Below are 57,320 nucleotides of genomic sequence, written 5' to 3'. Positions count from 1 at the left end.
TTGGGTTGGTTCAGTTTGGTTTGGTTTAGGTTGGGTTGAGTTAGGTTGGGTTGGTTCAGTTTGGTTTGGGTTAGGTTGGGTTGTGTTGGTTTAGGTTGGGTTGGGTTGGGTTGGTTTGGGTTAGGTTGGTTTGGTTCAGTTTGGTTTGGGTTGGTTTGGTTTAGGTTGGTTTGGGTTGGGTTGGTTTATTTTGGGTTGGTTTGGGTTGGTTTAGGTTGGGTTGGGTTGGTTTAGGTTGGGTTGGGTTGGTTCAGTTTGGTTTGGGTAAGGTTGGTTTGGGTTAGGTTGGGTTGGTTTAGGTTGGGTTGGGTTGGTTTAGGTTGGGTTGGTTTAGGTAGGTTTGGTTTAGGTTGGTTTGGTTTAGGTTGGGTTGGTTTAGGTTGGGTTGGTTTAGGTTGCATTGGTTTGGTTTGGTTTAGGTTGGGTTGGTTTAGGTTGGGTTGGGTTGGGTTGGTTCAGTTTGGTTTGGGTAAGGTTGGTTTGGGTTAGGTTGGGTTGGTTTAGGTTCGGTTGGGTTGGTTTAGGTTGGGTTGGTTTAGGTAGGTTTGGTTTAGGTTGGGTTGGTTTAGGTTGGGTTGGTTTAGGTTGGGTTGGTTTAGGTTGGGTTGGTTTAGGTTGCATTGGTTTGGTTTGGTTTAGGTTGGGTTGGTTTAGGTTGGGTTGGGTTGGTTTAGGTTGGGTTGGTTTAGGTTGGGTTGGTTTGCTTTAGGTTGCGTTGGTTTACTTTAGGTTGGGTTGGTTTAGGTTGGGTTGGTTCAGTTTGGTTTGGGTAAGGTTGGGTTGGGTTGGTTTAGGTTGGGTTGCGTCGGTCGGTTTGGTGCTGCTGGGCTGAAGTGGACTCATTTGGTGCCTGCCTGGCAGGGGCTGGAGCTGGATGAGCTTTAAGGCCCTTCCCACCCCACCCCATGCCATGATCATGATCCAGTGATTCCCATTCAGAGCCAGGCGGCAGCAGCAGGGCTTCACCTGGAGGCTCCCCTGCTCCCCACTGGCACCAGGAGCTTGGTGCTGCCATCGCAGCAGCAAGAGGAGCTGACGGGGGGCACCGGCCCTCACCGATCCCAAAGGCAGGCAGCGGGAGCACGGATGCTTCCCCAGGCACCAGGAAACACATCCCCACCACTGACCCTTCAATCCCGCACTGGTTTCCAACCCCTCGCTCGCTTGGCCTCCGGACCCTAAATGCACCCACATCGATCCCAAGCTTCCCCCTGATCCCATCCTGAGTTCCTCCAGTGCCCAGCATCCCCCTGTACAGCTCCATCCATGGGGCTCTCCAGACCCTTGTGGGGCAGGGACATTTGGGGATGCTGATGGGGCTTGGGGCCACTGTGGGGCGACCCACGTGGGGAGCCACAATGGGGGGCTCTGGGGCTCACCCAAGGGGTCCCTCTGGCACCCCACACCACAGGGGGTATTCCAGTGGCTCTCCACGTCCTGGGGACCCTGGGCCGTGCTGGGCTGCGGTGCCCTTCTCTGTGGGCAGCCTTAAGGGATCCTGGGGTGCCCGATTGTGATGGAGACCCCCAAAGCTGGTCCCTGCCCTGCTCCCCATAGGCTGCATGTGGGGCTGTTGCTATGGCAACGATGGATGTGCTTTAGCGGCACAGCCCCACAGTTGGGATCCGTGAGCATCCTCCGGGTGCTCCTTGCCCCTCTTGTTGTGCCCCATCCCTTGTGTGAGCGCTTGGCACAGCCTGGGGGGGGGGTAGGGGGGGCTTTATCCGCCCCACACAAGGGCTCAGGAGGATCCTGCCCCACGGTATCGACAGCAACACCCGCGCTTGCTGCGGGTGATAACCCCTGGGTGCGAGCGGAGCCTGAGGCCAGCTCCGTGTCCAGGCTCTCCCCTCCCTTCTCCCCTATCAGCAAGGAGAGGAGAAGGCTCCTGAAGCGGAGACCCGAGAGCAGCTCCAGAGCCTGGAGGGGCTGCAGGGAACCTGGAGAGGGGCTTGGGACAAGGGATGGAGGGACAGGGACAGGCCAAGGGGAATGGCTTGAACCTGCCAGGGGGGAGACTGAGATGAGCTCTGGGGCAGAAGCTCTTCCCTGGGAGGGTGCTGAGGCGCTGGCACAGGGTGCCCAGAGAAGCTGTGGCTGCCCCATCCCTGGACCCTGGCAGGGACCTGGCCCAACCACAGCCCCCAGTGCCCCCCCCCAAGGAAGATACGAGGCAGGAGTTTACCCCCCCCCAGCTTTATTCCCAGAGCCCCAGCTCTGTCCAGGCTCCATGGGCAGCATCAGCAGGGCCAGGTCCCCACACTGGGCACCAGTGCGTCTGTCCATGGGGCTGGGGGTCTGCCTGGGTGGCCGTGGGTGCAGCTGGGTCCACCAGTTGGGGTCCAGGGGTCTGTCCATGGGTCCATGTGGGGGTCTGTCCATGGTCTGTGTGTCCATGCGTGGGTCTGTGTCCGTCCATAGATCACGGTTGGGGGTGTCACCTGCCCCCCACTATGACATGCAGGTACTGCGGCACGTTGTCTGTGGGTCCGTCCATGTGTCCGTGGGTCTGTCCGTGGGTTTGCGTGTCCATGTGTCTGTGGGTCCGTCCGTCCATCCATGGGTCCATGGGGTGCCCATGGGGGTCACTTGCCCCTGGCCATGACCCGCAGGTACTGCAGTCCATGGGTCTGTCCATCTGTCTGTGTGTCCATCCATGGGTCCGTCCGTGTGTCCATGTGTCCATCCATGGGTCTGTCCTTTGTCCGTGGGTCCATCCATGGGTCTGTCTGTGGGTCCATCCATGGGTCTGTCCTTATGTCCATGGGTCCATCCCTGTGCCCATGGGTCCATCCATGGGTCCGTCCCTGTGTCCATGGGTCCATCCATGGGTCTGTCTGTATGTCCATCCATGGGTCTGTCCTTGTGTCCATGGGTCCATCCATGGGTCTGTCTGTGGGTCCATCCATGGGTCTGTCCTTGTGTCCATCCATGGGTCTGTGTGTCCATGGGTCCATCCATGGGTCTGTCCTTGTGTCCATCCATGGGTCTGTCTGTGTGTCCATATGTCCATCCATGGGTCTGTCCTTATGTCCATGGGTCCATCCCTGTGTCCGTGTGTCCATCCATGGGTCTGTCCCTGTGTCCGTGGGTCCATCCATGGGTCCATCCCTGTGTCCGTAGGTCCATCCATGGGTCCGTCCTTGTGTCCATGTGTCCACCAATGGGTCTGTCCCTGTGTCTGTGTGTCCATCCATGGGTCCGTCCCTGTGTCCGTGGGTCCATCCATGGGTCTGTGTGTGTGTCCATCCATGGGTCTGTCCGTGTGTCCATCCATGGGTCCGTCCCTGTGTCCGTGTGTCCATCCATGGGTCTGTGTGTGTGTCCATCCATGGGTCTGTCCGTGTGTCCATCCATGGGTCCATCCCTGTGTCTGTGTGTCCATCCCTGTGTCCGTCCCTGTGTCCGTGGGTCCATCCATGGGTCTATGGGTCCATCCATGGGTCTGTCTGTGTGTCCATCCATGGGTCCATCCCTGTGTCCGTGTGTCCATCCATGGGTCCATCCCTGTGTCCGTGGGTCCATCCATGGGGTGCCCATGGGCTCACTTGCCCCCGGCCATCACCCGCAGGTACTGCAGCGCGTTGCGGGCAGCCTGGGCGCGGGCGCCGGCGCGCGATGGGGCCGCCCCATGGCACACGGTGGCCGGTTGGGTCGAGAGCTCCACCAGGCACTGGTGCAGGCCACTGAGGCTCAGCGCGTCTGGGGGGGACAGGGACAGGTCAGTGACCCCCAACCCTCACACACCCCTGCCCAAGAGCAGGCTGCACCCATGGGTGCCCCAGTGCTGAGCACACGGACACCCATGGCCATGGGTGCCACATGGTCCATGTGGCATCAAAGGTGCCACAGCCTATGGGGGGCTCATGGGCATCCATGGGCTGGGGTACCCATAGGTGCCCAAACCCTAAGCACATGGGTGTCAATGGGTGTTCATAGGGGGCTCATGGGTGTCCATGGGCTGGGGTACCCATAGGTGCCCAAACCCTAAGCACATGGGTGTCAATGGGTGTTCATAGGGGGCTCATGGGCATCCATGGGCTGGGGTACCCATAGGTGCCCAAATCCTAAGCACATGGGTGTCAATGGGTGTTCATAGGGGGCTCATGGGTGTCCATGGGCTGGGGTACCCATAGGTGCCCAAACCCTAAGCACATGGGTGTCAATGGGTGTTCATAGGGGGGGCTCATGGGTGTCCATGGGCTGGGGTACCCATAGGTGCCCAAACCCTAAGCACATGGGTGTCAATGGGTGTTCAGGGGGGGCTCATGGGTGTCCATGGGCTGGGGTACCCATAGGTGCCCAAATCCTAAGCACATGGGTGTCAATGGGTGGTCATGGGGGCTCATGGGTGTCCATGGGCTGGGGTACCCATAGGTGCCCAAATCCTAAGCACATGGGTGTCAATGGGTGTTCATAGGGGGCTCATGGGTGTCCATGGGCTGGGGTACCCATAGGTGCCCAAACCCTAAGCACATGGGTGTCAATGGGTGTTCAGGGGGGGCTCATGGGTGTCCATGGGCTGGGGTACCCATAGGTGCCCAAATCCTAAGCACATGGGTGTCAATGGGTGTTCAGGGGGGGCTCATGGGTGTCCATGGGCTGGGGTACCCATAGGTGCCCAAACCCTAAGCACATGGGTGTCAATGGGTGTTCATAGGGGGTTCATGGGCGTCCATGGGCTGGGGTACCCATAGGTGCCCAAATCCTAAGCACATGGGTGTTAATAGGTGTCCATGGGGGGCTCAAGCACCCATAGGTGCCCAAACCCTGAGCTCATGGGTGTCCATGTGGGGCTCATGGCTGCCCATGGAAGACTTGTGGGTGTCCATAGGCTGGGGCACTCATAAGCGCCCAAACCCTAAACCCATGGGGGGCTCATGGTGTCCATGGGCTGTGGCACCCATGGGTACCCAAACCCTGAGCTCATTGTGTCCACGGGCTGTGGCACCCATGGGTGCCCCAACCCTAAGCCCATGCGTGTCCATGGGCTACGGCACCCATGGGTACCCAAACCCTGAGCCCACAGGTCCCACGGCTCCCTCCCGCACCCAGGGGCACCCATAGGGTGCGCGGTGCTCACCGATGTCGAGGTAGCTGATGGCGAAGCTCTGCTCCTCGGAGAGCTCCTGCAGCAGGGCGCAGGCGCCCGCACCCATGGGTGCCAGGGGGTGGCTCCGCAGCTGAAGCATCTTCTCACCCACCGAGTTCCGCAGCGAATCCCAGGTGCAGCCGGGGGCCCGGCCCCGCAGCCCCTCCAGCCGGGGGCACCCCTGGGGGGGGCACGGGGTGAATGGGGACCCCCCAGCACCCCGTGGGGAGCTGGCAGCTCAGGGACCCTCCACACACCCCCATAGGGTGCCCATGTCCCCATTAACTCCTAAGGATGCTCTGGGTGCCTGCATCCCCCGTTATCCCTCAGGATGCTCTGGGTGCCTGCATCCCCCGTTATCCCTCAGGATGCTCTGGGTGCCTGCATCCCCCCGTTATCCCTCAGGATGCTCTGGGTGCCTGCATCCCCCATTATCCCTCAGGATGCTCTGGGTGCCTGCATCCCCCCGTTATCCCTCGGGATGCTCTTGGTGCCTGCATCCCCCGTTATCCCTCAGGATTCTCTGGGTGCCTGCATCCCCCATTATCCCTCAGGATGCTCTGGGTGCCTGCATCCCCCATTATCCCTCAGGATGCTCTGGGTGCCTGCATCCCCCCGTTATCCCTCGGGATGCTCTGGGTGCCTGCATCCCCCCGTTATCCCTCGGGATGCTCTTGGTGCCTGCATCCCCCGTTATCCCTGGGGATGCTCTGGGTGCCTGCATCCCCCCGTTATCCCTCAGGATGCTCTGGGTGCCTGCATCCCCCTGCTATCCCTTGGGATGCTCTGGGTGCCTGCATCCCCCCGCTATCCCTCAGGATGCTCTGGGTGCCTGCATCCCCCTGCTATCCCTTGGGATGCTCTGGGTGCCTGCATCCCCCCGCTATCCCTTGGGATGCTCTGGGTGCCTACATCCCCCATTATCCCCTCAGGATGCTCTGGGTGCCTGCATCCCCCCGTTATCCCTGGGGATGCTCTGGGTGCCTGCATCGCCCCGTTATCCCTCGGGATGCTCTGGGTGCCTGCATCCCCCGTTATCCCTTGGGATGCTCTGGGTGCCTGCATCCCCCGTTATCCCTTGGGATGCTCTTGGTGCCTGCATCCCCCCGTTATCCCTGGGGATGCTCTTGGTGCCTGCATCCCCCCATTATCCCTCAGGATGCTCTGGGTGCCTGCATCCCCCCGTTATCCCTGGGGATGCTCTGGGTGCCTGCATCGCCCCGTTATCCCTCGGGATGCTCTGGGTGCCTGCATCCCCCATTATCCCTTGGGATGCTCTGGGTGCCTGCATCCCCCGTTATCCCTTGGGATGCTCTTGGTGCCTGCATCCCCCCGTTATCCCTGGGGATGCTCTTGGTGCCTGCATCCCCCGTTATCCCTCGGGATGCTCTGGGTGCCTGCATCCCCCGTTATCCCTTGGGATGCTCTGAGTGCCTGCATCCCCCATTATCCCTCGGGATGCTCTGGGTGCCTGCATCCCCCATTATCCCTCGGGATGCTCTTGGTGCCTGCATCCCCCGTTATCCCTGGGGATGCTCTGGGTGCCTGCATCCCCCCGTTATCCCTGGGGATGCTCCGGCAGTACCATGGAGAACTGATCCTCCTCCACCTCGGCCTCGCTGCCCTCCCGCTGCTCCATGGGCACGTTGTGGATCCGAACCAGCATCTTGGCGGCCGCGTTGCGCTTGGCCAGCTTCTTGGAGGTACCACTGCCTGCAGGGGGGGGGAACAGGGACAGGGACGGGGGTGAGCCCATTGCCTGCTCTGTGCCCCCCCCCTCATTGATGGGGACATCGGGGGTGCCCCATAGCCCCCCCATAGCCCCACCGATCTCCACGAAGCGCTCCACGCGGCAGGTCATGGTGAACTCCTTGCGATGCGCCGGGCCCGACTCCTGCGTCACCGTGTACTCGGGCAGGCGCCAGCCCTTCTGCACCACCAGCTCCTGCGGGGCCACGGGGCAGGGATGGGGTCAGAGGGCTCCTGTGCCACCCGCACGGGCACAAACAGCCCCAGAATGGGGATAAAGGACATCAAAATGGGGATAAAGGACACCAAAATGGGGATAAAGGACATCAAAATGGGGATAAAGGACATCAAAATGGGGATAAACAGCCCCAAAATGGGCATAAAGGACATCAAAATGGGGATAAACAGCCCCAGAATGGGGATAAAGGACATCAAAATGGGGATAAAGGACATGAAAAAGCGGATAAACGACATCAAAATGGGGATAAACAGCCCCGAAATGGGGATAAAGGACATCAAAATGGGGATAAACAGCCCCAAAATGGGCATAAAGGACATCAAAATGGGGATTAACAGCCCCAAAATGGGGATAAAGGACATCAAAATGGGGATAAAGGACATCAAAATGGGGATAAACAGCCCCAGAACGGGGATAAAGGACATCAAAATGGGGATAAAGGACATGAAAAAGCGGATAAACGACATCAAAATGGGGATAAACAGCCCCGAAATGGGGATAAACGACATCAAAATGGGGATAAACAGCCCCAGAATGGGGATAAAGGACATCAAAATGGGGATAAAGGACATCAAAATGGGGATAAACAGCCCCAAAATGGGCATAAAGGACATCAAAATGGGGATAAACAGCCCCAAAATGGGGACAAAGGACATCAAAATGGGGATAAAGGACATCAAAATGGGGATTAACAGCCCCAAAATGGGGATAAAGGACATCAAAATGGGGATAAAGGACATCAAAATGGGGATTAACAGCCCCAAAATGGGGATAAAGGACATCAAAATGGGGATAAAGGACATCAAAATGGGGATAAAAGACATCAAGATGGGGATAAACAGCCCCAAAATGGGGATAAAGGACATCAAAATGGGGATAAAGTACATCAAAATGGGGATAAACAGCCCCAAAATGGGCATAAAGGACATCAAAATGGGGATAAACAGCCCCAAAATGGGGACAAAGGACATCAAAATGGGGATAAAAGACATCAAGATGGGGATAAACAGCCCCAAAATGGGGATAAAGGACATCAAAATGGGGATAAAGGACATCAAAATGGGGATTAACAGCCCCAAAATGGGCATAAATGACACCCAAATGGTGACAAATGACATCAAAATGGGCATATATGATTTCAAAGTGGGGATAAAGGACATCAAAATGGGGATAAATGACACCCAAATGGGGATCAATGATACCAAAATGGGGATAAACAGCCTCAAAATGGGGATAAATGACACCCAAATGGAGATAAATGACATCCAAATGGGGATAAATGATACCAAAATGGGGATAAACAGCCCCAGAATGGGGATAAATGACACCTAAATGGGGACAAATGATACCAAAATGGGGATAAACAGCCCCAAAATGGGGATAAATGACACCCAAATGGAGATAAATGACATCAAAATGGGGATAAATGACACCAAAATGGGGATAAATACCAAAATGGGGATAAACAGCCCCAAAATGGGGATAAATGACACCTAAATGGGGATAAATGACATCAAAATGGGGATAAATGATATCAAAATGGGGATAAATGATACCAAAATAGGGATAAATGACACCAAAATAGGGATAAACAGCCCAAAATGGGGCTAAATGACATCAAAATGGGGATAAATGATACCAAAACAGGGATAAATGATACCAAAATAGGGCTAAACAGCCCCAAAATGGGGATAAATGACACTAAAATGGGGATAACCAACACCAAAGCAGGAATAACTGTCCCCAAATGGTTCTCCCTCCCCAAAACAGGGATACCCATCTCCGGAATGGGGATAACTGGGCCTGAAATGGAAATAAATGGGGAGAACCGACACCAGAAGGGGGATAACTGACACAAAAATTAGGAGAGCTGTCCCCAAAATAGGGATAACTGTCCCCAAAATGGGTCTCCATCACCAAAATGGGGATAACTGTCCCCAAAATGGGTCTCCATCACCAAAATGGGGATAACTGCCCCCAAAATGGGTCTCCATCACCAAAATGGGGATAACTGTGCCCAAAATGGGTCTCCATCACCAAAATGGGGATAACTGTCCCCAAAATGGGTCTCCATCACCAAAATGGGGATAACTGTCCCCAAAATGGGTCTCCATCACCAAAATAGGGATAACTGTGCCCAAAATGGGTCTCCATCACCGAAATGGGGATAACTGTCCCCAAAATGGGTCTCCATCACCAAAATGGGGATAACTGCCCCCAAAATGGGTCTCCATCACCAAAATGGGGATAACTGTGCCCAAAATGGGTCTCCATCACCAAAATGGGGATAACTGTCCCCAAAATGGGTCTCCATCACCAAAATAGGGATAACTGTCCCCAAAATGGGTCTCCACACCAAAATGGGGATAACTGTGCCCAGATGAGGAAAACTGACCCCAAAATGGGGATAAATGACCCCAAAATGGGGATAAATATCCCCAAAATAGAAATAACTGTCCTCAGCCAGAGAGAAACATCCCCAAACTGTGCATAAATGTCCTAAAATGGGGATAAGAGTTCCTGAAAGAGGGATAACCCCCACCAAAATGGGGATGAACATCCCCAAACTAGAACTGTCCTCAAAACGGGTCCCCTGTCCCAAACAAAACAGGGATAACCATCCCCAAAACAGGGATAACAGCCCCAAAACAGGGATAACCATCCCCAAAACAGGGATAACTGCCCCAAAACAGGGATAACCATTCCCAAAACATGGATAACAGCTCCAAAACAGGGATAACCATTCCCCAAAACAGGGATAACCATCCCCAAAACAGGGATAACCATTCCCAAAACAGGGATAACGGCCCCAAAACAGGATAACCATTCCCAAACAGGGATAACAATTCCCCAAAAACAGGGATAATGGCCCCAAAACAGGGATAACCATTCCCCAAAACAGGGATAACCATCCCCAAAACAGGGATAACCATTCCCAAAACAGGGATAACCATCCCCAAAACAGGGATAACCATTCCCAAAACAGGGATAACCATTCCCAAACAGGGATAACCATTCCCAAACAGGGATAACGGCCCCAAAACAGGGATAACCATCCCCACAACAGGGATAACCATCCCCAAAACAGGGATAACCATCCCCAAAACAAGGATAACAGCCCCAAAACAGGGATAACCATTCCCAAACAGGGATAACCATTCCCAAACAGGGATAACCATTCCCCAAAACAGGGAAAACCATTCCCAAACAGGGATAACCATTCCCAAACAGGGATAACGGCCCCAAAACAGGGATAACCATTCCCAAAACAGGGATAACCATTCCCAAACAGGGATAACCATTCCCAAAACAGGGATAACCATTCCCAAACAGGGATAACCATTCCCAAAACAGGGATAACAGCCCCAAACAGGGATAACCATTCCCCAAAACAGGGATAACCATTCCCAAAACAGGGATAACCATTCCCCAAAACAGGGATAACCATTCCCAAACAGGGATAACCATTCCCCAAAACAGGGATAACCATCCCCAAAACAGGGATAACCATTCCCAAAACAGGGATAACGGCCCCAAAACAGGGATAACCATTCCCAAACAGGGATAACCATTCCCCAAAAACAGGGATAATGGCCCCAAAACAGGGATAACCATTCCCAAACAGGGATAACCATTCCCCAAAACAGGGATAACCATTCCCCAAACAGGGATAACCATTCCCAAACAGGGATAATGGCCCCAAAACAGGGATAACCATTCCCAAACAGGGATAACCATTCCCCAAACAGGGATAACCATTCCCCAAAACAGGGATAACCATTCCCAAACAGGGATAACCATTCCCAAACAGGGATAATGGCCCCAAAACAGGGATAACCATTCCCAAACAGGGATAACCATTCCCAAACAGGGATAATGGCCCCAAAACAGGGATAACCATTCCCAAACAGGGATAACCATTCCCAAACAGGGATAATGGCCCCAAAACAGGGATAACCATTCCCAAACAGGGATAACCATTCCCCAAACAAGGATAACGGTCCCATGGGGGGGGTCCGTGTCCCCTCTGCCCCCTACAGTGTCACCCACCTGCAGGGCCCCCACGGGGTTGCACTCGGCCTGGGGGGGGGCCACGGGGCTCTTCATGTCCATGGGGGTGCCCCTGGTGTGGGGGGGGAGATGGGCACAGAGTGAGGGGGGGGGCCCAGGGCACACCAGGACCCCCCCCATTGGGGTATTGGGGGGCAGGGGTTGGGGGGGGACACACGTTGGGTGCCCCCCACCCATTACCTGGGGGAGGGGGGGGGCACAGTGGGTGCTGGGGGGGGCGCCTCAGCCGGGGGCTCTGGGAGGGAAGGAGAGCTTGGGGAGAGAAGGGGAGAGGTTAACACTGACCCCCCCAGTTCCCATGGGACACCCACATCCCCCCCGGCACCCCAATTCCCATGGGACACCCACATCCCCCCCGGCACCCCAATTCCCATGGGACACCCACATCCCCCCCGGCACCCCAATTCCCATGGGACACCCACATCCCCCCCGGCACCCCAATTCCCACGGGACACCCACATCCCCCCCCGGCACCCCAATTCCCACGGGACACCCACATCCCCCCTGGCACCCCAATTCCCACGGGACACCCACATCCCACCCCGGCACCCCAATTCCCACGGGACACCCACATCCCCCCCCTGGCACCCCAATTCCCACGGGACACCCACATCCCCCCCTGGCACCCCAATTCCCACGGGACACCCACATCCCCCCCCGGCACCCCAATTCCCACGGGACACCTACATCCCCCCCTGGCACCCCAATTCCCACAGGACACCCACATCCCCCCCGGCACCCCAATTCCCATGGGACACCCACATCCCCCCCTGGCACCCCAGTTCCCATGGGACACCCACATCCCCCCCGGCACCCCAGTTCCCATGGGACACCCACATCCCCCCCCGGCACCCCAATTCCCATGGGACACCCACATCCCCCCCGGCACCCCAATTCCCATGGGACACCCACATCCCCCCTGGCACCCCAATTCCCATGGGACACCCACATCCCCCCCCAGCCCCCCCCGTTCCCATGGGACACCCACATCCCCCCCTGGCACCCCAATTCCCACAGGACACCCACATCCCCCCCTGGCACCCCAATTCCCACAGGACACCCACATCCCCCCCTGGCACCCCAATTCCCATGGGACACCCACATCCCCCCCCGGCACCCCAATTCCCACGGGACACCCACATCCCCCCCTGGCACCCCAATTCCCACAGGACACCCACATCCCCCCCGGCACCCCAATTCCCATGGGACACCCACATCCCCCCCTGGCACCCCAGTTCCCCATGGGACACCCACATCCCCCCCGGCACCCCAGTTCCCATGGGACACCCACATCCCCCCCCGGCACCCCAATTCCCATGGGACACCCACATCCCCCCCGGCACCCCAATTCCCATGGGACACCCACATCCCCCCCTGGCACCCCAATTCCCATGGGACACCCACATCCCCCCCCAGCCCCCCCCGTTCCCATGGGACACCCACATCCCCCCCTGGCACCCCAATTCCCACAGGACACCCACATCCCCCCCTGGCACCCCAATTCCCACAGGACACCCACATCCCCCCCTGGCACCCCAATTCCCATGGGACACCCACATCCCCCCCTGGCACCCCAATTCCCATGGGACACCCACATCCCCCCCTGGCACCCCAATTCCCATGGGACACCCACATCCCCCCCCGGCACCCCAATTCCCATGGGACACCCACATCCCCCCCTGGCACCCCAATTCCCACAGGACACCCACATCCCCCCCCAGCCCCCCCCCATTCCCATGGGACACCCACATCCCCCCCAGCACCCCCAATTCTCTTGGCTCCCCTAAAACACTCCCCCCCCCCTGCACCCCCAGACCTGCCTGGGCACCCTCAACACCCCCCCCCAAATCCATCTGAACTCCACAAACCCCCCCAGATCCCTTGGGATGCTCAATCCCCTGCATCCCCCATCACCCTGGGTACCCCCAAACCCATGTGAGCTCCCTAAATCCCTTGGGATGCTCAGTCCCCTGCATCCCCCATCACCCTGGGCACCCCCAAACCCATCTGTGCTCCCTAAATCCCTTGGGATGCTCAATCCCTGCCTGCATCCCCCATCACCCTGGGCACCCCCAAACCCATCTGTGCTCCCTAAATCCCTTGGGATGCTCAATCCCTTGCATCCCCCATCACTCTGGGTACCCCCAAGCCCCCCTGGATGCTCTCACCCCCCCAAGGACCACTGGACCTGGGTACCTCCATCACCCTGGGTACCACCCCAGCACCCCAAATCTCCCTCCAACCCCTTCCCGTGCTGCACCCTGACCCCCACCCATGAACCCCCAGCACCCTGGGGTCCCCCCCCTCACCTGGGCTCCTCGGGGGGGGTGGCCTCCAGCATGTCCCCCCCTTTGAGCAGCTTCAGGGCCACCTCGGCCGCTTTGTGCTTCGCCGCCTTCTTGCTGGGTCCCTGCCCTGGGGCACCCATTGGGTGAGCTGGAGGGGTGGGGGGGGTGCAACACCCAGGGTCCCCCCCAGAGTTCTCATTGACTCCCAGTTCCCTTGGGACACCCAGATCCCAGGTAATCCCTCCATCCCAACCCACTTTCTGGGGTCCCAATGGATCGCTGAGCACCCCAAGCATGGGGATCCCAGATGATCCCCCCACCTCAACCCACTTTTGGGGTCCCAATGGATCCCTGAGCATCCCAAGCATGGGGATCCCAGATGATCCCCCCACCTCAACCCACATTTGGGGTCCCAATGGATCGCTGAGCACCCCAAGCATGGGGATCCCAGATGATCCCCCCACCTCAACCCACTTTTGGGGTTCCCAATGGATCCCTGAGCACCCCAAGCATGGGGATCCCAGATGATCCCCCCACCTCAACCCACTTTTGGGGTTCCCAATGGATCCCTGAGCACCCCAAGCATCGGGATCCCAGATGATCCCCCCACCTCAACCCACTTTTGGGGTCCCAATGGATCCCTGAGCACCCCAAGCATCGGGATCCCAGATGATCCCCCCCACCTCAACCCACGTTTGGGGCTCCCAATGGAGCATTCCAAGCACCAGGATGCCAGCCCATCCCTGAGGGCTCCCAACGGGATACCTCCCACCAGGACCCCCCCAGCACATCCCCACCGTGTCCTCCCTGCCCTCTCCCTGCATCCCAGCCAAGCGGGACGGGGATGGACGCAGGGCGGGAGGGGGGTGCTGGTACCCACCGGTGCAGCTGATGTCCCCCACGGTGACTCGGAAGGTGAAGTTGGGCTGGTGGGCCTGGCCCTCGGCCTTCAGCAGGTCGTAGCCCGGGGTCTTCCCTATGCGAGTGCCATATTCCTGCAGGAGGCTGATGGGCGTCTTCCCGGGATTGGCGGCCAGCATCTGCTCCAGGCTAGGGACAGGGCTGGAGCAGCCCAGCATCACCAACAGCGTGGGGGCATCACCAACAGTGTGGGGGCATCACCAACAGTGTGGGGACAGGGGGGCATCACCAACAGCGTGGGGGCATCACCAACAGTGTGGGGACATCACCAACAGCGTGGGGACATCACCAACAGCGTGGGGACATCACCAACAGCGTGGGGGCATCACCAACAGTGTGGGGGCATCACCAACAGTGTGGGGACATCACCAACAGTGTGGGGACAGGGGGGCATCACCAACAGTGTGGGGGCATCACCAACAGTGTGGGGACAGGGGGGCATCACCAACAGTGTGGGGGCATCACCAACAGTGTGGGGACAGGGGGGCATCACCAACAGTGTGGGGGCATCACCAACAGTGTGGGGACAGGGGGGCATCACCAACAGTGTGGGGACAGGGGGGCATCACCAACAGCGTGGGGGTATCACCAACAGTGTGGGGGCATCACCAACAGTGTGGGGACAGGGGGGCATCACCAACAGTGTGGGGGCATCACCAACAGCATGGGGACAGGGGGGCATCACCAACAGCGTGGGGACATCACCAACAGCATGGGGACAGGGGGGCATCACCAACAGTGTGGGGGCATCACCAACAGCATGGGGACAGGGGGGCATCACCAACAGCGTGGGGACATCACCAACAGCATGGGGACAGGGGGACATCACCAACAGCATGGGGACATCACCCACAGCGTGGGGGCATCACCAACAGCATGGGGACATCACCAACAGTGTGGGGACAGGGGGGCATCACCAACAGCATGGGGACACGGGGACATCACCCACAGCGTGGGGGCATCACCAACAGCGTGGGGACAGGGGGACAAGGTGGCAGTGCCATGCATATGGGGACGCTGCTGTGTGTGTGCATCCTGGTGTAAGTGGTACCCGGGGGGTCCCGGCTGTACCCCGGTATCCCAGGGGACATCCGGGGGGGGGGGTATCCCAGTGGGTGCCGTGGATCCCAATGTACCCCGTGAGGGGGTACCCCGGTGTCGGGGAGGGGTTTCCGGGGGCTGTATCCCGGTACTGGGGGCTGTATCCCGATATCGGGGGGTGTATCCCGGGGCTGTTTCCCGATACCGGGGCTCTATCCCGATGGGTGGGGGGTGGGTCCCGGTACCGGGGGGGGGGGTGTGGTGTCCCGGGGGGGGGGATGTATCCCGGTTCGGGGGGGGCTGTATCCCCCTGTATCCCGGTGTATCCCGATGTGGGTGGGACTGTATCCCGGTGTATCCCCCTGTATCCCGATGGGGCGGGGGGGCTGTATCCCTGTGTGCCCCGCTGTAACCCGGTTCGGGGGGTGGGCTGTTTCCCTGTGTATCCCAATGGGGGGGGGGCTGTTTCCCTGTGTATCCCGATGGGGGGGGGCCGTTTCCCTGTGCATCCCGATGGGGGGGGGCTGTTTCCCTGTGTATCCCGATGGGGGGGGGCTGTTTCCCTGTGTATCCCGGTGTATCCCGATTCGGGGGGGGGGGGGGGGGGGGGCTGTTTCCCGCTGTATCCCGGTTCGGGGGGGGGGGGGGGGCCGTTTCCCTGTGTTTCCCGGTGCATCCCGGTTCGGGGGGGGGGGGGGGGGAGCTGTTTCCCGCTGTATCCCGATGGGGGGGGGGGGGCTGTTTCCCGGTGCCCCCCCGCCCGGGGCTGCCGGTACCTGGGGAAGCCGCCGCTCCTCCTGGCCCCGCCGCCCGCCCCCTCCTCGCTCATCCCCGCCGCGCTCCGTGCCGCCTCCCGCGCCGCCAGGGGGCGCCACCCCCCCCCGCGGAGCACCATGGGAAAGGGCGCTGCGCGCCGCGGGGGCTTGTGGGAAGTGTGGTCCCTGCCGGCGGGGGGGGAGCGGGAGAAGGGGCGGGGCTGCCCCCCCCCGGGACTACGGCTCCCACAATGCCCTGCGCGGGGAAGGCGGGGACGGAGGGGGGGCACGTGATGGGGGGTGCGGGAGAGGGATGGAGAGGGGTGGACACGTGGGGTGGGATAGGGGTGGACACGTGGGGTGGGATAGGGGTGGACACGTGGGGTGGGATGGAGATGGACACGTGGGGTGGGATAGGGGTGGACACGTGGGGTGGGATGGGGATGGACACGTGGGGTGGGATAGGGGTGGACACGTGGGGTGGGATAGGGGTGGACACGTGGGGTGGGATAGGGGTGGACACGTGGGGTGGGATAGGGGTGGACACGTGGGGTGGGATGGGGATGGACACGTGGGGTGGGATAGGGGTGGACACGTGGGGTGGGATGGGGATGGGCAGGGATGGATACAGGTGGGATAGGGATGGAGAGGGATGGACACGTCGGTGGGATAGGGATGGAGAGGGATGGACACGTCGGTGGGATAGGGATCCACACGTGGGGTGGGATAGGGATGGATCAGGATGGACACGTGGGGTGGGATAGGGATGGAGTGGGATGGACACGAGGGGTGGGATGGGGATGGACATGTGGGGTGGGATGGGGATCCACACGTGGGGTGGGATAGGGATCGACACGTGGGATGGGATGGGGATGCACACGTGGGGTGGGATGGGGATGGGCAGGGATGGACACATGGGTTGGGATGGGGATGGACACGTGGCTGGGATAGGGATGGAGCAGGATGGACATGTGGGGTGGGATTGGGATGGACACGTGGGGTGGGATTGGGATGGACACGTGGGGTGGGATGAGGATAAGGGTGGGGACAGGCAGGTGGATGGGATGGGACACAGCTGGACAGGGGTCAATGGATGGGGACAGCAGGCTGGGACTGGGATGGGCAGGGACCAAGAGAGGTTGATCAGTGGGGACAGACTGGGAGCACTGGGCAGGGACACCCAGACTGGGAGCTCTGGGAGCAAGGGCACCTGGGTTGGAAGCACTGGAAACAAACTGGGATCACTGGAAATAGAATCGCCCTCATAGACAGAACAGTGGGGTCAGACTGGGAGCAATGTGGGCAGAGGGACTCCCATACTGGGAGCACTGTGAATAGATTGGGATCTGTGGGGACAGAGGGACACCCATAATGGAAGCAATGGGAGCAGTGGGCATAGAGGGACACCTATACTGGGAGCATCAGGATTAAACTGGGAGGAGTGGGGATAGAGGGACACCCATATTGGGAGCACTGGGAATAGACTGGGAACTCTGTGGACAGAAGGACACCCGTACTGGGAGCACCAGGAATGGACTGGGAGCAGTGGGGACAAAGGGACATCCATACTGGGAGCACTGGGATCTCACTGGCGCCCTCATGTTGGGCCACTGGGGGCCATCGGGTGGATCCCGATCCTGGTCCCAGTGTAACGGGGGACCAGGCGTGGTTTGGAAGGGGTGAACCCACAGGGGAGCCCTGATCCCATTCAAGGTCCTGCTCCCAGTGCTGGTGCCAGTATAAGGGTCCCGGTGCCCTTTGGGTTGCCAGTGCTGGTGCTGATGCCGTTATAGGGGTTCCCATGCTGTTATAGGGGTCCCGGTGCAGGTGTGTTCCGGGTGCCAGTATAGGGGAGCTGGTGCTTGTATAGAGGTCCTGGTGCTGGTGCCAGTTCCATTATAGGGGTCCTGGTGCCAGTATAGAGATCCTGGTCCTGGTATGTCCCCAGTGCCAGTATAGGGGTCCTGGTGCCCATATTGGGGTTCTGATGCTGGTACAGGGGTGCTGGTGCACATATAGGGGTCCTGGTGCAGGTGGGGTCCCAGTGCCAGTGCCAGTATAGGGGTGCTGGTTCCAGTATAGGTGTGCTGGTGCCAGTTCCATTATGGGGGTCCTCGTGCCATTATAGGGGTGCCCATGCCTGTATAAGGGTCCCAGTTCCATTACAGGGGTCCTGGTGCCACTGGGTTCCCAGTGCCAGTGCCAGTATAGGGGTGCTGGTTCCAGTATAGAGATGTGGGTGCCAATAGGGGTGTCCCGGGGCTCTTTGGGGACCCTGGTGCTGATGCTGGTGCCATTATAGGGGTCCCGGTCCCAGTCTAGGGGTCCCAGTTCCATTACAAGGGTCCCTGCGCCAGTGGGCTCCCAATCCTGGTACCGGTACAGGGGTGCTGGTGCCAGTTCCATTATAGGGGTCACGATGCTCTTTGGGGTGCTTGTGCCGGTGCCATTATCGAGGTCCTGGGGCCCTTATGGGGTCCCTCTACAGGGGTGCCGGTGCCGGTGTAGGGGTCCTGGTGCAAGGGTCCCAGTCACGGTGCTGCTATAGGGGTGCCGGTTCTGCTATAGGGGTCCCCATGCCGTTATAGGGGTCCCGCTGCCAGTACAGGGATGCTGGTGCCAATGGGGGAGTCCCGGTGCCGGTGCGGGGGTCTCGGTGTGCTCCCAGTCCCGGTGCCGCTACCGGCGGGTTCCCGTTCGGTGCCGCTCCGCTCCGTTCCGTTCCGTTCCGTCCGTTCCGTTCCGTGCCGTGCCGGGGCGGGGCCGCGTCAAACGCCGGGCGGGGCCGTTCTTCACCGTTCGCCCCGATCGCGGCCCCCGGCCCCCCGGTACCGGCCCCGGTCCCTCCCCCCGGCGTCACCGGCACCAAACCCCGGCTCCAGCGGCGGCTCCGGCCCCGGCCCCACCGGCACCGCGGGGCCCGCACCCCCCAGGTACCGGCACCGGCACCGGCGGAGGGGGAAGGGGGGGGTAGGACCAGGGATGCTCGGGGGGGAGGGGGTAGGACCAGGGATGCTACCGGGGGGGATGGGGGGCACGAGCGGCCTCTTGCACACGCGTGTGCCCCCCCCATGGCTGAGCCGCTCTTGCACACGCACAGGGACCACCCCCCCCCCTTGCACACGCGTGTGCAGCGCCCGCAGGTGCGTGACCCCCCCCCCACGTGTATGCGCAGGCCTGGCGCGATGTGCACCCCCTTGCACACCGGGTGCCCCCCCCCCCTTGCACGCCCGTGTGCATCCCCTTGCACAGGCCTGTGCCCCTCGCGGCCCCTCCCCATGTCGCGACAGGCCGCCATGTCCCGACAGCCGTGCCGGCGGGGGGCGCTCTCTCTCCGCCCCCCCCCCCCGCTCTGTCGCGACACGGGGCCGCTGTCCGAACCCCCGGGGTTCCCCCGCTCGTGCCTCAGTTTCCCCATGGGGGGAGGAAGGGGGGGGGGGGCTCCATCCCTTACCGGGATGACGTCACCGCGTGACGTGATGTCACCACAGGGGGGGGACACGATACCGCCGGGGTCCCTCGGGGTGACGTTAAGCCCCGCCCCCACTAATTTTAGTGATGACGTCATCCGCCGGCTCCGCTGTTGCCATGGCAATTGCCCCCCCCCCCCGACCCCCCCCCCCCGGGATCCCCCACCCCAGCCCTGCCTCAGTTTCCCCTTTGCACACACGTGGAAGGGGCTGCTCATGCATGCAAGGGGGTGCACACGTGTGTGAAGGGATGCTCATGGGTGCAATGGGGTGCACACACGTGTGGGGCGTGCACACGCATGTGGGGCTGCACACGTGTATGAAGGGATGCTCATGGGTGCAATGGGGTGCACACGTGTGTGAAGGGATGCTCATGGGTGCAATGGGGTGCACACACGTGTGGGGCGTGCACACGCATGTGGGGCTGCACACGTGTATGAAGGGATGCTCATGGGTGCAATGGGGTGCACACGTGTGTGAAGGGATGTTCATGGGTGCAATGGGGTGCACACACGTGTGGGGCGTGCACACGCATGTGGGGCTGCACACGTGTATGAAGGGATGCTCATGGGTGCAATGGGGTGCACACGTGTGTGAAGGGATGTTCATGGATGCAATGGGGTGCACACGTGTGTGAAGGGATGTTCATGGGTGCAATGGGGTGCACACGTGTGTGAAGGGATGTTCATGGGTGCAATGGGGTGCACACACGTGTCGGGGGATGCACACACATGTGGGGCTGCACACGTGTGTGAAGGGATGCTCATGGGTGCAATGGGGTGCACACCCATGTGGGGGTGCACATGTGTGTGAAAGGAGTGCACACGTGTGAAGGGATGCTCATGGGTGCAATGGGGTGCACACACATGTGTGGGGGTGCACACGTGTGGGACTGCACACACATGTTAAGGGACTGCACACGTGCGAAGGGATGTTCATGGATGCAGTAGGGTGCACACGCGTGTCAGGGGTGCACACGCGTGTGGGGGTGCACACGTGTGTAAAAGGGGTACACACATGTGTCTTGGGGTGCACACGCATGTGGTGCTGCACACGTGTGAAGGGGTGCACAGGTGTGTTGAAGGGATGTTCATGGATGCAATGGGGTGCACGCACGTGTCAGGGGTGCCCACGCATGTGGGGCTGCACATGTGTGTGAAGGGGTGCACACACGTGTGAAGGGATGTTCATGGGTGCAATGGGGTGCACACCCTTGTTGGGGGGTGCACACGCATGTGGGGCTGCACACGTGTGAAGGGGTGCACAGGTGTGTTGAAGGGATGTTCATGGATGCAATGGGGTGCACGCACGTGTCAGGGGTGCACACGCATGTGGGGCTGCACACGTGTGAAGGGGTGCACAGGTGTGTTGAAGGGATGTTCATGAGTGCAGTGGGGTGCACATGCATGTTGGGGGGGTGCACACGTGTGTGGGGCTGCATGTGTGCAGTGAGGGGGGTCTCATAGATACACGGGGGGGTGTCCTATGGGTGCAAGGGAGGGGGGCATGGAAGAACAAGGGGGGTCCCATGGGTGCAATACAGTGCTCCCATGTGTGCACAAGGGGGGTCCCATGGGAGCAGTGGGGGGTCCCATGGTCCATGTGGGCACAGCGGGGTCCTATGGTTGCAATGGGGGGTCCCATGGAAGCACAAGGGGGTCCCATGTGTGCAATAGGGGGTCCCATGGGTGCAAGGGTGGGAGGGTCCCACGGTCCATGTGTGCACATGGGTCCCATGGGTGCATAGGGAGGTCCTATGGGTGCAGAAAGGGTTCTCATGGGTGCAGGAGGGATGTCCCATGGGTGTAATAGAGTGCTCCCAAGCGTGCACAAGGGGGGTGTTCCCATGGGTGCAATGGGGGGGGGTGGTGGTCCCATGGGTGCAATGGGGGTTCCCATGGGTGCAATAGGGGTATCCATGGGCACACAGAGGGGTCCCATGGGTGCAATGGGGGTGTCCCATGTGTGAACAGAGGGGTCAGTCCCATGTGTGCAATGAGGTCCCATGGGTGCAGTGAGGGGTTCCCATGGGTGCAGAATGGGGTTCCCGTGTATGCAATGGGGGTGTCCCATGGGTGCAATAGAGCGCTCCCATGTGTGCACAGCAGGGTCCCACGGATACAATGGGGGGTCCAATGTGTGCAATGGGGGGATCATATGGGTGCATGGGTACAGTGGGGGTGTGCCATGGATGCAATGGTGGGTCCCAAGTGTGCAATAGGGGGTCCCATGGGTGCAATGGGGGGTCCCATGTGTGCACTGGGGTGTCCCATGGGTGCAATGGGGGGTCCCATGTGTGCACTGGGGTGTCCCATGGGTGCAATAGGGGGTCCCATGGGTGCAATGGGGGTTCCCATGGATGCACTGGGGTGTCCCATGGACGCCATGGGGGGGGGGGAGGTCCCATGGATGACCTTGGGGTGTCCCATGGGTGCCATGGAGGGTCTCCATGGGTGCATTGAGGGTGCCCCATGGGTACCGTTGGGGGGTCCCCATGGGTGCACTGGGTGTGTTCCATAGGTGCCATGAGGGTCCCCATGGATGCACTGGGGATGTCCCATGGGTGCCATGGGGGAGGTAACATGGATGCACTGGGCGTGTCCCATGGGTGCCATGGGGGTTCCCATAGAGGCACTGAGGGGGTCCCCATAGAGGCACTGGGGTTCACCATGGATGCACTGGGGGGGTCCCCATGGGTGCAATAGGGGTCCCCATGGATGCATTGGGGGGGTCCCATGTGTGCACTGGGGGTTCCCATGGGGAGGTCCCCATAGAGGAACTGGAGGTTCCCATGGATGCACTGGGGGTGTCCCATGGGTGCACTGGGGGGTCTCCATGGGTGCCATTGCGGGGTCACATGGATGCACTGGGGGTCTCCATGGGTGCACTGGGGGGGTCCCCATAGAGGCATTGGGAGTGTCCCATGGGTGCTGTGGGGGGTCCCCATGGATGCACTGCGGGTCCCCATGGGTGCCGTGGGGGGGTCCCCATGGATGCACTGGGAGTGTTCCATGGGTGCACTGGGGGTTCCCATGAGTGCCATGGTGGGGTCACATGGGCGCAGTGGGGGTGTTCCATGGGTGCCATGGCGGGGTCACATGGATGCACTGCAGGTCCCCATGGGTGCACTGGGGGAGTCCCCATGGGTGCCATGGGGGGTCCCCATGGATGCACTGGGGAGTCCCCATGGGTGCACTGGGGGTCCCCATGGGTGCCATGGGGGGTCCCCATGAGTGCCATGGAGGAGTCACATGGATGCACTGGGGTGTCCCATGTGTGTACTGGGGGGTCCCATGTGTGCACTGGGGGTCCCCATAGAGGCACTGGGGGTGTCCCATGGATGCCATGGCAAGGTACACATGGATGCACTGCGGGTCCCCATGGTGCACTGGGAGGGTCCCCATAGAGGCATTGGGTGTGTCCCATGGGTGCCGTGGGGGGGTCCCCATGGATGCACTGGGGGTGTTCCATGGGTGCACTGGGGGTTCCCATGAGTGCCATGGTGGGGTCACATGGGTGCACTGGGGGTGTCCCATGGGTGCCATGGTGGGGTCACATGGATGCACTGCAGGTCCCCATGGATGCACTGGGGGTGTCCCATGGGGGGTCCCCATTGATGCACTGGGGGAGTCCCCATGGGTGCACTGGGGGAGTCCCCATGTATGCACTGGGGGGTCCCCATGTGTGCACTGGGGTGTCCCCATGGGTGCCATGGGGGGGGTCCCATGGATGCACTGGGGGTGTCCATGGGTGCCATGGGGGTCCCCATGGATGCCCTGGGGGAGTCCCCATGGGTGCACTGGGGGTCCCCATGGGTGCCATGGGGGGATCCCCATGAGTGCCATGGCGGAGTCACATGGATGCACTGAGGTGTCCCATGTGTGCACTGGGGTGTCCCATGTGTGTACTGGGGGGTCCCATAGAGGCACTGGGGGTGTCCCATGGATGCCATGGCAAGGTCACATGGATGCACTGCGGGTCCCCATGGGTGCACTGGGAGGGTCCCCATAGAGGCATTGGGTGTGTCCCATGGGTGCCGTGGGGGGTCCCCATGGATGCCACTGGGGTGTCCCCATGGTGCCATGGGGGGTCCCATGGATGCACTGGGGGTGTCCCATGGGTGCCATGGGGGGGTCCCCATGGGTGCACTGGGGGTCCCCATGTATGTACTGGGGGGTCCCCATGTGTGCACTGGGGTGTCCCCATGGGTGCCATGGGGGGTGCCCATGGATGCACTGCGGGTCCCCATGTGTGCACTGGGGTGTCCCACGGGTGCATGAGGGGGTCCCCATGGATGCACTGGGGTGTCCATGGGTGCTGTGGGGGGGTCTCCATAGAGGCACTGCGGGTCCCCATGAATGCATTGGGAGAGTCCCCATGGATGCATTGGGGGGGTCCCCGTGTGTGCACAGGGGGTCCACATGGATGCACTGGGGGGTCTCTATGTGTGCACTGGGGGTCCCCAGGGGTGCCATGAGGGGGTCCCCATGGGTGCACTGGGGTGTCCCATGGGTGCCATGGCGGGGCCCCATGGGTGCACTGGGGGTCCCCATGGGTGCCATGTGGGGGTCTCCATAGAGGCACTGGGGTATCCCATGGGTGCTGTGGGGGTGTCTCCATAGAGGCACTGGGGGTCCCCAGGGGTGCCGTGGGGAGGTCCCATGGATGCACTGGGGGTCCCCCTGGGTGCCATGGGGGGGTCCCCATGGATGCATTGGGGTGTCCCCCTGGGTGCCGTGGGGGTGTCTCCATAGAGGCACTGGGGGTCCTGGTGGGTGCCATGAGGGGATCCCCCTGGGTGCCATGGGGGTGTCTCCATAGAGGCACTGGGGGTCCCCATGGGTGCCGTGGGGGGTCCCCATGGATGCACTGGGGTGTCCCCATGGGTGCATTGGGGGGGTCCCCTGTGTGCCCTGGGGGGGTCCCATGGATGCATTGGGAGGGTCCCCATGGATGCATTGGGGGTCCCCTGGGTGCCGTGGGGGTGTCTCCATAGAGGGCACTGGGGTGTCCCATGGGTGCCATGGGGATGTCCCATGGGTGCCGTGGGGGTGTCCCACGGGTGCCATTGGGGGTGTCCCACGGGTGCCATGGGGGTGTCCCACGGGTGCCATGGGGATGTCCCATGGGTGCCGTGGGGATGTCCCGTGGGTGCCGTGGGGGTGTCCCGTGGGTGCCATGGGGATGTCCCACGGGTGCCATGGGGATGTCCCATGGGTGCCGTGGGGGTGTCCCGTGGGTGCCGTGGGGATGTCCCGTGGGTGCCGTGGGGGTGTCCCACGGGTGCCGTGGGGTTGTCCCACGGGTGCCATGGGGGTGTCCCGTGGGTGCCATGGGGGTGTCCCATGGGTGCCATGGGGATGTCCCGTGGGTGCCATGGGGATGTCCCGTGGGTGCCATGGGGATGTCCCATGGATGCCGTGGGGGTGTCCCATGGGTGCCGTGGGGGTGTCCCATGGGTGCCGTGGGGATGTCCCATGGATGCCGTGGGGATGTCCCATGGATGCCATGGGGTTGTCCCGTGGGTGCCATGGGGGTGTCCCGTGGGTGCCATGGGGATGTCCCATGGGTGCCATGGGGGTGTCCCGTGGGTGCCATGGGGGTGTCCCATGGGTGCCATGGGGGTGTCCCATGGATGCACTGGGGTGTCCCGTGGGTGCCGTGGGGGTGTCCCGTGGGTGCCATGGGGGTGTCCCGTGGGTGCCATGGGGGTGTCCCATGGATGCCGTGGGGTTGTCCCGTGGGTGCCGTGGGGGTGTCCCGTGGGTGCCGTGGGGATGTCCCACGGGTGCCATGGGGGTGTCCCATGGGTGCCATGGGGTTGTCCCACGGGTGCCATGGGGGTGTCCCATGGGTGCCGTGGGGGTGTCCCATGGATGCACTGGGGTGTCCCGTGGGTGCCATGGGGATGTCCCATGGGTGCCATGGGGATGTCCCGTGGGTGCCGTGGGGGTGTCCCGTGGGTGCCGTGGGGTTGTCCCGTGGATGCCGTGGGGGTGTCCCGTGGGTGCCATGGGGATGTCCCATGGGTGCCATGGGGTTGTCCCGTGGGTGCCGTGGGGGTGTCCCGTGGGTGCCGTGGGGTTGTCCCGTGGATGCCGTGGGGGTGTCCCATGGGTGCCATGGGGATGTCCCATGGGTGCCATGGGGGTGTCCCACGGGTGCCATGGGGATGTCCCATGGATGCCGTGGGGGTGTCCCGTGGGTGCCATGGGGATGTCCCATGGATGCCGTGGGGGTGTCCCGTGGGTGCCATGGGGGTGTCCCATGGGTGCCCCGACGGGAGCCGCTGTCCGCAGGCTCTGCCCCCCCCGCCATGGCCTGCCTGCACGAGACGCGGACGCCGTCGCCGTCGCTGGCGCTGGGCTCGGACGGGACCCCCGAGCAGGAGCTCACCCCCACGCAGTGCGTGCTCCGGGACGTGCTGCCCCCCGCGCCCGCGCCCCCCCCGGGCCCCGCCGCGGCCCCCCCCGAGCCCCCGCGGCCCCTGCCCGCCCCGGCCGCGCATCTGCGGTGCCAGGCGGGGGGGGGGGGGCTCCTGGAGGGGCTCTTCGGGTGCCTGAAGCCCGTGTGGAGCATGATCGGGAAGGCGTACAGTGCGGAGAGCAAGAGCCAGCAGGAGGGTCAGCGGGGGGGGGGGGAGAGAGTGGGTGCTGGGGGCAGGGGGTGGGAGCAGGGAGTGGGTGCTGGGGGCAGGGGAGGGTGCTGGGGGCAGGGGTTGGGAGCAGGGAGTGGGTGCTGGGGACAGGGAAGGGTGCTGGGGGAAGAGGGTGGGTGCTGGGGGCAGGGGGTGGGGTCTGGGGGAAGGGGCTGGGGGTGAGGAAGGGTGCTGGGGGCAGGGGTTGGGAGCAGGGAGTGGGTGCTGGGGGCAGGGGAGGGTGCTGGGGGAAGAGAGTGGGTGCTGGGGGCAGGGGAGGGTGCTGGGGGCAGGGGTTGGGAGCAGGGAGTGGGTGCTGGGGACAGGGAGTGGGTTCTGGGGGCAGGGGCAGGGGCAGGGGGTGGGGGTATGTGTGGGTGCTGGGGCGCAGCAGGCAAAAGGGGCAGCAGGGCAGGGGAAAGGGGGCAGAGGAGGGGGCGATGCGCAGGGTGCAGTGGGGCAGGGAGTGGGTGCCCAGGGGGGCTGCGCCCTGGCTGTGCCCCTGTGTGGGTGCCGTGGGTGCAGGAGGGTGCAGGTCCAATGGTTGCTGGTGCCACGGGTGCAGGTCCCATGAACGGGGGTGCCATGGGTGAGGGTGCCATGGGTGCCATGGGTGCGGGTGCCATGGGTGCCGTGGGTGCCATGTGTGTGGGTGCCATGGGTGCCATGGGTACCATGGGTGCCATGGGTGCAGGTGCCATGGGTGCGGGTGCCATGGGTGCCATGGGTGCCATGTGTGTGGGTGCCATGGGTGCCATGGGTACCATGGGTGCCATGGGTGCAGGTGCCATGGGTGCAGGTGCCATGGGTACAGGTGCCATGGGTGTCATGGGTGCCATGGGCACAGGTGCCAAAGGTGCCATGGGTGCCATGGGAGCGGGTGCCATGGGTGCCGCAGGTGCCATGGGTGCCATGGGTGCCATGGGTGCAGGTGCCATGGGTGCGGGTGCTATGGGTGCCATGGGTGCGGGTGCCATGGGTGTGGGTGCCATGGGTGCCATGGGTGCGGGTGCCATGGGTGTGGGTGCCATGGGTGTGGGTGCCATGGGTGCGGGTGCCGTGGGTGCCATGGGTGCGGGTGCCATGGGCGCAGGTGCCATGGGTGCTGTGGGTGCCATGGGTGCGGGTGCCATGGGCGCAGGTGCCATGGGTGCTGTGGGTGCCATGGGTGCAGGTGCCATGGGCGCGGGTGCCATAGGTGCCATGGGTGCCATGGGTGCGGGTGCCATGGGTGCCATGGGTGCAGGTGCCATGGGTGCAGGTGCCATGGGTACAGGTGCCATGGGTGCCATGGGTGCCATGGGTGTGGGTGCCATGGGTGCGGGTGCCATGGGTGCGGGTGCCATGGGTGCCATGGGTGCCATGGGTGCGGGTGCCATGGGTGCGGGTGCCATGGGTACAGGTGCCATGGGTGCAGGTGCCATGGGTACAGGTGCCATGGGTGCCATGGGTGCCATGGGTGCGGGTGCCATGGGTGCGGGTGCCATGGGTGCGGGTGCCATGGGTGCCATGGGTGCCATGGGTGCCATGGGTGCCATGGGTGCGGGTGCCATGGGTGCGGGTGCCATGGGTACAGGTGCCATGGGTGCAGGTGCCATGGGTACAGGTGCCATGGGTGCCATGGGTGCCATGGGTGCGGGTGCCATGGGTGCGGGTGCCATGGGTGCCATGGGTGCCATGGGTGCCATGGGTGCGGGTGCCATGGGTGCGGGTGCCATGGGTGTCATGGGTGCCATGGGTGTGGGTGCCATGGGTGCCATGGGTGCCATGGGTGCCATGGGTGCGGGTGCCATGGGTGCGGGTGCCATGGGTGCCATGGGTGCCATGGGTGCCATGGGTGCCATGGGTGCTGTGCCCGCAGACCCCTGGGAGGTGCCGTTCGAGGAGATCCTGGACCTGCAGTGGGTGGGCAGTGGGGCGCAGGGCGCCGTGTTCCTGGGCCGCTTCCACGGCGAGGAGGTGGCCGTGAAGAAGGTTCGGGACCTGAAGGAGACCGACATCAAGCACCTGCGCAAGCTGAAGCACCCCAACATCATCACCTTCAAGTGAGCGGGGGCACGGGCACGCACGGGGGCTGCCATGGGGCACCATGGGCATGGTGTGGGGCAAGGGCGGGTGATGGCCATGGGGCACCATGGGCATGGTGTGGGGCAAGGGCGGGTGATGGCCATGGGGCACCATGGACATGGTGTGGGGCAAGGGCAGGTGATGGCCATGGGGCACCATGGACATGGTGTGGGACATGTGATGGGCATGGGGACACCATGGACATGGTGTGGGGCAAGGGCGGGTGATGGCCATGGGGCACCATGGGCATGGTGTGGGGCAAGGACGTGTGATGGCCATGGGGCACCATGGGCATGGTGTGGGGCAAGGACGTGTGATGGCCATGGGGCACCATGGGCATGGTGTGGGGCAAGGACGGGTGATGGGCATGGGGCACCATGGGCATGGTGTGGGGCAAGGGCGGGTGATGGCCATGGGGCACCATGGGCATGGTGTGGGGCAAGGGCGGGTGATGGCCATGGGGCACCATGGACATGGTGTGGGGCACGGATGTGTGATGGGCATGGGGCACCATGGACATGGTGTGGGGCACGGATGTGTGATGGCCATGGGGACACCATGGGCATGGTGTGGGGCACGGATGTGTGATGGCCATGGGGACACCATGGGCATGGTGTGGGGCACGGATGTGTGATGGCCATGGGGACACCATGGACATGGTGTGGGGCAAGGATGTGTGATGGCCATGGGGACACCATGGGCATGGTGTGGGGCACGGATGTGTGATGGCCATGGGGACACCATGGGCATGGTGTGGAGCAAGGACGTGTGATGGGCATGGGGCACAATGGACATGGTGTGGGGCAAGGATGTGTGATGGCCATGGGGACACCGTGGACATGGTGTGGGGCAAGGACGGGTGATGGGCATGGGGACACCATGGACATGGTGTGGAGCAAGGACGTGTGATGGGCATGGGGCACAATGGACATGGTGTGGGGCAAGGATGTGTGATGGGCATGGGGCACAATGGACATGGTGTGGGGCAAGGATGTGTGATGGCCATGGGGCACAATGGACATGGTGTGGGGCAAGGATGTGTGATGGGCATAGGGACACCATGGACATGGCATGGGGCAGGGACATGCTGTGGGCATGGAACTTGGCCATGGCACGGGTAAGCCGTGGGCATGGGGAATGGAGAACATCATGGGCACACAGCATGGACATGGCATGGGCATGGACACAGCATGGACATGGCCTGAGGGATGGAGGCATGGACATGGCATGAAACCAGCACAGGCTATGGACATGCCATGGGGGGGCCACCACGTGCAGAGGGCATGGACACGGCATGGGCATGGGCACGGCATGGGCATGGACAGGGCATGGGCATGGACAGGGCATGGGTATGGACACGGCATGGGCATGGACACGGCACGGGCATGGGCATGGCATGGGCATGGACACGGCACGGGCATGGACATGGCAAGGACATGGACACGGCAAGGACATGGGCACGGCATGGGCATGGACAGGGCATGGGCACGGCATGGGCATGGACAGGGCATGGGCATGGACACGGCAGGGGTATGGACACAGCATGGGCATGGACACGGCATGGGCATGGACACGGCAGGGGCATGGACACGGCATGGGCATGGACACGGCAGGGGCATGGACATGGCATGGGTATGGACGCGGCATGGGCATGGACGCGGCATGGGCATGGACACGGCATGGGCATGGACGCGGCATGGGCATGGACACGGCACGGGCATGGACACGGCATGGGCATGGACGCGGCATGGGCATGGACACGGCATGGGCATGGACGCGGCATGGGCATGGGCACGGCATGGGCATGGACACGGCATGGGCATGGACGCGGCATGGGCATGGACGTGGCATGGGCATGGACGCGGCATGGGCATGGACGTGGCATGGGCATGGACACGGCATGGGCATGGGCACGGCACGGGCATAGACAGGGCATGGGCACAGCATGGGCATGGACAGGGCATGGGCATGGACAGGGCATGGGCACGGCATGGGCATGGACAAGGCATGGGCATGGACACGGACACGGCATGGGCATGGACACGGCATGGGCATGGACACGGACACGGCATGGGCATGGACACGGCAAGGACATGCCATGGTCACAGGCAGAGAGGCCATGGGCAAGGGGCACCAACATGGCATGGGCATGGGCAAGCCCAGCGTGGCATGGAGCGGGGTGGGCAGCACACGCATGGACATGGGGTGCAGACACCCACGAACACAGGGTGCAGACACCCATGGACACAGGGTGCAGACACCCATGAACACGGAGTGGAGACACCCATGGACACAGGGTGCAGACACCCATGGACACGGGGCACGCTGGTGCATCCCAGATGTGGCACAGGGACCGCCACACATGGGACAGGTCTGTCACAGCTGATGTGGGTGCAGAGGGGTGTCCATGGGCAGATGGGTGTTCCTAATGCTAATGGGGGGCCTTGGGTGCCCCAACACTGATGGGTGCTGCCAGGTACTTGGATACTTACGGGTGCCCTGGTGAAGTTGGTCAAGTTGGGTGCCCTGATGGTGCTGGGTGCTCTGATGGTGCTGGGTGCTCTGATGGTGCTGGGTGCTCTGGTGGCACTGGGTGCCCTGATGGCACTGGGTGTCCTGGTGACATTGGTGCCCTGGTGGGACTGGGTGTCCTGGTGATACAGGTGCTTTGGTGGCAGTGGGTGTCCTGGTGACACTGATGTCTTGGTGTCACTGGGTGCCCTGGTGACACTGGGTGCCCTGGTGACACTGGTGCCTGGTGGCACTGGGTGTCCTGGTGGCACTGGGTGCCCTGGTGACATTGGGTGCCCCAGTGACACTGGTGCCTGGTGGCACTGGGTGCCCTGGTGGCATTGGGTGCCCTGATGACACTGGGTGCCCTGGTGATGCTGGTGCCTTAGTGGCACTGGGTGCCCTGGTGACACTGGGTGCCCTGGTGGCATTGGGTGCCCTGATGACACTGGGTGCCCTGGTGACACTGGGTGCCCTGGTGGCATTGGTGCCTTAGTGGCACTGGGTGCCCTGGTGACTCTGGTGCCTGGTGGCACTGGGTGTCCCGGTGGCACTGGGTGCCCTGGTGACATAGGTGCTTTGGTGGCACTGGGTGCCCTGGTGGCACTGGGTGTCCTGGTGGCACTGGGTGCCCCGGTGACACTGGTGCCTGGTGGCACTGGGTGCCCTGGTGACACTGGGTTCCCTGGTGGCATTGGTGCCTTAGTGGCACTGGGTGCCCTGGTGACACTGGGTGCCCTGGTGACACTGGTGCCTGGTGGCACTGGGTGTCCTGGTGGCACTGGGTGCCCTGATGACACTGGGTGCCCCGGTGGTGCTGGAGCTGCGGGTGCTGAGGGTGCCGTGTGCCCGCAGGGGGGTGTGCACCCAGGCACCCTGCTACTGCATCATCATGGAGTTCTGCGCCCAGGGGCAGCTCTACGAGGTGCTGCGCGCCGGGCGCAAGGTCACCCCGTCCCTGCTGGTCGACTGGTCCATGGGCATCGCCGGCGGCATGAACTACCTGCACCTGCACAAGATCATCCACCGCGACCTCAAGTCGCCCAAGTGAGAGGGGCTGGGCCCGGGGAGCACCCATGGGTGCTGGGGGTGCCCCGGTGATGGCGCGGCCGCGGTGGGGACGTGCATGAGGTGGGTGCATGGTCCTGGTGGTACCTTGGCCTCGGTGGTTGCACGATGGTGGCAGTTGCATGTGCTTGGTGGTGACATGACCGTGGTGCTGCCGTACCCGTGGTGGTGGCCGTGGCGCTGGCCGTGGCCATGGTGGTGCCGACACGTCCATGACAGCGCTGTGCCTGTGGCATGGACCTTGGTGGTTGCATGTCCATGACAGTTGGATGCCCATGGTAGCGCCATACCCATGGTGGGTCCATGGCAGCACCATACCCATGATGGGTCCATGGTGGCGCCATACCCATGGTGGGTCCATGGTGGCGCCATGCTCATGATGGGTCCATGGTGGGTCCATGGTGGTGCCATACCCATGGGGGGTCCATGGTGGTTCCATGCTCATGATGGGTCCATGGTGGGTCCATGGTGGTGCCATACCCATGATGTGTCCATGGTGGTGCCATGCTCATGGTGGGTCCATGGTGGTGCCATACCCATGATGTGTCCATGGTGGTGCCATGCTCATGGTGGGTCCATGGTGGTGCCATGCTCATGGTGGGTCTATGGTGGTGCCATACCCATGATGGGTCCATGATGGTGCCATGCTCATGGTGGGTCCATGGTGAGTCCATGGTGGTGCCATACCCATGATGGGTCCATGGTGGTGCCATGCTCATGGTGGGTCCATGGTGGTGCCATGCTCATGATGGGTCCATGGTGGTGCCATACCCATGATGGGTCCATGGTGGTGCCATGCTCATGGTGGGTCCATGGTGGTGCCATGCTCATGATGGGTCCATGGTGGTGCCATACCCATGATGTGTCCATGGTGGTGCCATGCTCATGGTGGGTCCATGGTGGTGCCATACCCATGATGGGTCCATGGTGGTGCCATACCCATGATGAGTCCATGATGGTGCCATGCTCATGGTGGGTCCATGGTGAGTCCATGGTGGTGCCATACCCATGATGGGTCCATGGTGGTGCCATACCCATGATGGGTCCATGATGGTGCCATGCTCATGGTGGGTCCATGGTGAGTCCATGGTGGTTGCCATGCTCATGGTGGGTCCATGGTGAGTCCATGGTGGTGCCATACCCATGATGGGTCCATGGTGGTGCCATACCCATGATGGGTCCATGGTGGTGCCATGCTCATTGTGCTGACAGTGCTGTGTCTGTGGTGGTGGCATGTCCGCAGCAGGACCAGGTCATGGCAGTTGCATGCCCATGACCATTGCATGTCCGTGGTGGTTCCATGTTGAGGACGGTGTCATGTAGTGGCATGCCCATGATCTAATGATGTTTGTAGCAGTTGCATGCCCGTGGTGGTGCCATGCCCATGTCATTGTCATGTCATTGGTGTGTCATTGGTGTGTTGTTGGTATGTCATTGTCATGTCATTGACGTGTCATTGTCATGTCATTGACGTGTCATTGTCATGTCATCGGTGTTTTGTTGGTGTGCCATTGGTGTGTCATTGGCATGTCGTTGGTGTGTTGTTGGTATGTCATTGTCATGTCATTGACGTGTCATTGTCATGTCATTGACGTGTCATTGTCATGTCATCGGTGTTTTGTTGGTGTGCCATTGGTGTGTCATTGGCATGTCATTGGTGTGTTGTTGGTATGTCATTGTCATATCATCGGTGTGTCATTGGTGTGTCATTGGCATGTTGGTGGCATATCATTGTGTCATTGGTGTGTCATTGGTGTGTCATTGGCATGTTGGTGGCATGTCATTGTGTCATTGATATGTCATTGGTGTGTCATTGGCATGTCAGCGGCACGTTGTTGCTGTGTGGCATGTCATTGGCATGTCATTGGCGTGTCATTGGCATGTGATTGGCATGTCATTGGCATGTCATTGGCGTGTCATTGGTGTGTCATTGGCATGTCATTGGTGTGTCATTGGCATGTCAATGGTATGTCATTGGCATGTCATTGGCATGTTGGCATGCTGTTGCCATGCATTGGCATGTTGGTGGCATGTTGTTGCCATGTAACTGGCATGTCATTGACGTGTCGGTGGCACGCTGTGGCATGTCATTAGCGTGTCTTTGCCATGTCATTGGCATGTCATTGGCATGTCATTGGCGTGTCATTGGCGTGTCTTTGCCATGTCATTGGCGTGTCATTGGCATGTCATTGGCGTGTCATTGGCGTGTCATTGGCGTGTCATTGGTGTGTCATTGGTGTGTCATTGGCATGTCATTGGTGTGTCATTGGCATGTTGGCATGCTGTTGCCATGCATTGGCATGTTGGTGGCATGCTGTTGCCATGTAATTGGCATGTCATTGGCGTGTCGGTGGCACACTGTGGCATGTCATTAGCGTGTCTTTGCCATGTCATTGGCGTGTCATTGGCATGTCATTGGTGTGTCGATGGCATGTTGTTGCCGTGTCATTGGCGTGTAATTGGCGTGTCATTGGCATGTTGGTGGCATGCTGTTGCCATGTCATTGGCGTGTCATTGGCGTGTCGATGGCATGTTGTTGCCGTGTCATTGGCGTGTAATTGGCGTGTCATTGGCATGGTGGCATGCTGTTGCCATGTCTTTGCCATGTCATTGGCGCGTCGGTGGCACGTTGTTGCCGTGTCCTTGGCATGGCGCGGCGGCGGCGCTGAGCGGGTGCCCCCGCAGCATGCTCATCACCTACGACGACGTGGTGAAGATCTCGGACTTCGGCACCTCCAAGGAGCTCATCGACAAGAGCACCAAGATGTCCTTCGCCGGCACCGTGGCCTGGATGGCGCCCGAGGTCATCCGCAACGAGCCCGTCTCCGAGAAGGTCGACATCTGGTGAGGGCCTGGGGCTCCGGCGCTGCCGAGGGGGGCAGCCGGGGGGCGATGGGGCCGGCGGGGAGCGGGCCGGGGCTGACGGGGCCGGCGGTGCCGCAGGTCCTTCGGGGTGGTGCTGTGGGAGCTGCTGACCGGGGAGATCCCCTACAAGGACGTGGACTCCTCGGCCATCATCTGGGGCGTGGGCAGCAACAGCCTCCACCTGCCCGTGCCCACCGGATGCCCCGACGGCTTCAAGGTGCTGCTGCGCCAGTGCTGGTGAGAGCGCGGGGACGAGGCCCCAATGGGGGGACACGGACCTGGGGACACTGCATGGGGACACAGAGACAGCCATGGGGACACTGCAACAGGCATGGGGACACTGCAACAGGCATGGGGACACTGCATGGGGACACTGCATGGGGACACTGCAACAGCCATGGGGACACTGCATGGGGACACTGCAACAGCCATGGGGACACTGCATGGGGACACAGAGACAGCCATGGGGACACTGCAACAGCCATGGGGACACTGCATGGGGACACAGAGACAGCCATGGGGACACAGTGACAGCCGTGGGGACACTTCATGGGGGTACAGAGACAGCCATGGGAACACTGCAACAGCCATGGGGATACTGAATGGGGGTACAGAGACAGTCATGGGGACACAGCGACAGCCATGGGGACACCGCATGGGGACGCTGCAACAGGCATGGGGACACTGCATGGGGGTACAGAGACAGCCATGGGGACACAGCGACAGCCATGGGGACACTGCATGGGGACACTGCATGGGGACACTGCATGGGGGTACAGAGACAGCCATGGGGACACCGCATGGGGACACTGCATGGGGGTACAGAGACAGCCATGGGGACACTGCATGGGGACACCCTACCTGGGGTCCCCCCCACCTAGGGATAGGCCATGGGGACTCCCCACCCTTGGGACACCCCGTGGGAACTCCCACTCCATGGGGACCCCCCGACACGGAGCCCCCCCCCGAGGGCACCCCCTGGGACAGCCCATGGGGACACAGCCATGGGAGCCCCACACCATGGAAGGCTCACAGCAGAGGGGACGCCTCCATGGGCACCCAATGAGGACCCCGCCATTGGCACCCACCGCGGGCAGGGGCGGGGGGACCCCGGTCAGTGCTGCCCCCCCCCCCGGGTGCCCATGGCCCAGCGCCCGCAGCGCCCCCGTGCGGCTCCCGCAGGAACAGCAAGCCCCGGAACCGGCCCTCGTTCCGGCAGATCCTGCTGCACCTCGACATCGCCTCCGCCGACGTCCTGTCCACCCCGCAGGAGACGTACTTCAAATCACAGGTACCCGGCACCCCAAAGCACCCGCACCCAGCACCCCAAAGCACCCGCACCCGGCACCCCAAAGCACCCGCACCCCAAAGCACCCGCACCCAGCACCCCAAAGCACCCGCACCCCAAAGCACCCGCACCCAGCACCCCAAAGCACCCGCACCCAGAACCCCAAAGCACCAGCACCCAGAACCCCAAAGCACCAGCACCCAGCACCCCAAAGCACCAGCACCCAGCACCCAAAAGCACCAGCACCCCAAAGCACCAGGACCTCAAAGCACCAGCACCCAGCACCCCAAAGCACCAGCACCCCAAAGCACCAGCACCCCAAAGCACCGGCACCCAGCACCCCAAAGCACCAGCGCCCACCATCCCAAAGCACCCAGCACCCAGCACTCCAAAGCACCCAGCACCCCAAAGCACCAGCACCCCAAAGCACCAGCACCCAGCATCCCAAAGCCCCCAGCACCCAGAACCCCAAAGCACCAGCACCCAGCATCCCAAAGAACCAGCACCCCAAAGCACCAGCACCCAGCATCCCAAAGAACCAGCACCCCAAAGCACCCAGCACCCACCATCCCAAAGAACCAGCACCCCAAAGCACCCAGCACCCAGCATCCCAAAGCACCAGCACCCCCAAAGCACCCAGCATCACAAAGCACCCAGCATCCCAAAGCACCCAGCACCCAGCATCCCAAAGCACCCAGCACCCCAAAGCACGCAGCACCCCAAAGAACCCACACCCCAAAGCACCAGCACCCAGCACCCCAAAGCACCAGCAACCCAGCATCCCAAAGCACCAGCACCCAGCACCCCAAAGCACCAGCACCCAGCATCCCAAAGCACCAGCAGCCAGCACCCCAAAGCACCCAGCATCCCAAAGCACCAGCACCCCGAAGAACCTAGCACCCCAAAGAACTCACACCCCAAAGCACCAGCCCCAAGCACCTCCAAGCACCCAGGCCCATATAATCCAGTGCTCACCAGCAGCTCTGCCCAATACTGTCCAGTGCCCAGGGTGCCCTGTGCCTGGTGCAGCTGATGCCCACGGTAGCTGGTGCCTGGTTTCCCTGGTGCCCATGGTACCCAGTGCTCATGGTACCCAGTGCGCAGTGTCCATGGCACCCAGTGCCCATGGTACCCAGTGCGCAGTGCCTGTGGTACCCAGTGTGCAGTGCCTGTGGTACCCAGTGCCCGTGGTACCCAGTGCCCATGGTACCTAGTGCGCAGTGCCCGTGGTACCCAGTGCTCATGGTACCCAGTGCGCAGTGCCCATGGTACCTGGTGCCCATGGTACCCAGTGCCCATGGTACCCAGTGCCCATGGTACCTAGTGCGCAGTGCCCGTGGTACCCAGTGCTCATGGTACCCAGTGCGCAGTGCCCATGGTACCTGGTGCCCATGGTACCCAGTGCCCATGGTACCCAGTGCCCATGGTACCTAGTGCGCAGTGCCCGTGGTACCCAGTGCTCATGGTACCCAGTGCGCAGTGCCCATGGTACCTGGTGCCCATGGTACCCAGTCCCCATGGTACCCAGTGCTCATGGTACCCAGTGCGCAGTGCCCGTGGTACCCAGTGTGCAGTGCCTGTGGTACCCAGTGCCCGTGGTACCCAGTGCCCATGGTACCCGGTGTGCAGTGCCCATGGTACCCGGTGCCCATGGTGCCCAGTGTGCAGTGCCCGTGGTACCCAGTGCCCATGGTACCCAGTGCCCAGTGCCCATGGTACCCAGTGCCCATGGTACCCAGTGTGCAGTGAGTGTGGTACCCAGTGTGCAGTGCTCATGGTACCTGGTGCCCATGGTACCCATTGCGCAGTGTCCGTGATACCCGGTGCCCATGGTACCCAGTGTGCAGTGCTCATGGTACCGGTGCCCGTGGTACCCAGTGCTCAGTGCTCATGGTACCCGGTGCCCGTGGTACCTGGTGTGCAGTGTCCATGGTCCCTGGTGCCCATGGTACCCAGTGCGCAGTGCCCGTGGTACCCAGTGCCCCTGGTCCCCGGTGCCCGGTGCACCCGGTACCCGCTGTACCCGGTGCCTGTTTGCCCCAGGCCGAGTGGCGCGAGGAGGTGAAGCTGCACTTCGAGAAGATCAAGTCGGAGGGGACGTGTCTGCACCGGCTGGAGGAGGAGCTCATCAACCGCCGGCGCGAGGAGCTCCGGTGGGCAGGGGACAGGGGCTGTGGGGCACATGGGGCTATGGGGCTATGGGGCACATGGGGATATGGGGCACATGGGGCTATGGGCACACGGCTGGGGTAGTGGGCGCAGGGGGACACAGAGATGCTGGGGTACAGGGAGGGCTGTTGGGTGCCTGTCCCTGTGCGAGGTGGGTGCTGTGGAGTTACCATGGGTGCTGTGGGATGCTGTTGGGCGCTGTGGGTGCTGTAGATGCTATGCAGCGCTATGGGGTGCTATGGGGTCTGTGGGATGCTATGGGGTCTATGGGGTGCCGGGGGGTGCTATGGGGTGCTATGGTTGTTACGGGGTCTATGGGGTGTATGGGGTGCTATGGGGTCTATGCAGTACTATGGAGCACTATGGGGTCTATGGGGCACTATGGGGCACTATGGGGTCCATGGGGTGCCATGGGGTCTATGGGGTCTATGGGCGCTATGGTGTCCATGGGGTGCTATGGAGCACTATGGGGTGCTAAGGGGTGTATGGCGTGCTATGGGGTCCATGGGTTGCTATGGGATCTATGGGGCGCTATGTGGTCATATGGAGCACTATGGGGTCTGTGGGGTGCTATGGAGCACTATGGGGTCTATGGGGTGCTATGGAGCACTATGGTGTCCATGGGGTGCTATGGAGCACTATGGGGTGCTAAGGGGTGTATGGCGTGCTATGGGGTCCATGGGTTGCTATGGGGTCTATGGGGCGCTATGTGGTCATATGGAGCACTATGGAGTCTATGGGGTGCTATGGAGCACTATGGGGTGCTAAGGGGTGTATGGCGTGCTATGGGGTCCATGGGTTGCTATGGGGTCTATGGGGCGCTATGTGGTCATATGGAGCACTATATCTATGTGGTGCTATGGAGCACTATGGGGTCTATGGGGTGCTATGGAGCACTATGGGGTGCTAAGGGGTGTATGGGGTGCTATGGGGTCCATGGGGCGCTGTGGGTGCGCAGGCACGCGCTGGACATCCGGGAGCACTACGAGCGCAAGCTGGAGCGCGCCAACAACCTGTACATGGAGCTGAGCGCGCTCATGCTGCAGCTCGAGCTCAAGGAGAAGGAGCTGCTCAGGTCAGTGCACACCCAGCGGCACCCAACGGCACCCAATGGCACCCAACGGCACCCAATGGCACCCAATGGCACCCAATGGCACCCAACGGTACCCAATGGTACCCAATGGCACGCAACGGTACCCAATGGTACCCAGTGACACCCAATGGCATCCAAGGGTACCCAATGACACCCAATGGTACCCAATGGTGTCCAGTGGTACTCAATGGCACCCAATGGTACCCAATGGTACCCAACGTCACCCAATGGCACCCCGTAGCACCCAATGGTACCCAATGGCACCCAATGGCATCTGATGGTACCCAATGGCACTCACAGCTCCCAATGACACCCAATGGTATCTAGTGGCACCCAATGGCACCCACAGCAGCCCACAGCGCCCCACAGCACCCAATGGCACCCACAGCCCCCAGAGCACCTAGTGGCACCCCTTGACCCATCCCATGGCCACCCCATTGCTGAGGCCAGTCCTGCACCCACTTCAGGGCCATGGGCAACCCTGGATCTACCCCATGGCCAGCCCAATCCCCACCTCTCGGCCATGGCCACCCCTGCCTCTACCCCATGGCCAGAGCCAACCCTATACCCGCCCCATGGCCACCCCAAGCCTATGGCCTGCCCTTACCCCACCCCCCCCACCCCCCCATGGCCATTGTCACCCCCCAAGGCCGCTGTCACCCCCCCATGGCCATTATCAGCCCCCATTGCCATTGCCCACCCTACATGGCCATTGCCCCCCCCATGATCACTGTTCCACCCCTATGGCCATTGTCCCCCCATGGCCATTGCCCCCCCCTCAGCTATTTTCCCCCCCATGGCTATTGCCCCCATGGCCATTGTCACCCCCATGGCCATTGTCACTCCCCCATGGGGGGCCATTGTCATCCCCCCAAGGCCATTGTCACCCCCCCATGGCCATTGCCCCCCATGGCCATTGTCAGCCCCCCATGGCCGTTGTCACCCCCCCCATGGCCGTTGCCCCCCATGGCCATTGCCCCCACATGGCCATTGCCCCCATGGCCATTGTCACCCCCCATGGCCATTGTCATTCCCCCATTGCCGTTGTCATTCCCCCTTGCCATTGCTCCCCTCCATGGCCATTGTCATCCCCCCATGGCCATTGTCACCCCCCCCATGGCCGTTGCCCCCCATGGCCATTGCCCCCACATGGCCATTGCCCCCATGGCCATTGTCACCCCCCCATGGCCATTGCCCCCCCATGGCCATAGCCTCCCCCATGGCTGTTGTCCCCCCCCATGGCCATTGCCACCCCTATGGCCATTGTCATCCCCCGATGGCCATTGTCAGCCCCCATGACCATTGTCCCCCCCATGGCCATTGTCACCCCACCATGGCCATTGCCCCCCCCATGGCCATTGTCACCCCCCATGGCCGTTGTCCCCCTCATGGCCATTGCCCTCCATGGCCATTGTCATTCCCCCATGGCCATTGCCCCCTCCCATGGCCATTATCACCCCCCCATGGCCATTGCCCCCCCCCGGTTATTGCCCGCCCCATAGCCACCACCATCACCCCCCATGGCCATTACCCCCATGGCCATTGTCACCCCCCATGGCCGTTGCCCCCCATGGCCATTGCCCCCCATGGCCATTGCCCCCCATGGCCGTTGTCCCCCCAGTGGCCATTACCCCATGGCCATTGCCCCCCCCCCCAGTTATTGCCCCCCCCATAGCCACCACCATCTCCCCCCATGGCCATTACACCCATGGCCATTGTCACGCCCCCATGGCCATTTCCCCCCCCCATGGCCATTACCCCATGGCCATTGCCCCCCCCCGGTTATTGCCCCCCCCATAGCCACCACCATCACCCCCCATGTCCTTTGCCCCCCCCCCATATCCATTGCCCCCCCCCCAAGTCCCAGCCCCACCGGTGCCGGTGCCCGCGCCCACCCCGCGGTGCCCCCCCAGGCGGGAGCAGGCTCTCGAGAAGCGGTACCCGGGGCTCTTCAAGCCGCGGGCGCCGCGGGGGCTCCTGCACGGGAACGCGGTCGAGACCCTCATCAAGAAGAGGAACGTCCCGCAGAAGCTCTCCCCCCACGGCAAGCGGTGAGCGGGGGGGGCATCGGCGGAGATGTGGGGCTGGGGGAGCGCCGGGGGGTCGTGGTGCGTTGGGGGGTGTTGGGTGCAGATGATGGGGCCCGTTGGAGAATGGGGTCTGTTGGGATGCTCGGGGATGTGGGTCCTTGTGGGGCTGGGGTGCCTGGGGATATGGGGGTATGTGGGGGCTCGTGGTTCTTGGGGGGGGGGGGATGCAGATGCTGGTGCCCATTGGAGAATGGGGTCTACTGGGGGGTCTGGAACAGGGGGATGTGGGGCTGGGAGCTTGGGGGTGTCTGGATGCTCGTGGTTCTTGTGGGGGGGCTGGGGATGCAGATGTTGGTGCCCATTGGAGAATGGGGTCTATTGGGATGCTCGGGGATGTGGGTCCTTGTGGGGCTGGGTGCCTGGGGATATGGGGGTCTCTGGATGCTCGTGGTTCTTGGGGGGGGGGGGGGATGCAGATGTTGGTGCCCATTGGAGAATGGGGTCTGTTGGGATGCTCGGGGATGTGGGTCCTTGTGGGGCTGGGTGCCTGGGGATATGGGGGTATGTGGGGGCTTGTGGTTCTTGGGGGGGTGGGGATGCAGATGTTGGTGCCCATTGGAGAATGGGGTTTAATGGGGGGGGCTGGGACAGGGGGATGTGGGGCTGGGAGCTTGGGGGTGTCTGGAGGCTCGGGGTTCTTTGGGGGTGTTGGGGATGCAGATGCTGGTGCCCATTGGAGAATGGGGTCTGTTGGGATGCTCGGGGATGTGGGGATGTGGGTCCTTGTGGGGCTGGATGCTTGGTGATATGGGGAGCATGTGGGGGCTTGTGCTCCTCTGGGGGGGCTCTGGGGGCCCAGATACTTTGGAGTGCTTTGGGGGTGCAGATGCTCGCTTGGAGAATGGGGTCCTTTGGGGGGTCTGGGACAGGGGGATGTGGGGCTGGGGGGCACCTGGGTGCTCGTGGTCCTTTGGGGGTGCCTGGGCGCAGGCGCCGGTGCCCATTGGAGGACGTGGTCCATGGGGATGCTCTGGATGCCGGGGATGGGGGGGGCTCCGCGTGCTCGGTTCCTTTGTGGGGGGGGGCAGAGCCGCTCCCTCTTAGGGCTCTCTATGGGGCTGCCCCCTCCCCACGGGGGGGTCTCTCCCCCCCCCATCCCGTCCCGTTCCGTTCCCCCCCCCAGCCCCGACCTCCTGAAGCCGGAGCTGCTCCTGCCCAAGCTGGACGCGGCCATGGCGCAGGTGGCGCTGCCCTCCTGCCCCCGGGGCCCCCCTCGCCCCGCAGCCGCCGCTCCAAGGGCCGGCACCGCAAAGCGGGGCCGCGGGGGGGCTGCGGGGAGCCCCCAACCCCCCCCCCGCGGGGCTCCCCCCCCGGCTTCCCCCCCCGGCCCCGACCTCCTCGGGGGGACCCTGGAGGCGGCGCCTCCGGATGCGGGACCCGCGGGGGGGGCGGAGGCGGCGGCCCCCGGGACCCCCCCCCCGCAGGTGCCCCCCCCCCGGGGGAGCCCGAGCGGGAGAGCGCGGCCGCGAGGGGGGGCCGGGGGGGGCCCGCGCAGCACCTGACCCCCGCGGCGCTGCTCTACCGGGCGGCAGTGACCAGAGGGCAGGTGGGAACCCCGGGGTCCTATGGGGGGGCCGGGGGGGGATGGGGATGGGGATGGGGGGGGTCCAGGGTCCTATGGGGGGGCCGGGGGGGGGATGGGGATGGGGATGGGGGGGGTCCAGGGTCCTATGGGGGTGCCGGGGGGGGGATGGGGATGGGGATGGGGGGGTCCAGGGTCCTATGGGGGCAGCCGGGCGGGGGGGGGATGGGGATGGGGATGGGGGGGGGTCCAGGGTCCTATGGGGGCAGCCGGGGGGGGGGGAACCCTGTGGATGCATCCTATGGGGGGTGGGATGTTGGGGGGGGGGGGGGGGGGGTCCCTCCTGGTGATGGGGAGGATCCAGGGTCCTATGGGGGGGCTTGGGGGGGGATGGGGATGGGGATGGGGGGGTCCAGGGTCCTATGGGGGTGCCGGGGGGGGGATGGGGATGGGGATGGGGATGGGGAGGATCCAGGGTCCTATGGGGGTGCCGGGGGGGGGATGGGGATGGGGATGGGGGGGGTCCAGGGTCCTATGGGGGCAGCCGGGGGGGGGGAACCCTGTGGATGCATCCTATGGGGGGTGGGATGTTGGGGGGGGGGGGGTGGGGTCCCTCCTGGTGATGGGGAGGATCCAGGGTCCTATGGGTGCATCCTATGGGGCAGGGGGTGGGATGGGGAACCGGGGGGGGGGGGGGGTTTGGAGGTGTCAGGACCCTGCGGGTGCATCCTATTATGGGGTGGGATGGTCCCTGCGGGGGGAGTTTGGGGTCCCTCCAGGTGATGGAGAGGATCCAGGACCCTATGGGTGCATCCTATAACAGGGATGGGGAAACCCCGGAGGGGGGGGGGTGGTGTTGAGGGGTCCCTGCTGGTGATGGGGGGGGGGTGTATCAGGGCCCCTGGGTCCCTACGGGGGGGGCAGGACCCCAACCCCTCTGCTGTGCCCCCAGAAGCGGGGGGTGTCCTCAGAGGAAGAGGAGGGTGAAGTGGACAGCGAGGTGGAGCTGCCGCTGCGGCAGAGGTGGGTGCGGGACGCCCGTGGGGCCTTGGGTGCCCAGAGACCAGCATGGGTGCAGGGGGAGCCTATGGGGTGCTATGGGTGCTAAGAGGTGTCTATGGGTCCTATGTGGTGTATATGGGTGCTAGGAAGTGCTATGGGTTATCTATGGGCTGCTGGGTGTGCTATGGGTGCAAGAGATATCTGGGTGTGCTGTGGGGTCCTGTGGGTGTCTATGTGTGCTATGGGGTGTCTATGGGTGCTATGGGTTATCTATGGGCTGCTGGGTGTGCTATGGGTGCAAGAGATATCTGGGTGTGCTGTGGGGTCCTGTGGGTGTCTATGTGTGCTATGGGGTGTCTATGGGTGCTATAGGTTATCTGTGGGCTGCTGGGTGTGCTATGGGTGTCTTATGGGTGCTATGGGTGCTGTGTGTGCTCTGGGCTATCTATGGGGTGTCTGTGGGTATCTATGGGTGTCCATGGGTGTCTGTGGGGTGCCCACATGTGCTGTGTGTGCTATGGGGTGTTTATAGGGTGCCCATGCGTGCTGTGTGTGCTATGGGGTATCCATGGGTGTCCATGGGGTGCACATGTGCTCTGTGTGTGCTATGGGATATCTATGGGTGTCCATGGGTATCTATGGATATCTATGGGTGTCCATAGGGTGCCCACATGCGTGCTGTGTGTGCTATGGGGTATCTATGTGTGTCTGTGTGTGTCTGTGGGTGTCCATGAGTACCCATGCGGTGTCCATGGGGTGCCCACTCGCTGTGTGTGCCATGGGTATCTATGGGTGTCTATGGGGATCCATGGTTATCTTATGTGTATCTAGGGGTACCCATGTGGTACCTGTGTGGTGCCCACACGTGCTGTGTGTGCTATGGGTATCTCTGGATGTCCATGCGTGACTATGGGGTGCCCATGCATGCTGTGTGCGCTATGGGGCATCTATGGGGTGTCTATGTGTGTCTGTGGGTATCTGTGGGTGTCCATGGGTACCCAGGTGGTGTCCATGGGGTGCCCACGCACTGTGTGTGTCTATGTGTATCTATATGTATCTATGTGTGTCTATGGGTACCCATGTGGTACCCACGCGTGCTGTGTGTGCTATGGGTATCCATGGTTACCTGTGTGATTCCATGTGTACCTATGTGGTACCCATGTGATGCCCACGTGAGCTGTGTGTGCTATGGGTATCCATGGTTATCTATGTGCATCCATGTGTACCTATGTGGTACCCATGTGGTACCCATGTGATGCCCACGTGCGCTATGTGTGCTATGGGTATCCATGGTTACCTGTGTGCATCCATGTGTACCTATGTGGTACACATGTGGTACCCACGCGTGCTGTGTGTGCTATGGGTATCCATGGTTATCTATGTGCATCCATGTGTACCTATGTGGTACACATGTGGTACCCACGTGTGCTGTGTGTGCTATGGGTATCCATGGTTATCTATGTGCATCCATGTGTACCTATGTGGTACCCATGTGGTACCCATGTGATGCCCACGTGAGCTGTGTGTGCTATGGGTATCCATGGTTACCTATGTGCATCCATGTGTACCTATGTGGCACCCATGTGGTACCCACATGCGCTGTGTGTGCTATGGGTATCCATGGTTCCCTGTGTGCATCCATGTGCACCTATGTGGTACCCATGTGGTACCCATGTGATGCCCACGTGCGCTGTGTGTGCTATGGGTATCCATGGTTACCTATGTGCATCCATGTGTACCTATGTGGCACCCATGTGGTACCCGTGTGGTACCCACGTGTGCTGTGTGTGCTATGGGTATCCATGGTTACCTGTGTGCATCCATGTGTACCTATGTGGTACCCATGTCGTACCCATGTGATGCCCACGTGCACTATGTGTGCTATGGGTATCCATGGTTACCTGTGTGCATCCATGTGTACCTATGTGGTACCCATGTGGTACCCATGTGATGCCCACGTGCGCTATGTGTGCTATGGGTATCCATGGTTACCTGTGTGCATCCATGTGTACCTATGTGGTACCCATGTGGTACCCATGTGATGCCCACGTGCACTATGTGTGCTATGGGTATCCATGGTTACCTGTGTGCATCCATGTGTACCTATGTGGTACCCATGTGGTACCCACATGTGCTGTGTGTGCTATGGGTATCCATGGTTACCTGTGCATCCATGTGTACCTATGTGGTACCCATGTCGTACCCATGTGATGCCCACGCGTGCTGTGTGTGCTATAGGTATCCATGGTTACCTGCGTGCATCCATGTGTACCTATGTGGTACCCATGTGGCACCCATGTGATGCCCACGTGAGCTGTGTGTGCTATGGGTATCCATGGTTATCTATGTGCATCCATGTGTACCTATGTGGTACCCATGTGGTACCCATGTGATGGCCACGTGAGCTGTGTGTGTTATGGGTATCCATGGTTACCTGTGTGCATCCATGTGTACCTATGTGGTACTCATGTCGTACCCATGTGATGCCCACGTGTGCTGTGTGTGCTATGGGTATCCATGGTTACCTGTGTGCATCCATGTGTACGTATGTGGTACCCATGTGGTACCCACGTGCGCTGTGTGTGCTATGGGTATCCATGGTTATCTATGTGCATCCATGTGTACCTATGTGGTACCCATGTCGTACCCATGTGATGCCCACGTTTGCTGTGTGTGCTATGGGTATCCATGGTTACCTGTGTGCATCCATGTGTACCTATGTGGTACCCATGTGGTACCCATGTGATGCCCACCTGAGCTTTGTGTGCTATGGGTATCCATGGTTACCTACGTGCATCCATGTGTACCTATGTGGTACTCATGTCGTACCCATGTGATGCCCACGTGTGCTGTGTGTGCTATGGGTATCCATAGTTACCTATGTGCATCCATGTGTACCTATGTGGTACCCATGTGGTACCCACGTGTGCTGTGTGTGCTATGGGTATCCATGGTTACCTATGTGCATCCATGGGTACCTATGTGGTACACATGTGGTACCCATGTGATGCCCACGTGAGCTGTGTGTGCTATGGGTATCCATGGTTATCTATGTGCATCCATGCATACCTATGTAGTACCCATGTAGTACCCATGTGATGCCCACGTGAGCTGTGTGTACTATGGGTATCCATGGTTACCTGTGTGCCTCCATGTGTACCTATGTGGTACCCATGGGATGCCCATGTGATGCCCACGTGCACTGTGTGTGTCTATGGGATACCCATGTGGTGCCTATGTGCTGTGTGTGTCTATGTGTATCTATGTGTACACATGTAGTACCCATGTGATGCCCACGTGCTGTGTGTGTCTATGGGGTACCCATGTGGTGCCTATGCACTCTGTGTGTCTGTGTATCTATGTGTATCCATGTGGTACCCGTGTGATGCTCATGCTGTGTGTGTCTGTGTGTATCTATGTGTATCCATGTGGTACCCATGTGATGCTCGTGCTGTGTGTGTCTATGTGTATCTATGTGTACACATGTGGTACCGATGTGATGCTCATGCTGTGTGTGTCTGTGTGTATCCATGTGTACACATGTGGTACCCATGTGATGCCCATGCTGTGTGTGTCTGTGTGTATCTGTGTGTACACATGTGGCACCCATGTGATGCTCATGCTGTGTGTGTCTGTGTGTATCTATATGTACACATGTGGTACCCATGTGATGCTCATGCTGTGTGTGTCTGTGTGTATCTATATGTACACATGTGGTACCCATGTGATGCTCATGCTGTGTGTGTCTGTATCTGTGTGTATCCATGTGGTACCCATGTGATGCTGTGTGTGTCTATGTGTATCTATGTGTACCCATGTGGTACACATGTGATGCTCATGCTGTGTGTGTCTGTGTGTATCTATGTGTACACATGTGGTACCCATGTGATGCTCATGCTGTGTGTGTCCGTGTGTATCTATGTGTACACATGTGGTACCCATGTGATGCTCATGCTGTGTGTGTCTATGTGTATCTATGTGTACACATGTGGTACCCATGTGATGCTCATGCTGTGTGTGTCCGTGTGTATCCATGTGTACACATGTGGTACCCATGTGATGCTGTGTGTGTCTATGTGTATCTATATGTACACATGTGGTACCCATGTGATGCTCATGCTGTGTGTGTCTGTGTGTATCTATGTGTACACATGTGGTACCCATGTGATGCTGTGTGTGTCTGTGTGTATCCATGTGTACACATGCGGTACCCATGTGATGCTCATGCTGTGTGTGTCTGTGTGTATCCATGTGTACACATGTGGTACCCATGTGATGCTGTGTGTGTCTATGTGTATCTATATGTACACAGTGGTACCCATGTGATGCTCATGCTGTGTGTGTCTGTGTGTATCTGTGTGTATCCATGTGGTACCCATGTGATGCTCATGCTGTGTGTGTCTGTGTGTATCTATGTGTACACATGTGGTACCCATGTGATGCTGTGTGTGTCTGTGTGTATCTATGTGTATCCATGTGGTACCCATGTGATGCTCATGCTGTGTATGTCTATGTGTATCTATGTGTACCCATGTGGTACCCATGTGATGCTCATGCTGTGTGTGTCTGTGTGTATCTATGTGTACACATGTGGTACCCATGTGATGCTCATGCTGTGTCTATGTGTACCCATGTGTACCCATGTGACGCCCGTGCACTATGTATGTGTACACACATACATAGCTTACGCTCTGTGTGTACCCACGTGATGCCCATGTTCTGTGTGTACCCATGTGGTACCCACATGATGCCCACGCTGTATCTATGTGGTACCCATGTGGTACTCATGCGGTATCCATGTGATGCCCACGCTCTGTGTGCATCTGTGTGCACCCATGCGGCACCCATGTAGTACCCAGATGATGCCCACGCTCTGTGTGTACCCATGTGGTACCCATGTGATGCCCATGCGCTGTGTATGTGTGTCTGTGTGTATTCCGTGTGCATCCATGGGCACCCCATGACCCCCATGCTCTGTGTGTATCTGTGTGTCCCCATAGGTCCCCACACGTTACCCCACGCACTGTGTATGTGTATCCATGTCCCCATGGGTCCCCACACGTTACCCCACGCACTGTGTATGTGTATCCATGTGTCCCCATGGGTCCCCACACGTTACCCCAGCACTGTGTATGTGTATCCATGTGTCCCCATGGGTCCCCACACGTTACCCCACGCACTGTGTATGTGTATCCATGTGTCCCATAGGTCCCCACACGTTACCCCACGCACTGTGTATGTGTATCCATGTCCCCATAGGTCCCCACACGTTACCCCACGCACTGTGTATGTGTATCCATGTGTCCCATAGGTCCCCACATGTTACCCACGCACTGTGTATGTGTATCCATGTCCCCATAGGTCCCCACACGTTACCCCACGCACTGTGTATGTGTATCCATGTCCCCATGGGTCCCCACACGTTACCCCACGCACTGTGTATGTGTATCCATGTCCCCATAGGTCCCCACACGTTACCCCACGCACTGTGTATGTGTATCCATGTCCCCATAGGTCCCCACACTTACCCCACGCACTGTGTATGTGTATCCATGTGTCCCCATAGGTCCCCACACGTTACCCCACGCACTGTGTATGTGTATCCATGTCCCCATGGGTCCCCACACGTTACCCCACGCACTGTGTATGTGTATCCATGTCCCCATAGGTCCCCACACGTTACCCCACGCACTGTGTATGTGTATCCATGTCCCCATGGGTCCCCACACGTTACCCCACGCACTGTGTATGTGTATCCATGTCCCATAGGTCCCCACACGTTACCCCACGCACTGTGTATGTGTATCCATGTCCCCATGGGTCCCCACACGTTACCCCACGCACTGTGTATGTGTATCCATGTCCCCATGGGTCCCCACACGTTACCCCACGCACTGTGTATGTGTATCCATGTCCCATAGGTCCCCACACGTTACCCCACGCACTGTGTATGTGTATCCATGTCCCCATGGGTCCCCACACGTTACCCACGCACTGTGTATGTGTATCCATGTCCCCATAGGTCCCCACACGTTACCCCACGCACTGTGTATGTGTATCCATGTCCCCATAGGTCCCCACACGTTACCCCACGCACTGTGTATGTGTATCCATGTGTCCCCATAGGTCCCCACACGTTACCCCACGCACTGTGTATGTGTATCCATGTCCCCATGGGTCCCCACACGTTACCCCACGCACTGTGTATGTGTATCCATGTCCCCATAGGTCCCCACACGTTACCCCACGCACTGTGTATGTGTATCCATGTCCCCATGGGTCCCCACACGTTACCCCACGCACTGTGTATGTGTATCCATGTCCCATAGGTCCCCACACGTTACCCCACGCACTGTGTATGTGTATCCATGTCCCCATGGGTCCCCACACGTTACCCCACGCACTGTGTATGTGTATCCATGTCCCCATGGGTCCCCACACGTTACCCCACGCACTGTGTATGTGTATCCATGTCCCCATAGGTCCCCACACGTTACCCCACGCACTGTGTATGTGTATCCATGTCCCCATGGGTCCCCACACGTTACCCCACGCACTGTGTATGTGTATCCATGTGTCCCCATAGGTCCCCACACGTTACCCCACGCACTGTGTATGTGTATCCATGTGTCCCCATGGGGTCCCCCGTGACCCCCCGCTCCCTGTGCCGCAGGTGGCCCCCGGCCATGAGCCAGCGCCCGTCGCTCTCCACCTTCAGCTCCGAGAACTTCTCGGATGGGGGACGGGGACGGGGACGGGAGGGGCTGACGAGCGAGGCCTCCCCCAGCGCCACCCCCGACGTGGGCAGCACCAACACGGACGAGCGCCCGGACGAGCGCTCCGAGGATTTGCTCTCGCAGGGCTCCGAGATCCCCATGGACGCCGCCCCCCACGACGGCCCCGCGCGCCCCAAGGTCAGAGACCCCCCAGGGGTGGGTGCTTGGGGGGGGGGTCTTGGGGTACCCAAGGATGGGGTGAGCAAGGGGAAAGGGGACCCCAGAGATGGGGGCTATTGGATGGGGGGTTCTTAGGGTCCCCCAATGCTGCTCATATGGGGTGGGGGGTCCTTGGGGTACCCCCGGATGGGGTAAGGGGAAAGGGTCCCTCGGGATGGGTGCTTTTGGATGGGGGAGGATTCTTAGGGTCCCCCAGAGATGGGTGCTTTTGGATGGGGGTTTCTTAGGGTCCCCCAATGCTGCTCATATGGGGGGGGGGGGTCCTTAGGGTACCCCCGGATGGGGCTAGCAATGGGAAAGGGGACCCTCGGGATGGGTGCTTTTGGATGGGGGGTTCTCAGGGTCCTCCAATGCTGCTCATACAGGGTGGGGGTCCTTAAGGTACCCCCCGGATGGGGTTAGCAAGGGGAAAGGGGACCCCAGAGGTGGGTGCTTTTGGACGGGGGGGGATTCTTAGGGTCCCCCAGTGCTGCTCATATGGGGTGGGGGGTCCTTAGGGTACCCCCAGATGGGGTTAGCAAGGGGAAAGGGGGTCCCTCGGGATGGGTGCTATTGAATGGGGGGGGGTCCCGGGGTCCTCCAATGCTGCTCATATGGGGGTGGGGGGGTCCTTAGGGTACCCCAGGATGGGGTTAGCAATGGGAAAGGGGACCACAGAGATGGGGGCTATTGGATGGGGGGGGTCCCAGGGTCCCCCAATGCTGCTCATATGGGGTGGGGGGTCCATAGGGTACCCCCGGATGGGGTTAGCAAGGGGAAAGGGGTCCCTCGGGATGGGTGCTACTGGGTTGGGGGTCCTTAGGGTCCCTCAATGCTGCTCATATGGGGTGGGGGTCCTTAGGGTACCCCCAGATGGGGTTAGCAATGGGAAAGGGGACCCCAGAGATGGCGGCTTTTGGATGGGGGGGTCCTTAGGGTCCCTCAATGCTGCTCATATGGGGTGGGGGGGTCCTTAGGGTACCCCCGGATGGGGTTAGCAGTGGGAAAGGGGTCCCTCGGGATGGGTGCTTTTGGATGGGGGGGTCCTTAGGGTCCCTCAATGCTGCTCATATGGGGTGGGGGGTCCTTAGGGTACCCCAGGATGGGGTTAGCAAGGGGAAAGGGGACCCCAGAGGTGGGTGCTATTGGATGGGGGGTTTCTTAGGGTCCCCCAGTGCTGCTCATATGGGGGGGGGGGGTGTCCTTAGGGTACTCCAGGATGGGGTTAGCAAGGGGAAAGGGGTCCCTCGAGATGGGTGCTTTTGGATGGGGGTTTCTTAGGGTCCTCCAATGCTGCTCATATGGGGTAGGGGGTCCTTAGGGTACCCCAGGATGGGGTTAGCAATGGGAAAGGGGACCACAGAGATGGGGGCTATTGGATGGGGGGGGTCCCAGGGTCCCCCAATGCTGCTCATATGGGGTGGGGGGTCCATAGGGTACCCCCGGATGGGGTTAGCAAGGGGAAAGGGGTCCCTCGGGATGGGTGCTACTGGGTTGGGGGTCCTTAGTGTCCCCCAATGCTGCTCATATGGGGTGAGGGGTCCTTAGGGTACCCCAGATGGGGTTAGCAATGGGAAAGGGGACCCCAGAGATGGCGGCTTTTGGATGGGGGGGTTCTTAGGGTTCCCCAATGCTGCTCATATGGGGTGGGGGGGTCCTTAGGGTACCCCCGGGATGTTGTTAGCAAGGGGAAAGGGGACCCCAGAGGTGGGTGCTTTTGGATGGGGGGGTTCTTAGGGTTCCCCAATGCTGCTCATATGGGGTGGGGGGGTCCTTAGGGTACCCCCGGGATGTTGTTAGCAAGGGGAAAGGGGACCCCAGAGGTGGGTGCTTTGGATGGGGGGGTCCTTAGGGTCCCTCAATGCTGCTCATATGGGGGTGGGGGGGTCCTTAGATTACCCCCAGATGGGGTTAGCAATGGGAAAGGCGTCCCTCGGGATGGGTGCTTTGGGATGGGGGGGGGATTCTTAGGGTCCCTCAGAGATGGGTGCTTTTGGATGGGGGTTTCTTAGGGTCCCCCAATGCTGCTCATATGGGGTGGGGGGTCCTTAGGGTACCCCAGGATGGGGTTAGCAAGGGGAAAGGGGACCCCAGAGGTGGGTGCTTTTGGATGGGGGGGGGGTTTTAGGGTCCCCCAATGCTGCTCATATGGGGTTGGGGGTCCTTGGGGTCCCCCAGGGCTGGGTGCTGTGGGGTGGGGGGGTCCCTTGGGGGTCCCCAGGGCTGGGTGCTGTGGGGTGGTGATGCCCTGAGGCCCCCCCAGCTGGGGTTAGCAAAGGGCAAGGGGGTTCCCCAGAGATGGGTGCTGTTGGGGGGGGGGTCTCCAAGGGATGGGTGCTATGGGGGGGGGAGACACCTTAGGGTCCCCCCGGAAGTGACTGGCAACGTGAAAGGGGACCCCCAGGACGGGGGGCTCTAAGGTCACCCAGAGCTTGACATTATGGGATGGAGGGGAGGGGGGGGGGCTTACAGACCCCAGGGCTGGGACTTAAGGGGAGGGGGGGCCTCCAAGGCTGGATCCCATAGGGAAGAGCTTTGGGGTCCCCAAGGTCATGGAAAGGGGGGTTGGGGGGGGGTCTGAGGATGCTGAACCCCCCCCTTTCTGTTGTGTGCCCCCCCCCAGGTCTCCGAGGACTCGGACTGCGACAGCGCGGAGCTGGATCACTCAGGCAGCGGCGAGGGCCCCCCCCGGCCCACGGCCCCCCCCGGCCTGTGACCTGCATCCCCCCGCACCCCCCCCACTTGTACAGCCCCATATATTTATATAAATATCTATGGATCTCTAGAGGAAGCTGTCTCTGTGCATGGGGGGGGCAGGGACACCAATAGGGGTCAATACTGCCTATCCCCCCCCCGTGTTTCTGTGGGACCTACTGTAATGCCCCCCCACCCAAAGAGGGGGGGGGGATGACAGGAGCTGTGTGTTCCCCCCCCCAGGGATGATTTGGGCTGAACCCCATCTCCAGTCCCAGCCCTGCTTTACTGGGGGACTGGGGAGCACTGGGGGGGGGGGAGTAAAGGATGGTGGCCCCCCAGACCAGGGGTTAAATTGGGGGGGGACAACAAAGCATAGAAGGGGTTGAAATCCCCCCCTTCCAGCCCCACTCCTTTACTGGGGGGACTGAGACCAGTGGATCGGGGGGGGGGGGGGGGGGGGGGGGGGGTTAAAGCAAAGCCCCTCCCAAAGGGGAACCTAAAGGATTTGGGGGTGCTGCTTCCCATTAAAGAGCAAGGGAACCCCCAACCCCAATGGATCCACCTGCACCCCCCCCGGGGCAGAGTGAGCCCAGGGCATGGGGGGGGCTCTGAGCACACACAGGGGGTGCTATGGCCACATGAAGGGGGTACAGGGGGTAATGGGGGGTACATAGGAAGTGCTATAGGGGGGGCACACAGGAGGTGCTCTGGGGGGACAGGGGGTCCTATGGGGGGGGCACACAGGGGTGCTCTGGGGGGACATAAAGGAGGTGCTATGGGGGGGCACAAAGGAGGTGCTCAGGGGGGCACAGGGGGTGCTATGGGGGGGCAGGGCACACGGGTGCTATGGGGAGCACACAGGGGTTGCTATGGGGGGCACACAGGGGTGCTCTGGGGGGGGACACAGGGGGTGCTATGAGGGGCAGGGCACACAGGGGTGCTCTGGGGGGGCACAAAGGAGGTGCTATGGGGGGGCAGGGCACAAGGTGCTCTGGGGGGGGCACACAGGGGTGCTCTGGGGGGGGCAGGGCACACAGGGGTGCTCTGGGGGGGCAGGGCACACAGGGGTGCTATGGGGAGCACACAGGGGGTGCAATGGGGGGCAGGGCATACAGGGGGTGCTATGGAGGGGCACACAGGTGGTGCTATGGGGGGCACACAGGGGTGCTCTGGGGAGTACACAGGGGGTGCTATGGGGGGCAGGGCACACAGGGGTGCTATGGGAGCACACAGGGGGTGCTCTGGGGGGCAGGGCACACAGGGGTGCTCTGGGGGGCAGGGCACACAGGGGTGCTCTGGGGGGCAGGGCACACAGGGGGTGCTCTGGGGGCAGGGCACACAGGGGGTGCTCTGGGGGGCAGGGCACACAGGGGGTGCTCTGGGGGGCAGGGCACACAGGGGTGCTCTGGGGGGGGCAGGGCACACAGGGGTGCTCTGGGGGGCAGGGCACACAGGGTGCTCTGGGGGGGGCAGGGCACACAGGGGTGCTCTGGGGGGCAGGGCACACAGGGGGTGCTCTGGGGGGGCAGGGCACACAGGGGTGCTCTGGGGAGTACACAGGGGTGCTCTGGGGGGCAGGGCACACAGGGGTGCTATGGGGAGCACACAGGGGGTGCTATGGGGGCAGGGCACACAGGGGGTGCTCTGGGGGGCAGGGCACACAGGGGTGCTCTGGGGGGGGGCACACGGACAAAGCTCCCGTCCATCTTTTTATTAACTGCTTTTCCTGAAAAAGTCTCCTGCCGTTCCATGGAGCGAGGGCTCCCGTGCCCTGCCCTCCCCCCACATCCCCACCCCCCCCCTACCCCCCACCCCCCCCTCCCCCAGCGCCGGGGCACACGGGGGTGGGGGGGGGAAAGGAGGAAAACCAAAGAGAGGAGCATTGGGAGGAGAGAGAAGCTTTATAAAACTAAGATCTGGGCTCAGCGGGTGACCGGAGGAGTTAAAACGCTGATGCTTTGGGGGGGGGGGGGGGGGTAAAGGAGGGGAGGGGGATGGGGGATAAGGAAGAGAAAAAAAAAAAAAAAAAAAATCATCATCAAGAAACCAAGAGAAATCCCAAACAACTCAACCTGGTGAGTGGTGGAGAACCGGAAACCCAAAAATGTCCAAACTAAGGTTCTGGAAACCTGGGGCTGGCTCTAAAGGGGCTACACAGATGGATGGTGCGAGGGCCGGGCTCCGCGGCGGGCCCTAGCTGCTTCCCATGCCCCCGGTCTCCGAGGAGAGCCTGCAACGAAGAAAAGGGCGTCAGAGTGGGGCTGGGGGGGAAAGGGAAGGAGGAGCCCCATAGGGAGGTTGCCCTGCGGGGGGGGAGCCCCATAGGGGGAAGTGGGGTACAAGGCAGAAGCAGCAAAGGGAGGGCAGCGGAACAAGGAGGGGGGGGCTCCAAGTGGGCTGGATCCAGAGGGAAGGGGGCGGGGAGGAGGGCACCCAAAGCACCCTGGGGTGCAGCAGCGCAAGGGGAAGGAGGGAAAGGGTTGGAACCCCCCCATGGAGAGGGTTAAGGGGGGGCACACACGATGCAATTGGGGGGGATCCCCCCCAGCAAGGCAGGGCCAGCACCAGCATCCCCAAACCTGCACCAAGCAGCCACCTCCCTGCTATTTAAAGGGGGGGGGGCACCGCACTAGGGGTGAAAGCACCCTACTATGGGCGATGGGGGCTCCCCCCCCGGCTCCCAACCCCCCCCCTCCCATAGCACAGATCTAGCAGAGCAGATTCTCACCGTGGCAACTTTATTACAGGGTACAGACATTCCAAGAGGATTAAATCCCGCCCCAAGTCGTTTATTCCATAACGACCCCCTCCCTCCACCCCCCCACCCCCCCCTCCACAAAGCACGATTGCAACTAAAAACTGGGAAGAAAGGAGAGGAAATCGTAAGGAAAAAAAGCTACAAGCCAGCAGGAGCAGGAGGAGTTAATGGCTCCCTAGGAGGGGAAATCATCTCTCCCCCGGCAAAACCCCCGGGGAGGGATGAGCACGGCCTCGCTCCAAAGAGGAAGAGGAGAAGCCAAAAAGGACCCAAGGCAGCGGGGAAAGGGCTTTTTCCCGGGTTCCCCTCGGGCTTCTCCAGCTGCTGGGGCTCTCAAGGCTCCAGCAGGCTCAGTAAGGAGCAAACCTCTGTTTTTCCGCTTTCAGTTTGTTAGGGGCACCCGGCACGGCCGGAGCCGAGGCGCCTTTAGCAGCAGAGACCACATTGAGAGCCAGGAGAGGGACGGGTTTCATGCCAAGCAGACTGGAGACACAGGGGGCACTCGGAAGAGGGTTGGGGAGGCTGACGGGTGCTTCGGAGGCCGCCGCTGCGGCGAGCGAGGGGGTGGTGGTGGTGGTGGTGGTGGTGGAGGAGGAGGAAGAAGAAGAAGAAGAAGAAGAAGGGGTGGAGGGTTGAGAGAGGTTGATGCTGAGGTGGTCAGGGGCCGTGGCGGAGGCTGCCTGGGAGGAGGGTTTAGCGCTTTCTAGACTGTAACAGAGCAGAAAAGGAACAAAAAAAAAAGACAAAAAAACCCAAAATCGACGGGTGGGTGGAAGGGCAACAGCAGGGAGGGAGCAGCACAGCACACACAGGGCCCAGCGCGGGGAACGGGGACCCCGTCGGGCCGGCCTCGCCTTAGGGACCCCCCATGGCGCTGGGGGCATCGACGCGAGGCAAAAAAGGAGAGGAAAATCCCAGCGGGTCCTGGCATGGAGCTGGCAGCACGGAGCGGGGGGGGGCACGGCCCTGCCACGGGCCCTTCGCCTCCATCCA

At 61.3% G+C, this 57,320-nt stretch overlaps 3 protein-coding genes across 5 annotated transcripts; 2 read left to right on the top strand and 1 right to left on the bottom strand.

Annotated features, from left to right (window-relative positions):
• Positions 1 to 2,199: 2,199 nt before the first annotated feature.
• On the bottom strand, positions 2,200 to 16,245 carry TARBP2 (TARBP2 subunit of RISC loading complex). 3 transcript variants are annotated; one of them, XM_061444019.1, is made up of 10 exons: positions 16,177 to 16,245; positions 14,319 to 14,500; positions 13,460 to 13,565; positions 11,331 to 11,402; positions 11,130 to 11,202; positions 6,920 to 7,037; positions 6,678 to 6,805; positions 5,084 to 5,273; positions 3,572 to 3,702; positions 2,200 to 2,612 (listed from the first exon to the last, which is right to left on the bottom strand). In XM_061444019.1, exons 1-10 carry the CDS (start codon positions 16,227 to 16,229, stop codon positions 2,586 to 2,588), a joined length of 1,080 nt encoding a protein of 359 aa, XP_061300003.1. In that variant the 5' UTR covers positions 16,230 to 16,245; the 3' UTR covers positions 2,200 to 2,585. The 3 variants fall into 3 exon arrangements, with proteins under 3 accessions (XP_061300003.1, XP_061300002.1, XP_061300004.1); XM_061444018.1 differs by lacking the exon at positions 2,200 to 2,612 and having other exon boundaries at positions 3,482 to 3,702; XM_061444020.1 differs by lacking the exons at positions 2,200 to 2,612; positions 11,331 to 11,402 and having other exon boundaries at positions 3,482 to 3,702.
• Positions 16,246 to 25,935: 9,690 nt separating this feature from the next.
• Positions 25,936 to 53,663, top strand: LOC133264073 (mitogen-activated protein kinase kinase kinase 12-like). Its single transcript, XM_061443975.1, is given in 16 exon segments — positions 25,936 to 26,248; positions 28,124 to 28,307; positions 31,696 to 31,887; positions 34,594 to 34,752; positions 34,852 to 35,010; positions 35,956 to 36,064; positions 38,105 to 38,214; positions 39,189 to 39,305; positions 41,237 to 41,374; positions 42,537 to 42,631; positions 42,634 to 42,694; positions 42,696 to 42,790; positions 42,793 to 42,959; positions 43,888 to 43,958; positions 50,611 to 50,851; positions 53,496 to 53,663. Coding segments are annotated over 16 exon segments (2,298 nt in total). The 5' UTR covers positions 25,936 to 25,941; the 3' UTR covers positions 53,589 to 53,663.
• LOC133264091 (proteoglycan 4-like) lies at positions 36,274 to 37,094 on the top strand (the record flags this gene model as incomplete). The annotated part of the gene is made up of 2 exons (XM_061444007.1): positions 36,274 to 36,444; positions 36,816 to 37,094. Coding segments are annotated over 2 exons (450 nt in total), but the record flags the coding sequence as incomplete, so codon positions are not given.
• Positions 53,664 to 57,320: the final 3,657 nt, after the last annotated feature.

This window comes from Pezoporus flaviventris, unplaced genomic scaffold, assembly GCF_033815535.1.
Source record: "Pezoporus flaviventris isolate CSIRO_AGI_PZ_B2104156 unplaced genomic scaffold, CSIRO_AGI_Pfla_v1 ptg000592l, whole genome shotgun sequence".
NCBI lineage: Eukaryota > Metazoa > Chordata > Aves > Psittaciformes > Psittacidae > Pezoporus > Pezoporus flaviventris.
The sequence above is the reverse complement of the archived record's forward strand: the minus strand, read 5'-3'. Positions and strand labels throughout refer to the sequence as shown.

What these genes read in the sequence shown, in the direction of transcription:
- TARBP2 (XM_061444019.1), bottom strand. Translation starts at nt 16,229, where the DNA reads ATGAGCGAGGAGGGGGCGGGCGGCGGGGCCAGGAGGAGCGGCGGCTTC. An exon ending in AGGAGCGGCGGCTTCCCCAG is followed by an intron (nt 14,501 to 16,176) that starts GTACCGGCAGCC and finishes GGGCTGCTCCAG; the next exon opens with CCCTGTCCCTAGCCTGGAGC. An exon ending in CCCGCAACGCGCTGCAGTAC is followed by an intron (nt 2,613 to 3,571) that starts CTGCGGGTGATG and finishes GGACTGCAGTAC; the next exon opens with CTGCGGGTCATGGCCAGGGG.